The following is a 72,089-nucleotide window of genomic DNA, read 5'->3' as shown; positions in this document are numbered from 1 at the left end:
AAAGAGAAACTTAGCTTTTTTGCAAACCCATTTTTCTTCTATTTGGAATTGTAGCATAGGGAGTGATCCTTTGTTAGCTTGCGCACTTCATTCTTTCACTTTCTACCTTAAGCATTAACACTTTCTTTTTCTTTATATCGAGATCATATTCTCACCACTGACTTTTCCTTAACTATCTTTTGAGCATCTCCAAAGAATATTCACACTTTAAGGTGACTTGTCTTTCTATCTTCGAAGTTTTCAAAGAAGTGGCCTTTTTCATTACCTGGGGATGCAAAAACCCTTTCTCAACAACATTTATCAGAATGAAGTAAAGCTAACAACACTCTGCCCTTTAACCTCAATATGATGGCCTCAAAGCTAGATCTCAAGCATGCCTCACTAATTAAGAGCTTGAAACAGGTCATTTGACATTGCGCTCTTACTGCTTCTATGTAAAGGTTGAATTTCACATAAACCATTGCAACTTCAAAAACAGACAAAACACCTTCGCTTCCATTAGTGCATAGCAAAAAAACCCATAGATTTGCTCTTCCTTGTGAAGGTAAAATTTACCTCTGTAATATGAATGGGCTTCTTGTTGAATTTGATCTATGACTTCGTGGGTCTCTCCATCATGACATAATCCTATGCATAGCTTCTAAATCACTGTCATGGCTTCATCCTTCAGACACACACTTGATTGAGTTCACCGATTGGGAAAAAAGTTTGATTGCTTAAAATCCTTAGGAAAAGGATACTAAGGCAAGATAGCAAATGATGAAACACAGATAACTTACTTCTCATCTAGAGTATGCCAAAATACATCCCAACCATACCTAGATCATCTAGACCCCTCACACACCAAAAAAATAGAAAACCCACACAAAAAGATTTGGTAAAGGTAATGCAAGGGAGACCCAAAAAGCAAAGAAAGTGAGGCACTTGGGAAAGATGGGAAGTAAGTAACCTAAAGGATACTTAGACATCACACTTTAACATAGACTCACTTAAATACCAATGACTTTAAGTTTTACAAGGGTAGGACTAAAACTTGGCAACACACAGAAAGAGGCATAAGCATTGATAAACATTATGTTTGGTCAGATGTGTGTGTTGCAAAATTCAAATCATCTCGACCATTTTATGCACTTTGTTGATATTATTGTGATGAAAACATACCACATGTATAGAGTTTCTTTGAAAGTGGACATGGAAAAAGTGAACATGATGGTGTTGGAGCTTGTATTAAATGTGCTCTACGAAAGTATCAAATAAATTATAAGGGAGTGTGAACATTATGCATGAACAAGCATTCAATGCAACTTAGGACTTATATCAAATTTACATGAGCTCATTTAATATTACACACATTGGACTTATATTTAATGTTTACATGTTCATTTTATATGAAGTTTAGGAGTTTATATGTGTACATATATATTTTCATCAATCACGTACATCTAACCATAAACTAAATACATATATAATCTGTCTAATCATAAATTGAACCAATCATGTACATGTCTAACCATAAACTAAATGCATGTATATCACATGGACCATAAACTAGAAACATGTATATCACATTTAGATAATCATAAATTGAACCAATCATGTGTTTAATAAAAAATGAATCATAAACACACATGTGCAAAGATCAATACATACATACATACATACATACATACATACATACATATATATATATATATGAATTAAAATACAATAATCTGTTAGACATATACTTGTATATATACATGGTTTCTAGTTTAAAATATCTATACAAATTTAAATGCATTGATGCAAGTGCACATGTATCTAGTAAATTTCAAATTAACTTAAATTTCTATTTAAATTTTACCTGAGCACTAGTGGGTGTCACATCCATCATATTTGACCTTATGAGTAGTAGGTGTCACATCACAATATCTCTCCTCCCACTATGATCAAAGCCCATACTGCAAGAAGCATGCTTTGCTACCTATGCCTGCAAAAATATAATTCATTTGGAAATATGAGTTCATAATTGTGTACTTGTGAATAGAAATTTGTTATTGTAACAATGAAACCTAAAAGAGGTGTGCTTGGATCTAAGGAGCAAGAGGATCATCAGGCCCACATACTAAGGTGTCATCAATAGAAACTCCATCTCTAGTAGTCTCAATCCCTTGAAATAGTGAGGAGTACAAAGGACTAACAAGCTGGGATGGAAGTGATGTAGAGTTAGTAGACTAAAATAACATGTCCATGTATGATCCTATCTTAGTGGGAACATGGTTCTGACTCGAATCTCGTAACTGTTAATCAAGCACATCAAGTCCATTAGTAGAAATAAAATTTGGTCGTTATTAAGATAATGACCATGTGCTACTAGGAATTGAGGGTATATTATACAAGCAATATGTGGCACAACACATCTAGTAACTTGATATGCCTTGACCTTGGTCGTCCCCTCGTAAAATGGGAAGACCTCTCGTTTGATAATGTCCTTAGAAACTAGGCTCTGAACTTGGTCTAAGGATATACCAATCGAGATCTTGGCTCTAAGCTTAGCGAAAATCCTATCTAAAAACTGTGATGCAAATGCAGTTTGTGATCTAAGTTTGCCAATAAGCTCCTAAAGACTAGTCAAAATCAGTTGGCATATACATCTATAGAGATGATCCTAAGATTTCTCAATAGCTGATCTCAGTCTAGTAGTCTTTGTAGTCACAAACTGGAATATAGTTATTATATTTGGAACACGAGGGTGGATAGATGATACATCAATAGGTGGTCCCTGTCCCTATCCCTAATCATGTTCCTGTCCCTAACCCTCTCCATGTCCTTGATCTTGAGGCTGAGGTTGATTATGGGATGTTACAAGAACATAAGGGGTCAATACGGGGATGCATATAATTACAAGAACATGTATTCTGATAAGGGTTCATGATAGGTTCTATCATTACTCTAAGGTCATAAGGGGTCCTATTAAGTCTTATTAAGTATCTATAAGGTCTTAAGGGGTCATGTATAAGGTCTTAAGTCTTATAAGTATTTATAAGGTCTTAAGAGGTCATGTATAAGGTCATAAATCTTATAATTATTTGTAAGGTCTTAAGAGGTCATGTATAAAGTGAGAAGAGAGAGAAAGTGAGACCTGAGAAAGAAAGGAGAGAGAAAGTAAGAAAAGGAAGAGAGAAAGTGAGGAGAGAGTGAGGAGAGAGAGATAGAAAGTGAAGAGAGAGAGAAAGTAAGGAGAGAGAGAGAGAGTTGAAGGAGAGAGAAAGTGAGATGAGAGAGTGAGGAGAGAGAAAGTAAGGAGAGATAAGTGAGGGGAAAGAGAGTTGAAGGAGAGAGAAAGTGTGAGGAGAGAGAGTTGAAGGAGAGAGAAAGTGAGAAGAGAGAGAAAGTAAGAAGAGGGAAAGAAAGTGAGGAGAGAGAAAATGAGATGAGAGATTGAGGAGAGAGAAAGAAGAGAGAGAAAGTAAAGAGAGGGAAATGAGAGGAGAGAGAGTTCAAGGAGAGGGAGAGAAAGTGAGAAGAGAGAGAAAGTTGAAGGAGAGAGAAAGTGAGATGGGAGAGAAAGTAAGAAGAGGGAGAGAAAGTAAGGAGAGAGAAAGTGAGATGAGAGAGTGAGAAGAGAGATAAAGTAAGGAGAGAGAATGAGGTGAGAGAGCTTGAGGAGAAAGAAAGTGAGAGGAGAGAGAAAGTAAGGAGAGAGAAAGTGTGAAGAGAGAGTTTAAGGAGAGAGAAAGTGAGAAGAGAGAGAAAGTAAGAAGTGGGAGAGAGAGTGAGGAGAGAGAAAGTGAGAAGAGAGAGAAAATAAGGAGAGAAGTGAAAGAGAGAGAGAGAGAGAGAGAGAGAGAGAGAGAGAGAGAGAGAGAGAGAGATAGTTCAGGGAGAGAGGTGTGAGGAGTGAGAGAGAGTTAAAGGAGAGAAAATGAGAAGAGAAAGAAAGTGATGATAGAGAAAGTAAGAAGAGGGAGATAAAGTGAGGAGATAGAAACTAAGAAGAGAGAGGAAGTGAGGAGAGATCTAAGTGAGAGGAGAGAGAGCTCAAGGAGAGAGAGAAAGTGTGAGGAGAGAGTGTTCAAGGAGAGAGAGAAAGTGTGAGGAGAGAGAAAGTGAGAAGAGATAAAGTGAGGAGAGAGAGTGAAGATAGAGAAAGTGAGGAGAGAGAGTGACGAGAGAGAATATTCTAGAGAAGAGAGAGAAATTGAGGGGGGAGAAAGAGAGAGAGAGACAGAGAGAGAGAGAGAGAGAGAGTTTTTTTAGATATTGAAGGTAATTTTTTTATTCATCTAGAGTTTTAAATCATTTTTTGTTTTCTACATCTAATCCTATTGTTGGTTTTCTACATCTAATCATATTTTTGGTTTTTATTGTTTATCTACCTAGCATTTTATGTTTCTAAACATATTATTTCTTCCATTGACTATGATTTTAACAAGATTTTCTAATATTTAAGCTAAAATACAACATATAAACATAAAATTAATTAATGTATACTAAAAATAACAAAAAATCCATAAAAAAACTAAATATTCATAAAAAAAAAAAATCATTCATCAATATTAACCAAATATTCATTAAAAATAACTAAATAATCATTTAAAATACAAAAATGAACATACCCGGTATGTTGAATGCTTGAAGAGGTTGAAAATGGTAAACCAAAATGATGATGCAACTAAAGACATCACGAAGCTCGCTCCAAGCCCTACTTCAAAACCATCACTGTAACAATGAACAGTGAAATGGTAAAATGACTTTTAAAAAGCCATTTTCAAGTGATGACTAGGGTTAAGAAAGGCTTTGAATGAAGCCAAACTAAACCTTATAGGCTTTTTTCAAAGCTCTAGGATTCGCTTGAAGCCCTAGCGGGTCCATGGGCTGCTTGAGCTTCGAGTGAAGTCGTGTGCACATTGCTTCAAGTGAAGCTATGTGGAGACTTCACGCAAAGCTACCCAAAATTTTTTTTCCCACTTTTCATCTACTTCATTCATGATGAAAAGTGGGAACCAATTGCATGGCTTTACCCTTGTAGTATTGTAGAAAAGGGAATTTTCCACCCATGAGGATTGATGAAGTTCCAAGGAATGAATTGGCCCTTCTACTACCACTATTGCTTTGGTGAGCTAGAGTGAACAATTGGTTAATCATAATTAAAGCCCTAATGAATGCAATACCTAGTAATTAAGAAATAAAAATAATTGTATTGTGTGAATTGATAAAATTGTTTTGGTTACTAGAAATAAAATAAGCAGGACATTGAGACCATCTAACATGATCTACAATTTCTCTATCTAGGATGTATGTGTGAGTCAAGGATAGCAAATTCAAGACACCAACATGATTCACATGCATCCAATATAGACAAGGTGTATAAGTCATACCAAAAAGTATAGGGTGGTGTAACTATTAAATAAAATATAAACAATGTTAAAATGGTAAAATGTTAGAAAACAAACTACCAGAATGAGATGGTGAAATGAAAAGGGAAAGGAATATCATATGACCTCCCAATGAAAAAGACTTAAGGGAAAGTTGGGGCTATTGGTTTAGGGGCATGTTGATGTTAGGCCCACATTCTCTCATTTCCACGTCTATAAACAAAAGATATGGTAAATGTGATACTTGATAACTAATAAATGATAAAATGATAATAATAACATAGAAAATGTTAGAAGAAGAGAGTAAAATATCATAAGTCTAACATTTTCTGTGTTTCATGCCAATTAAATATTATACTGGAGCTAAAATAATGTGTCATAGAATGCTCACTCTATACTATATAGGATTCTCATCATGTTAGCTACCCCTCAAGGATACGTGGTTTTCCCTACTCCACCATAATATTTGTGGTCTCTATATGGGGCCACCCTTAGGTCATAAGTTGTTATGTGAATTCCCACTTATAGTCTCATTTCATATAATTGAGGAGCCTCTTTGTCTCCTCTATGATCAATCTCATATCCAACTACTTAGTGAGGTCTTCCACCTCGTGTTATTTCAGCCACCCTTTCCAACTCTGCTAGATTTTGTTGGATGGATTCAAGGACATCCTATATGTTGGGTTTGGAAATTTTAGTGTAAGCCTCCAACTGAGTGACCTTTGGCCCAACTTCTCTTTTCACCATTTCCTCTTGTAGGGAGAAATTGTCTTGTTTAATGCTACATTTCTTAATCTTAATGCTCTCCCTACACTTCTAGTAGTGCCTCCTATTTATGTTGCTATCTATACTTGATCTCTTTTATGTGTTAATCTATCAATAACATGGGCAATGGTGGTGGGAAATCACCAACCTCATCTCAAAATTCTCTAGGATAACATCAACCTCTATCTCTGATTCATCTATCCCCTTAGTTACATGTACCATGTCCCCACCTTCCATGCCTCCTCTATACAGATCTCCTACATTATCCTAGTATATCTATTAGAGTGAATGTTGATGATATTCATACGAGGGAGTATCCTAGAATTTTTGGAGAATTTGGGAGATTGTTAGTATGTGTGCATGTTGCATTCATGACTATGTTTGTCATTGATGTCAATATACTAATGATTCTGTGAAGACTGACAGAGAAATAAATAGAGATTGAGAATAATGTCTCAAAGATATTTTAGAGAGAAGCAGTTAATACAATAGTATGTACAATGAACAAAGTACAAATCATAAAAGGTACTGGTAAGACCCCTTATGAACTTTGGTTTGGACATGTACCCTCAATTAAGTATTTTATAATCTTTACGAGTAAGTGTTATATTAATAATAATATTGGTAAGTTTGATGGAAGAAGTGATGAAGGTATTTTTCTTAGTTATTCATTGAAAGTAGTGCTTACAGATTTTTTAATCAAAGAACCAAGGCTATTGTTGAGAGTGCAAATGTTAGAATTTATGAGAAGTTTGGAAATCAAGAAGGAAAGATTGATTCAAATTCTATTGAAGAGACTAATCCAAAGGCTAACCAAGAGAATGTTGAGTTATTTTATGAGACTGAGATAGATTTGCAGAATAATATACAAATTATGGAATAGGGAGACGAACCAAGGAGGGAGACTAGAGCTGAAATTAGGTTTGAGACAGTGACTCCTAATAGGAATTTGATAAAAAATCATCCTGCTAATTAGATTATTGGTAGCAAGGACAAATGAGTGATGACAAGGAACAAGGTACAAAGAGAAGAACTATATTTGATTTGTCAAGTAAAGCCTAAGAATGTTGATGAAATTAGTAAAGATAACTTTTAGATTAAAGCTATGAGAGAAGAATTAGATCAGATTGTGAAGACTAATGATACATGGGAATTGGTTCATAGACCTAAGGACAATAATGTTATAGGAACTAAATGTGTTTTTAGAAATAAGATGAATAAACAAGGTGAGGTTGTGAGAAACAAAGAAATACTGGTATGTAAATGTTATTGTGAGGAAACATTTGCACCTATTGCTAGAATAGAGGCAACTAGAATGTTTTTTGGCTTATGTGGCTAACAAGTAATTAAAAGTGTATCGGATGGATGTCAAATCAACATTTTTGAATGGAGAACTTAAGGAAAAAGTTTACATTGAGTATCATGAAGGTTTTCATATGATAGAAGAAGGAGATATGGTTTGTAAGTTGAAGAAAATAGTGTATGGATTGAAACAAGCACCTAGAGCCTAGTATGCAAGGTTGGATAAATATTTGGCAAAATTCAACTTTGTTAAAGGTACTACAAATAGTAATCTGTATTTGAAAAAAATTGAAAATGTTTATTGATTCTTGAAGTGTTTGTGGATGATATAATCTTTGGAGGTGATGATGAAGCAAGTGAAACATCTTTTGGTGACATGAAAGAGTTTGAGATGAGCATGATTGGTGAGATGAATTATTTGTTGGGATTACAAATTGTGTAGAATAGTGATGGTATTTTATTACCACAGACTAAGTATTTGAAATTTTGTGAAAACAATTTGTTTGGAAAGTTGTAGACCTATTGGTACGCCTATAGTAATTGGTCACAAGTTATCTAGCAAAGACGAGATACCTACTATTAAGAAGAAGAAGTATAGATCTATGATTAGAGGTTTACAATATTTGACTCACACAAGACTCGATATAGCTAATACAATTGGTATTGTTGCAAGATTTCAAGATAATCCTAAAGAGTCACATGATGCAACGACAAAAGGGATTTTCAAATATTTGAAGGGTACACCTAATTTTGGGTTATGGCATGACAAATCAAATGAATTTACCTTACGTGCATATACTGGTGCAAATTGGGTAGGCAATATGGATGATAAAAAGAGTACAAGTGCTGGAGCATTTTTTTAGGAGGAAGATTGGTTTCTTGGATAAGAAAGAAACATGATTATATTTCACTGAGCATGGAAAAAGAAGAGTATGTAGCAACAACAAATAATTGTAATCAAATCATGTGGATGAAGAAAATATTGAAAGACATTGGAGTTGAATTTACAAAGCCTTTTATCATACATTGTGATTACACAAGTACAATGAGTATGTCTAAGAATCTAGTGTTACATTCAAAGATAAAGCACATATCTATCAAGTATCATGTTTTGAGAGAAAAGGTTGTAGAGAAAGAGGTTAGATTGGAATTTATCAATACAAAGGAGCAGATAATAGATATATTTACAAATCCTTTTCCAAATAATACATATGAGTACTTGATAGGTATGCTTGGGGTTATGCCCCTACCTATTTTGGAGTAGTTGATGCAGAGATTGCACCATTCCAGTGGTACAAAGCACTATTCTTCATCTGGACTAGATGTTGGATGCTTCCTCTATCGGGGAGTATCTGTGTTTGAGTTGAGTCATGAAGGACTCTTGGTAACTAGTATTTAATAGTGTATTTGGACACTTGAGCTTGATGAAGATCTTATGCAACAAATTGACATAATGATACCTTTGACATTGTTGTAAATGGGGGAGAATTATACATGAAAAACATCCTATGGAGAGAGTATTGGTGTCAATGAGGGAAGAATATCAATGGGGAAGAGTTTTTCTTGAGATTTAGATTTGATTGAGGAAGAGGATTTGAAAAGAAAGAACATGGTTATAGTATAGTGGAGTAGTTGCAACTGAGACATATATTTGTTATTCATGGAACTTAGAGGTTTTTCATCTATGTTGCCATCAATACCAAAGGGGGAGATTATTAGCATGAATGTTGATGATATTCCTATGAGGGAGTATCCTAGTATTGCAGGAGCATTTGCTAGATTTTTAGTATGAGAATGTGTTGCATTCATGACTATGCTTGTCATCGATGTCAACATACTAATGATTCTATGAAGATCGATAGAGCAATAGACAAAGATTGAGGCCACACAGTTCGAGGATTAAAGATGTGGATATGCACACTTAACAAGATTTTCTACATAGTGTCCCGATGATGTGGCTAAGAGTACATGAGGAAATATGAAGGCAATTGACATTTGTTCAAGATTTATTGATGACATTATTCTAGCAGATATCCTAAGAAGTGGGCCTGGTAATTGGATTATATCTCCTAACAGAGATAGAATATGGTTAAGTGCACTGGTACAGAGGAAGAAGATATGACAAAGATGGCATAGTTGATCATGCTAAGTCTAAGGTTACATATTTGAAGGATTATGAAGACTGTGAGCCGACAATATTATGTAATCATGAAAATATGTAATGTAATATGTATTGTATAATCTTAATGTGGTCCTCTATTAATTGTAAATTGAGAAAGCCTAAAGGTTGACTCAATAATTAGTTTGAGGACTTGGTATAAAGGAAACATATCTTCCTTGGTTGTAAGTGTGCTCAAAGTGTGATTTTGATTATAAGAAAAGAATATATAATGCGATGAGAGAACTTGGATGTGACATCCAACACTAAACCTAATATTGAATATCTTGAGATTAGAGAAGTGTTTGGTGTGGATAAGGTACAATGAGTTGACAAAGAGACTATATTTGGCAAAGATGTTGCAGTGGACAGTTGTTTTGGCATTATTTTGAAAATGCTAGTACAAAGGCCAGTTGGAAAGTGAGTTCAGTGGTCTTTCCCTTGAAGCTATTTTGAAAGTGGGTCCTTCTGTCTTGCACAAATCCTAATAGGGTTGGAATATCCTCACAAAGATTCAAAGTCTCCTAATAGGGACTAATATGCACTAAATGTAATTCATTAACTCCTAATAAGGTCCATCCTCTTACAAGGAAATTATATATTAGTACATCATTTTGTGGGTACCATCTATACCGAGGATTTCCCTCTGATCAAGGGTTTTCCTAGTTAAGAAATCTAGTGTTATTGTGTATTGTTGTCTTCTTGTGGTTATTACACTTATTGATTACATGTTGTAATACCCCAAAATTGGCACATTGCCATGTTAACCAATTCTGGTCTATTTCGATCAATCCTAAGTCCTATTTTACTAAGCAATTCTTATTTTGGTTATCATTATTTGACTTAATTGTCAAATGTAGAAAACCCTAATCTATATTAATCACATTCTCTATTTAATTTCTATGTATCAACTCAGATTAGCTGCATTGAACCTATTGATTAGATTTAATTTAATTTAAAGTGTTCATACTTTGGTTAAATTCAATTATCTCTTAAAGCTAATGTGCAAAGGAATTAGATTTATTTTAATTTAATAATGTCCTTATCTTAATTATTGGGTTTAATTACTCAATTAATTAAAATAAGCATTTATGAGGTCATATCTCATTTTATTAAATTAAATAACCTTCCAAATCCTTCTCTTCAGTTCAAGAATGAGAATTCTAAGTGATTTATCTCTCGAATTGGAATTGACTTAATCAACTTATTCTCACACTCAGGTGAATTTCAGTTAACTCTTCATTATACTCAAGATTTGAGCTAGTTAACCTCACTTACACTGGGAATCATCCATCCTGACTGGATCTCAGGGTCAATCTTGACCATTCACTCAAGTTGATCGCAACCGTTGATTGATTTCAAGAATTCTATTTAAGAGGCTCCTAATTCCTCATTATAGAGGTTAGAATTGAATTGCATCGAATTACTATCAAAATACTTACTTGCTTAATATTTTCATAATGTTCTTTGCTTAGGATTAATATCATATAGATTAAAAATGCAATCATATAGCTTAATTTTCTTTTATCTGTTATTAGATTAATTGCATTCTCATTTAGATTAATTGCACTATCAAATAGCTACATAAATAATTGGTACTAAAAGGTCTGGTTGCCCACTTCTCAGTCTAAGAGCAAAGGCAAAATCCTTTTAGTTAGAAGGCAACAAGTCACACTGATTAGGTTACTCGAATGAACAATTCAATGTTCATTCTAGGATGATCTCTTAGGTAAAGACCATGTTGAAGTGTGTAAGAGAATCTAAGGCCCATAATTCACATATACACATGTTTTAGATTAAATAAGGTTAATAAGAGTTGTTTTAATTGGATAGTTGATTCACCCCCTCTCTTAGTTATCTTGGTGGACTTTACTTTCTAGCAATACCACTATGGTGTCCTCCTCTCTTGCATTCCTAGCTTTTGAACCTTCCCTGCTAGTGTTTGAATCTTTAGTTGTATGGATGATACTCTTTGTAGTGGGGTCCCATCATTTGGTTGTAGGGACCAAAATTTTTGTCATAGGCGGCAAACACTCCACTATAGGAATGACAACCTTAACTATGGGAGTGTAAGAATTCTAACAACAAGTGCTACCACTAATGCTACTAAATTATCCTCCTCAAATTTTCATGAAATCATGATGAGTGATTGGCCCCACTCTGTGTGTTATCAAGTCAACCATCTTGTGTGTGTGATGGGATTTACATGCCCTTGGTGGCCTAAAATATAGTGTGTAGAAGTTGTACTATAGTGAATGCAATCTTTGACATGACCAATCATTTGGCTTCCCATTTTTCTATGACTGTTAGCATCCTCCTTGATATTGCCATACCTTGATTCTCCCCTTCATCTTCTTTGTGGTCCCCTTTGACTAACTAATATGTCTCTATGTTGCATCTATCACATGGTGCCGTGTAAAACCCTTCCTCTACTACACTCTTATTCTTCAAGGAAAATATTTTCATAATATCATATTCCTCCTTACTATCCTTGTCCCCTTTATATATGCTCATTATCACCTACTACCCTAGTCTCTTCTTGAGGGGTTCTATTACATTGTCAAATGTAAGAGCATCAAGATGTATCCAATGATACATGGTTGGTTTTTATGGTTTTAGTCTACTAGCTTGTATGAATTTCCTACACTAGCTCGGTAAGACATGTATCATTAAGGCTTTCAAAAGTAATGAAATAGTATGGTGATAGAATGTTTTATGTTTTAGATGAAAGAACTCTTTGTTAAAGTTTTAGGTGGGTCTACCAAACCCCCAAATATCAAATAAAGTACGAAAATAACTTTCACAAGAGAATGAAATGACAATTGTATTAAGATGCAATAATTATATTATTAATAATATACATATTAAGTCTTCTTATATAGGCAAGATAGTAAGAGACAATGATAAGGATAGATAGGTTGTCACCTATAAAAGGTGGAATCACGTGTCCATTAAAGGTGGATCATCCTCCACTATGCAATGAAGTATGTTCCAAGTGACGAAGATGATAATGTGATATATTTGAAGGAATTGAGAAATACAAATCCACAAAACTTGAAGAACACCTGCATGCAAGAACCTATCACAGAGAAGAAAAGACAAAGAAGAGGCAAGAGTTTTGCTTTGAGAGTATTAAAAATATATTATCGAACTAAAAAAGATAAGAGATATTTGCAAAAGATGAATCCTTATAGAGGGAGATTGAAAAACCTAAAAAGGAAACCCTAAGAGGTAAAAGACATTTAATAATTACTAATTAACTATTAAATGGAAATGCAAGTGCATAAAGGGAAATCCTAAGAAGGGAGTAAAGGTATCTTATAAAATAAAATGAAATTAACCTTTTACTCTAACACACACCCTACCCCTCCACCCCCCCACCCCCTTAAGATGAGAAATAATGCAGCTACAAGAATGCATGAAAAAGAAAGGAAACTACAATGCTGAAAGAAAAAATTGGGTCCTAACAACAAGGCCTGATGAGGTACCCAATCACAACCAAATCTCTATGAAACAAAGAAATAGAGAAAACCCAATGGGAAAAACCCTACTGCAAAAAGAGATAGAAAAGGATGCACAAATGAAATATCTCAAGAGACTCTCTCAAGACCATAAGTATAATGAAAACCCCCATGATAGAGACTTGAGACTCCATAGCCCCCCCAGAATGGTAAAACTCCTTTGTTGATGAACATATCAATATGGCTCTAATCTAAAAGAAACAAAGGTAGTGGAAAAGTAGGGTGAAACCTTTGAATGTAAGGTGAAGCTGGAAGTCCTGGCTAATGCTCAAAGGAGAATGCATGAGAATCTTGAAATAGAATCTCCAATGAAGGTGGGATAACATGTGTGTTGAATCTATCATATGAGAGGAGATGTGTGTCCTCTTATATATCCTTAACAACTGTAGTAGGTGGCTCAATGATTGGAGCTATAATGATAGGCAATGTTGAAGAGTAATCATGTGTAATAGATGGAATTTGAATAGGAGGTGAAGGTGTAGAAGTCACAACACTAGTCTCAAGACCAACACATAAGTTCAAGTGACTTGACTTCACCTCAGTGGTCTCTCGTGAAGAAGGAAAGTGAGTCTTTGATAGTGGAGATGGTAGACAAAAATGAGAGAAAGAGTATAGGTGGGAAGAATGATCAATAGTCCTTGTAGCAACAACACTGCCTATCTCACTATCTCTAATGTGCACTGGATCTTTTGCAAACTAAACTATCTTCCCTATCCCACTATGTGTAATCTGATAAATATAGAGAAGGTTAGAAGACAAAGATAGAAAATATAGTCAATCATAAAATGTACCATCATTAATGTCAATAGAGCCTTTCCCACATACAGTCATATCAGTGTTATTCCCCATCAAAATGTGTCGAGTAGGAGAAGCCTCAAAAGAAGAGAACAAATCCTAAGAAGATACCATATGGTGTGAAGCAACTTAATCTAGTAACCATATAGAAGAATGCAAAGTAGTAGTTGCACAAGTGCATGACCCTTTCCTATGTCTTTACCATCTGGTTGAAATGATGATAATGAAGATTTGTGAGAAGTAGAAGGAATATCAATGTTTCTCTTCTGAAGGAGAGCTATCAAATCTGAAACCTGTTTGGCATAATCATCTAACTTCTTCTCATAGCAATGGAAATCATCATGACTGGGCTTATTACAATAAGCATACTTTGGTCTTTTTTGGCTTTAGTTTATCTTCCTTAGGAGGAGGTGGCCCTAATGTGATGTGAGCAACATAATCAATCTGAGACTCTGTAGGATGTGACTTCTATTTCTTCTCCTTCATCCCAGAAGATGGCCGAGATACCAATGCATAAGTCTGTGAGCCTGTGAGAGAATCCAACTAAGAAAGCTTAGCTTTCTCTCAAGTCAAAACCTCAAAGGGTGGCATAGTAAATCTAGTACCCAAGGCATTCTTGGTGGAATAGAAGGTAGAAGCAAAAATCTAAAAATTTCCACAAAGCTTAGAAAGAATCAGGTAAATCACTCAGTGTCAGCCTTAGTTTTTTCAAAACCCTGTAGTAAAGATCTCTATTATTTGAACTTCATCAAGAAGTCATCAACGAAAGAAAAAGAGTTTGGTACAAAAGAGGTGTTAGCTAGGGTTTTGGAACCCTAAATATTTCTCCTCTTAACTCAACAACATGAGAAATTAGAAACCCTTAAAATTTACAAATTATTTTGCATTTATATTATTTATTTAATTCTTTAATGAATTAAATATATTCAAGTTAAGTGCAAAGTCATTAATTATTAAACCATTACTCTAATTCCTCATATGATTAATTCTATAATGAATTAATTATAATATGAGGGTGAAAGTAGAAGAATTATATTGGGAAAAGAATGATTTAAAATAATTAATTCTTTTTTAAAGGAATTAATTATTATTATTGTAATTAGTATTGGTAGGGTAAATTGGAAAGAAATTTAAAAATGATTAATTCTTTAAAGAATTAATTATTAATGTAATAGGGGGTTTTATGGAAAAGTTGTACGAGATTGGAAAATGGATTTTAAAAGAAAGGGAGTTAGGGTAGTTGAGAAACGGCTTGGGTAGGATTTCTTTAAAAATAGGAAATTCTATTGTAAATGGGTTCCTCCCATTTTGAAGGAGTCGGCACTTCTGAAGGAAAGTGAAGACAATTTTTTTTTTTTTAAATCTTGTATCAGAAAGGTTCATCTCTCCATAGAATACTAAGTCAGAACTATTTTTGCCTAAGTATTCTATGCTTTAAAATTTGAATATAATTTCTGAAGTTAAGGCAAAGTATATAAAATTCTACAGTTTTATATGTTATGTTAAACTTTTTGGAGTAGATACTATTGTTTACTCTACTGTGATTCATGTTCTTGTGGATATTAATTGCATGTGAAAGTTTAGCTTTCCTTTGTTGCATATTGGAAACGTATTTTGGAGTTTAAAGGTTCTGAGGGAGGAAGTTAAAATTGTCCATCTATTTCTTATTTTAATATTCAGTCATGTTGATAAATGGATGTTAGTATTCCTTCATTGCCTTCTAGGTTAAAGGCATAACTAGAAAATCATTTGTTGTAAATCAAAAGGAGGGAGCTGTACCTTCATTTCAAAATTCAGAGAGCACTTGACAAGATAATTGCAAGTGACTCTATTGTTAGTTTCAGAGTTTGTCTTTCTTTTGGGTATTCAAGAGTCAATTGTAAAGGTGTTTTTGCAGAGGACAAATCTATTTACTAACAGTTTTTGGCAACTCCGTTGGGGAAAGAAAGCAAGTTCCAATGCTTTTCTTTTCTTGGAAATCTGAAGGTTACCTCCCCGAGGATGGAGGTTGGTGACTCTAATTGATTGTGGTGAAAGAATTTTGGTGTTATGGCTTTGGTTGTAACCCAACCATGGGGGGCTCAGATTGGGCCATTTTCTTTATCTCAATACTCAACCTTACCTAAGAATTCATTGGAATATCTCCCGAAGTTTTCTGGTGATGCAAATCAAGACCCTAAGGACCACATCAAAGCATTTACAGTTGCTTGCGGGATTCTTGGTGTGCAGGAGGAGAATGTCTTTGTTAGATTATTTGTTGGAAGCCTCATTGGAAATGCAACAAATTGGTTCCAGAATTTGGTGGACGGTTGCATCACCTGTTGGAATGACCTTGAGGTGAGATTTGTTAAGAGGTTTATGCCTGCACTTGATGTAGCTAAATTGTTATTTAATTTCTTTCAAATAAAGTTGGAAAAAGGGGAAGTCATGAGAGATTTCATTGATAGATTCAATAGAACTATTGGTAAGATACCCCTAACCAGCCAACCAACTGAAAATAATCAATTATTTGTTTTCATTGCTGCCATGCAAATAGAAATTAAATTCTTGCTTCTTCGTTTAAAAGTGCAAAAATTGCAAGATGCACAAAGGGAGGCTATAATTTTAGATGATGATATGATTCTAAATGGAATGAAGTATAAAGACATTGCACAAGAAGAAGTTTATCTCTGTGAAAAACAGAATTATCTAGAGGTAAAGCCTAAACAAAAGAGGCTCATTCTCAAAGAAATTAAATCAACACCTCCTATTTATCAAAGTCTAACAGTTTTCAATGATAAAGATCTTCAAATCCCTCTAGTGAGTGAAAGTACTTCCTGTAGTGTAGCTGGAACGTACCATCTACGTGTTGAGTCTGAGGATGAATATGTCTCCCAATCATCTAACTCAATGATTAACCTAGATGTACCTCCTAATGAATAAGGGTTGCAAGGTGGAAGATCAAATGAAAACTTGTTAGAGGATGTTTCAAATGCAAAGTTTAATTCTTTTATATTTGGGGCTGCTATTTATATTTCATCAAATGATGTTACTCAGGAGGGTATGAAAGATCAACATACACAAGAAAAGATTGAAGCTGATTATGAATTGTTTTTGTTTGATCACATTGAAATGAATGAAGAGTTTTTTTAGCCCAAGGAATTTGAAGATATTGAGAAAGATGAGATGGAAGTTAAAGGAAATACTTTTAGCCCTAGACCAATTCCATGCACACAACCTGAATTAGAAGTGTTTAGGTTTGATTGTGAAGACGGGCTAATGGATTTTGGTCCTATGATGGAATCTTTTTGTTTTGAGATAGACTTCATAGATAGATTCTTGGAACTTGAATCTTTGAAGGAAGAAGTTGCAGATTTAAATTAGAACTATGTGGGTTATCACTTCAATAGTTTTAGGAAAGACTATCACCATAGAGACTCCATTTTAATTACCAAGAATCTCATGGAAGATGTCAAGAGTGCTGATAAGAAACAACTTGCGCAAGAAGACATGGAAGTGCCACAATTGATGAGCTATAATGCTGGCTGGCTTCTTGGTTTTAATTTTCTATTCAAAAAGCTTATAGCTATAGAGTTTTTATTTTCAATGGTTGTTCTCCAATTTTCAGGAATGGGCTCGCTTGCACACCAACCATTGTTTCGCACCGGTGCATACTTCTCTCAACCAGTTAATGGTTTTCCTTGAGCATCCAGGTACATTCTTTTGAGTATGGGTTGCTTACCTTACTCTTTGTACATAAAGTTTTTGTTGTGGCTAGGTGTGATTTGCTTTGTTCATTTTTGTGGTGCTGGTGGTTTTTGTGTTTTGGGTGTTCCCTTGCTCTTTTATTCTTTGCAAGCAGCTCTCTTTGTTCTCTTCCCTATGACTCTATTTCCCTAATGGATCTTTTCATTAATGGAGCGGATATATTTTTCAACTACATGGGCTCTAGACATTTCTATGCTTACACCTCAAGAAATTAGGGTTCATTGAAAGATAAATGATCATGAGTTGGCATAATGGAATAATACTTGTCTTTATCATCAATAGAATATGCGGACAGTAAAGGCTTCATTCAGAAATACTTTAAAGGCTAAATGTATGGGTAAATATTTAGTGCCAGACTATAGTTTTAAAAAGGATACCCTTGGAAAAAGGAATATATTCATTGGTTGGAGACTTATAAGCATCTTGTATTAAATCATGAGTGAGATTTTGCCTATAGTCGGTTACCATCCTACCCTTTTCATTTGAAAGTATATGATAGCGGTTCAAAGTAAAAATCTGGAGCAACTATGCTTTCTTCATCTTTATCGGGTATTTATAAATGCAGCCTGTATAAAGTTAAAAATATTTGGGAGTGGTAATGATAAAATGTTGAAAAAGTTGCAAATCTGAATCATGAAGAAGGGTGAAAATAAAATTTTCACTATTTTAACCAACTTGACTCTATTATATATGGTGGCACAATAAAGATGGGATCCCTAAAGTAATGAGTGAAAAGAAAAAAGAAAAAGAAAATGCTTCATGACATATTAGGGTATCTGAGAACTTTGCTAACATCAGTATGCATAGACATCAAATATATGTTATCAATATTGCTATGATAAAGGAGTTCATGTTACTCTCAAAATTTTTTGGGCGACATCATGAAGGTGATACTCAAACTCAAGGCAAAGAGCAAGCACATCTTGTTGTTCGAGCACAGAGGTTTGTACAGATGTTGACAAGGTATCAGGGACTAAGGCCAGATTTAGCTGTCATTGTCTTGGACACAACGCAGAGGTTTTGCACAAGAAGTTTTGGAATGTACATTCAAAATTGATTCAATTGATGCATCCAATGAAATTCCTACCATGAAGGAGATTATTATAGAAGGGCTGGTAATTAACAAGACTGATCTTGCAACAGTAGTTGGAGTGGACTTAAAAGTTATGGAACGTGATGCACTTCAGAAATGTGATGGAGGACCACTTGTTTTTGCACATGTAAAGCATGGACTTGGAGTCCAAGAGATGTTGATCACATACTCCAAGCTTGGGAAGAAGTTACACAATAGACTTGAATGTTTCGTAGTTCTTATCCAACTACGTGCCCAGAATGAAGTCTGCTCCTCAATTCATGGAAATGCCACGATGGTGGATACAACAAGTTGTTCAACCATGTACCTGATTCACCCCTGCATAAGTATGGTTATTTGCAGAACATATTAATATTGTTGAGAGAACAATATTAAGTGCATCAATGATATGAAATATGTGAGGAGATTGGCTGGCTATGACAGATATGGTAGCGAGCAATATGCACTTGGTTGTGTTCACTTCCACGTCCTCGAAGGAAGCTATAGAAGGCATTGTATATCATGGAGATGTGTTGTTGAAAATGAGCATGAATAACAAAACCTATCCAATGAAGAAATTGGCGGTATGGATAAATGGCGGTTTGAATAATATAACAAAAGGAAAATTGAAGATATTAGTGAGGTTAGCTGCAACATTGCATGTACCACAGTGAGTCTCGCCGTGCAACTCAACTCTTTCCTACACCCATGGCAAACTGCTAAGGAGGTATCCTATCTATTACATAGTCATAAAGGTGCAATCATTACCACTACCAAGTAGGTAAAAAGTCACAGAGATAATATAATAAGCACAGGTTTGAAGATTGCGATCAATCAAAATCTTAAGTTTGGAGTCTCTCAATAAGCTCGTCTGTGACATTTCACTATAGAGCATGCATGATGATGCACATGGTATGATCAATAATATGATCATTAACCAAGCATAAAGAGGTTCAATGCAAATAATAGTGTGCCACCAATTATGTCCATGATTTGAGGTTTAAGATGTATCCAGATAAAATGTGAACCCTAATTTGGTTAATAAGTACAAAATGGTGAGTAAATGCAATGACAGGCAGTGGAAGCCAAAAACCAAGCGGCAACATCAAATTTTGAGGTACATATTCAGATTCCTTTGTCCAAGTATTACAAACCCATGTGTTGTTGCTAAAGACAGTATTGCAATGGCACATGGAGCACACGAAAGTAGCAGGTTTCAAAGCCTCATATTCTAGAACCACTTTCTTGTCTGTTATTATTCTTGTCTTCAGCATTGACATCAAGTAATTTTGATTGTGATATGCATTCAATCTCTCTCTGTATTATGGGCATTTGGATAATGGTCAAGTTAGAAGATATATGGCTACTAAACAACCTATTCTTTCAAGAGCTCTCACTAGTACATTTGAGACCATTTTTCGACCATTATTGGTCGAAATTTCGACCTAATTTTCGACCAAACTTTGACCAAATTCGACCAACCCATTGGTCAGAATTTTTTCAGTCAAAATTTTGACCAACCTTCTGGTTGGTCAAAATTTTGACCAATACGTTGGTCAAAATTTTGACCAATACGTTGGTCGAAAAACCTCCATAGCCATGGTGCAAGTTCTGTCAGGAATTGGTCGAAATTTTGACCAATGAAGGTAGAAAATTTCGACCAATAAAGGTAGAAATTTCAACCAATGAAGTAAAGAAAATTTGACCAATAAAGGTAGAAATTTTGACCAATGAAAGTCAAAAATTTCGACTAATAAAGGTAGAAATTTCGACCAATGAAAGTAAAAAATTTTGACCAATGAAGGTAGAAATTTTGACCAATGAAGGTCAAAAATTTTGACCAATGAAGGTAGAAATTTTGACCAATGAAGGTCAAAAATTTTGACCAATGAAGGTAGAAATTTCTACCAATAGGTAGGTGTAAATTTTTTTTCAGGCATTCTATAAAATAGTCACATGCCTTGCGTATGATATGACATTTTGCATGCATCTTGCACTCTCATCCGGCTGATGATGGATTACAGAGAGTGATCTAAAACCATGATGCTAAAAAACACACAATCAAATCCAAAATGAACTTGCATTATAGATGGATTGTGGAAATCTGATATTGTTAATTTTGCATGCATGTCTACTAGGACAAATATATGTTTAAGTTGTGATTGTCCTGGTAGACATGCATGCAATTTTACCAATATCAGATTTCCACAATCCATTTGTAGTGCAAGTTCATTTTGGATTTGATTGTGTATTTTTTAGCATCATGGTTTCAGATCACTCTACGTAATCCATCATTAGCTAGATGAGAGAGAGTGCAGGATGCATGCAAAATGTCATATCATACGTAAGGCATGTGAACCGTTTTATAGAATGCCTAAAAAAAACTAACAGTAACTAATATGAAAAATATATAATTAGTTATATGATTGAGACAAATCATGTACCAGTGAGTTGGTCAAAATTTTGACCAAAATTTTTTTGACCAATGGGTTGGTCAAATTTGGTTGAAAATTGGGTCGAAAATTTGATCAATGAAGGTCAAAAAATGAACCCAAATGCACTAGTGCAAGTATGCTCGCCAAGTTGACTCTTTGAGTTCGATCATCAAGTCACCCCACCAAAGTGCCTCATCAAGGTCAGTCTTTAGGTCCGCTCATCAAGCTTGCTCACCAAGTCAACTCGCCATGTCATGTCTCTAAGTGGCCTCGCTAAGTCAGCTCGCCAACTTGCCCCACCAAGTTGCCACTTTAAGCCCACTCACCATGTTAGATCGCCAGGCCGACTCCCCAAGTCAGCTCGCCAAGCTGACAATTGAAGTATGCTCACCAAATTGACTCTCTAAGTTCGCTTGCCAAGTTCGCCCCCTAGGCCAACTCTCCAGGTCAGCTCACCAAGTCACCCCCACCCAGTCACCTCAACAAGTTGACTCATTAAGTCAACTCATGAAGTTGACTCACCTAGTGGTTTTACCACCTTGCCCCAACAAGTGGGCTCACTCAGTGTGCTTACGAAGTTGCCCCATAGAGTTGCTTCTCTAAGCTCGCTCAACATGTAAACTCACTGGGTCGGCACGCCAAGTTGACACTTTAAGTTTTCTCATCAAGTCACCCAACTAAAGCGCCTCATCAAGGTCAGTCTTTAAGTACACTTAGTAGGTCAGCTCACCAAGTTGCTTCACGAAGTCGCCTCACCAAGTGGCCTCGATAAGTTAGCTCACCAACTTGCACCACCAAGTTTCCACTTTAAGTCGACTCGCCATATCAGCTTGCTAGGCCGACTCCCATAGCCAGCTCACCAAACTGATAATTCAAGTATGCTCACCAAGTCAACTCTTTAAGTTCGCTCACCAAGTCTGCCCCCTAGGTCAACTCTCCAGGTCAGCCCACCAAGTCACCCCCATCGATTCACCTCAACGAGTTGACTCTTTAAGTCAGCTCACCAAGTCTATTGTTCAACTACACATGCCAGGTCAGCTCGCCAAGCCCACCAAGTCATGTCACCAAGTCAACTGTTCGAGTACACTCACAAAGTTGACTCTTTAAGGTCAGCTCGCCAATCCAGCCCACCAATTCATGTCACCAAGTCGCCTCACCAAGTCGACTCGCCCACATGTCCCACCAAGTCCTCAAGTCTGCTCGCCAAGCTGACAATTCAAGTGCGCTCACCAAGTCGACTCTAAGTTTTCTCACCAAGCCCATCCCCTAGCTCAACTCTCCAGGTCAGCTCACCAAGTCATTCCCACCCAATCACCTCAATGAGTTGACTCTTTTAGTTAGCTCACCAAGTCTACTATTCAAGTACGCATGCTAGGTCGGCTCGCCAATCCAGCCCACCAAGTCATGTCACCAAGTCGATTGTTTGAGTACGCTCATAAAGTTGACTCTTTAAGTTCGCTCATCAAGTCACCCCACCAAAGCACCTCATCAAGGTCAGTCTTTAAGTCTGCTCACCAAGTCAGCTCGCCAAGTCGCCGCACCAAGTTGACTCACCAAGTGGACTCACTAAGTCAGCTCGCCAACTTGCCCCACCAAGTCGACTGTTCAAGTATGCTCGCCAAGTTGACTCTTTGAGTTCGGTCATCAAGTCACCCCACCAAAGTGCCTCATCAAGGTTAGTCTTTAGGTTCGCTCATCGAGCTTGCTCACCAAGTCAGCTCGCTATGTCACTTCTCTAAGTGGCCTCACTAAGTTGGCTCACCAACTTGCCCCACCAAGTTGCCACTTTAAGCCCACTCACCATGTTAGATCGCCAGGTCGGCTCCCCAAGTCAGCTCGCCAAGCTGACAATTGAAGTATGCTCACCAAGTTGACTCTCTAAGTTCACTCACCAAGTCCGCCCCCTAGGCCAACTCTCCAGGTCAGCTCACCAAGTCACCCCCACTTGCCCCACCAACTCGCCATGTTAACTCGACAGGCTGACCGCCAGGCCGACTCCCCTAGTCAGCTTGCCAAGCCAACAATTCAAGTATGCTCACCAACTGGACTCTTTATGTTCGCTCACCAAGTCCACCCCCTAGGTCAGCTCACCAAGTCACCCCCACCCAGTGCTTATTGTGAACAAACCAATCTGGATCATAAGAGAAGTGATTATAGATTATTATGAAAGGGTGCGACTGAAAAGAGAGATAACTCACGTCATTTACGACATGAGTAATCATTTCTAATGAAAGCTATAAAAAGGTAGTTCTATCATTCAACTCAGGATGATTGGAAGAACTTATTATATTTTGTATCTCACGATGATCGCTCTGTAAGAGAGCATATTGCCTTTGGCACCCATTCAGTGCAGGCATATAAAGTCTACCATCAAAAATGACATCATCTTTGAGTATATTTATATTGTCATATCAGACAACTTATCACATTATTTAGAGCATAAATATAAAGTTATATCAGAGACAACCTGCATATTTGCAAATTCTTACTTGTATATCAGACACAACGAACAGTACAAGGTACTGAGAATTTCCTCAGTCATTGCATGTAATTTCATGTATATCAGAAATAGAAAATATATATCATCTTGATTGTTATGCAATCATAATTATTTTGATCTGAACCATACTGTATATGCATTTGGAATTAAGAATCATTCAAATATTACTTTAATACAAGAAACTATTTCTATATTCATTGAATTGTGAAGAATTCAAGTAGTATCTCATAATCAAAAACATAAGGAAATTACAACCACCAAATTATGTGACTGAGAAGTGAGTCTACAGAGTCTGCAGTTGCTCATTTTACTATAGACAGCATTTTCTTAAGAAGCTTTACCCCAGTCAGGAATTGATACTCCAATGACACATACTCACAACCACTAGTTTTCTGTCCACCAGGGTCCCTGCCAATATTTGAAGGTTGCATATGATGCATGACTACTACTAGGATTTTCTCCACAAAAAGAAATTCATGTTGTCATAAAAGCTATTGTCAAGTAACATCCTGGCAAATATCATGCCTCTAAATTTCTAATGATGTCTGTATATGTCGGATCCCAATTGTGATAGTCGCAAATAACACATTACATATCTTCCTAAAATGTTCTTGACAGGAAGAGATCCCCTGTTTTAAAATAAGACAAATTAGAGTCAGTCCATTTAAAAGTCAACTATACAAATATAGGTGGCACACAATCTATTAGAAACTTAAGCTTCCACTCTACTTACCAAACATGAGAGTCATAGTTATTGTTTTGGTTATCGCCCATCACAAAAACATAGCCATGAGGCACATGCTGCAAATGGATATAACATGAAATGTAGAGATTTTAGTTAACTTTATTGATCGTGTAATCAATGAATAACAAAAGGATATGTGATGTGTGAAACCTCTATCTTTATGGATATTGTAACTTTAATTCCCATATGAGTATTGTTTCGAGTGTATCAAATTATGTTAATTTATCAGGATTCAACTGCGAGGAGGGTTTGAGTCAAAACTTATACATTTAGCATATTTTGCAGTGGGACCATTGTCTTCTACACCCAATATAAGATGTCAACAAGCTCTACACCATATGCAACAAGAACATAAAAATATAATTTCTTGGATTCAATCAACACTAAAGAAAAATTGCATATTTAATTGAAACTACTTTGAAGCCTCTATGATAAACTTGTAAATCTTTAAATGGCACTACAATTTATTACTGAGAGACTTGGTCCAGAAAGATAAGATGGATGACTGAATAGATTTTCCCCAACTAACAATTTTCTTTTCTAAGACTTCAGGAAATGCTATCAAGATCCTTTACAAATCAAAATTGGGGCAATTATATTATTTGATGAGAACCTGACTTTGCCCTTAATAATTAGACATTTTCCCCTTCACAAACTCTTTACATTCTCAATTTTGACTCCTTAAACATATACATAGCTCTAATTTTCATTGTTTCCCACATCAAGGTAACATCAATGGCCATAAGCAGTGATGTTCAAATTAAATTTAAAAAGGACCAATAATTATGGCAAGGTAGTTAACTAAGTCCAACCCCAAGCCTTCCTCCAAAAAAACCTAATATGACATCCATAACTTGATTTTGGAGTAAAAATAATGACTATTACAACACTATATATTTCTTTCACAAAAAAAATACCAACAAGATAGGTATCAGATGATAGTGGTCATGAATCAATTTGTCAAGATGCCAAATGCATCTAGTCACCATATATTCTAAAAGCTTAATTGCCTTGAGACAAGATTCGTGGGCAGGAAAATAACCAGTATACAAATTGAGAAGAACTGAAATATTAGGCAGAATCTGCAAAATAACATATCTGACTACCCCATGAAAAGTAAACTAGATTTCAAAAAGTTTGCTATCAATATGTATGGCATGTGCCATATAGCAAGCAGCGTAGCAGCATCCCCAACACAAGTGGTAATTCTGTGGGAAGGAACACTGATATCAAATATAAAATTTGATAAGAAAGAGACAAAACTCATTTTGATATTTCTTATGAAGGCTTGACCATGAAATCGTAATAGGGGAACCCATATCAATTGGACCATCAAATTGTGAGAATACTTGCTCAAATACCCAACAAATCACAAACTTTCCAACAAACTCAAACTCTTTGCAAAAATAAGGTTGGGGACTTATCTAGGCATGTGTGCAATTGTGTTAACTAATCAAATATTTTTATACAAGAATACATTGCAATTTTGGCTTGTAGAAGAATATTAAATGGGTTGGTGGTAAGAAACTCTTTCAAGTTACTCCTGATTACATGTATGCTTGACTACCCTCTGCGGATTGGTGCAATTAATTAAACCTCCTATGAGGTCTTCATGATTCTAGGAATGTTTGGGCTAAGAGACAAGAATTTCGTCTAATTATCTACCTAAAAAGTTCTGTCTAGATGGGGACTCCTATTCTTTATGCTAAGTGTCAGAGAAGTCTTTCAAAAGGTGCAAGTAAATGTTAGAGGTATTATCTTTGAGACAAACTCTATTCAAACAATTTGATGCACCTTAGGCATATAGCTTGTGCTAGCCCTTGCAAAGAAATGGTTATTTAAAAATTTTGAGCCAATGATACTATTGTAGGCTTAGAAAGTATATGTTGGTTTTCTTAGATCATATCTGTACAAAATATTCCTTTGCTTCAACTATTTTTAGTTGCAGAATGTAGCTAGGAGTAGAGAAAAATGACATCACTAACAAACAAAATAATCTCAATATATTTTTCTCTACATGGATGGTTCCTCAAATGTGATGATCCCTCTCAATATCTGCTATAATTTTTCTTATCATTTTGGTTTTGAGTTATTGTGATTGAATATTCATTAAAAACATATATTAAAATGCAAGTGCAATTCTGTTTGACAACAAAAATGAACAGCATATATCTTCACAATAAAATACTATTATAAAGAACATTAAGCAGATATGAAGCTTCTAAATATAATGGAGGTTACAGATCTACTGTAACAATTCTCCCTTTATATGAAGCTGTATATAGATATAAACATTATAAGAAATTAAATATATTATTCAATTACTATGAAAACAAACATTTCACTTAACAAAAACTAATATATCAAGTACCTCCATTTGAAGAAAAATTATCACTTGTTGCTCGAACATCATGGATACTTAATTGATGAGTAAGTCTTGACAATAAAGATGCCTATTTTTTGAATCTCTCACGTTTCCTTTTTGCATTCTGATCTTCTTGGAGAAGTTCTTCAATCTTTGCTATACTCTGAGAGCTGTTTGAAGTAGAATTGAAAAATAATATATGAGGAACATAGAAAAAAAATATAACTAGTACCATGGCCATATTAGCCACATGTAATTAACCTTCACCTGACAGAGCTATAAAGTTGAGTCAACATTTCCTCTTTGGCTTTCTCAACTTGGCAGAGCACCACAACCTGTCAATCATTGAAGGACAAGTTAATACTCATGAGAACCATACAGAAGAACACCTATTTCTGTAGTGCTTTAATGCAAGGATGTTCTAAGGTTCTTACTTTGGGTACATTTGCAGCAAGACTATTCAGAACAACTTCCACATAACCACATACTTCTTGAGACATCAACCTCAACTCCTCCTCTGGATCAACTAGTCACCTGGCCATTGTATCCTAATTACAAAGAACATGAATAAACTGAACATTAGCTTTGCCTCAGTATTTAATTTGTGTCTTATTAGATAAATTAAGACGCATCATGATCAATCAACCTTACATAAGGAAAAAACCATTCCTAGCATTTTCATTAAATAATTAATAGAAAACCAGCACAAATGTTTTTTACCACATTACATAAGTTTGTTTTAAGAATGCAAACTGTAAAGCGTAGAGCTACTACAATTTTATTGTAAAGCAACTATGAGAAATAAATTGGCACATTGTTGAAAAGTCATCTGAGCTCCATATGAATGGATATTCCTAATAGTACATGAGTTTGTGTCTCATCTCACATTCAAACTCAGTGACCTTCATTACCTAAGTTGAATTCCTACTAAAAGGTAGCAACTAAGAGATAAAAAGATTTGTATGGTTGATAATTGACAATAGTTCCATAGGGCAGACTAAAGGGGAATTTGTTTGTCCATCTCACATTCAAACTAAGGTTTTGCATATCATCTTCACAATTTTTGTTTATCACTTCGGCTAAGATATATTATAATATTAATGAAGTTGCACAGACCATAGTCAAGGTACCTGGTCCATTAAGAAATTTATCAAATTAACTAAAACATTTACAAGGTAGTTATCTTGAACTAAGATACATGGCATGTACATAGGCAGAGATTTTTAATTTTTTACATTAAGCTTCTTAACTATAAAGGTCAAAACTCTGCATGGGCATCCTATACTGTATTTCAATATAGTTATGCTTATATTGAGCTATCTTATTATTTTAGTTAGATACCTAAGTTACTTGCGGCAAAAAAATGTCTTCTAGTTGATGTCAAAAGCATTAACAAAATATGCAAGCTCATCATCCTTTATCTGCAAGAGTCATTCGATGAAAATGTCTCAAGCTACCAACTAGTAGCTTGTGTAATATTTTTGCACTTCGATTCTCATTCAACCACCTCAAGCTACAAGAGCCTCTTCTCATAAAACTCATTACAAGAGCATAAAAATCATTACAACTACCAACAAGAGGAAAGGAGGAGCTCAAATAGTTCATATATAGGCTTTCATCAGCATCAAACACTTTATGTTGTATGGGTAAACCATTCAAAGGGACAGTCAGCATGACATCTTCAAACTAGTCATCATGTAAATTGTAAAGCAATAACCATTACAAGATTATCCATGATCAAATGGTGAAGGATCCTCAGCATGACATCTAGTATTGAGCAATCATTCCTAGATGAAGGAAAGTACTCATATTAGAGAATCACAACTATGGATAAATCGTCATTTAGAACTATTTTCACTAGTAGCTAAGATATCAATCTGCATCATACATGGAAGAAGTTGAAGAGCAGTCAATACACATCAACATCATGAGAAGAAGTGATTTGGTTAATGAACCAATTACTAAATCAATATGGAGTGATACATAATAGCTAATGAGGAATCCATAATGGGTATTCCGGTTCCCAAGTGCTGATAAGTATGATAGCTACTATGAAGACCAAAAACCAAGTGATAATTGATCAATGATCATATGTATATCCAATGATGGTCCATGATTACTATGTAACAGGATGATACACAAATTAGGAGAAGTTGTATCAATAAATATAAATAATCAAGAGGACATCAATCAACATATGACTGAGCAATAATAAGCATGCAACACTCATAATCGATACCAATATGGAGGAACAATAATTATGTTATGATAATTATTAAGTGAAAAAATGACAAACTTTGAGATCTATTGAACCAATGAACCATATTATTATACTAGCTCATAGGAATTTCTAAGGCAATGCTCACTCTTCTCTTTTCTCCATGATTGATTCCTCTCAGGTGCCAGATTCCTATGGGAGTGTTGGCACATTCCTAAAGACCCATATAATATCAACGAATCAACAAGCCCTTTGTAATGAAACACATGGGCCTTATATGACCAAATAAAGCTTAAACTAGATATAATGATGCCTATAATCAGGCCTACGATGAAACATGAAGCTCAAAACTCGAGATTGGAGCCTAAAAATTATTTAAACAGCCTCTGGGTCTAATGAATGGACCTGATCTAATTAGACAAGTCCATAATTCAATGTAGAATGGGCTTGATTAGGCCCCAATAGTTGACATACAGGCCTAATTAGGCCTAGATCCAAGTGGCTAGGGCTTTAGCATATAGGGTGTGAATTTGGGAACATATACTAGGCTAAGTTTGAGACAGATCTAACCTCAAAAGGGTAACATGTGGGCCTCGGCCCAAAACATAAAACATATAGGCCTTAGCCACATGAAATAAGACCCAAATCTGGGCACAAAACTCGTAAACAAGGACCTAAACTAGATCCAATCCAAACATGTCGCCTCAAATCTACAAGGCGGATCCTAATCGGCAAGGTGATGGAAAACTAAAAGTTTACCAAAACAAAGAACATTTTTAAATAGAAGAGAGACAAGGGATGGAAAACTAAAATTTTACCAAATTATGGTTCACTAACGTTTACAGCCATTGTCTTTCACCATTACTATATCTCTGTTGTATAGAGTTGTGAGAAAAACCAGTTGAGTCATTGTCTTTACCTTCGAAATTCCCCTCACCCATGGACTTACTTGGAGTAATGTGCATGTTTGTCAGGCTGGAAATCCTACTTCCAATGCAAGAGGACTTCTCTGAAGGTAAGTTCAACATTTTGGACATGGGCATTAGAGCTGAGATACTATGTTCCCAGCTTGACTTTTGACTATATGAAATGATTCCTGCGACAATTTGGCTCGGAATCAGAGAGAAAATTGGGACTTGAATTAGAGTTGATAGTCTTGTTTCTGGCACGGGCATCCTTGAACCTGAGGAGGAGCATCTTGGCAGTCTCTTTGCCCCTCAAAAGGCAGGCTGCTTCATCCTTTGCAGTGTCAAAGGTGCCCAACAAACTGATCTTTTGAATGTTGTCTTCTATCTTTGCAACCCATCTCCTTGATGGCCTTTGTCTAATAGTAAGACCATTAGTTCTGATAGAAGAACCATTTCCTATAAGCAATATGTGTTGACACCAATAATATCATATCTGATTCTCATCACGCTGAATATACATGGTTTAATCTTCAAAACATTTGCAGAGTTCAAGGATTGCTTCTTCTGTCAGTTTAATGTTTCCTTGTTTAGCTTCTTCTTAATTAGAATACCAGCAATCTGTTGAAGTATCAGTGAGATATTAGATGATACACATTTTATTATCCTTGTCTTTTTCGCCCACTACCAAGAAATCTCTCTTCCAATTGTGGTAAAACTTCGTACATCCCAGGCAGGCTTGACAAAGCAAGGTTTCATAGACCAAAAAGCATGTAGAAGCCCAAAAACAATTCCATAAAGGAAAAAGCATTCCAGCCTAGCATGTATAGAAGATATAAAATATTAATTGTGAGCTGTATTATTTCTTGAATTTCTAGAGGCCTGTATGATTTACTCTATGTTCTTCAGATTCGTATATTTGCACTTGTTTTTCTCATCAAACTCATTCTTTAAATATCGTGAATAACCTTCTTTTCTTTGCACTTAGTTAGAGCAGCATCTTATTGTTGGATTAATTGTCAACATTTTCTTTTGAAATTTGTGAGATGGCTTAACTCTTTAAGTTCGCTCACCAAGTTCGCTCGCCATGTCGGCTCGCCGAGTCAGCTCACCAAGTCACCCCTCCAAGTCGCTTGAAGCAAAGAAAAATTTGGTGTATTGTGCAAGTCTAAATAATGCTATCATTTTATATTTATAAAAACACTTACTTGGAAACATAACGAAGTGTTCTCCCCTTAGATTACTTCCCATTGAACAAACCAAGGAAAATGCAATAGATATATTTATCAACAAAGAAATAACATCAACAAGAGTAACCATGCCATCTACAACAACTACAAGATGATAGATGTCCTGCCATTCTCATGGCCCAAGGGGCCATATGAATTGGACACTCATTATGTGACCTTGAGTTTAATTGAGGAGGATAGTCTCAACTCTCCCAGCATCCTATCAAGCTTTTCCACCGAATTCCTAATATGGTCAGCTATTAGAAGTATGCAGTGAAATGGATACAAGTGAATTTAGGGTGTTCTGTTTTCAATATCATTTGTATAATGATCATAAATCCTTGATACAATTTTCTCTAAATTGAATTGCAATTATGTATTTTATATATATAATACTATTTATAAATAACTTGTGTTGTGGGACTTGTTATTTTTGGGCAAAATCCAATATATCCCATAAAGAGATCATTATGCTGCTTGTGCAGGAGCTCCACATTCTGAAGAATCATACCATTTTTGGTAGGCACCTAAAAGGCAATTTCCATAAGGAGTTGATGCCTTCCATTGGTTATGATAAAAACTTAAAATAGATCTTTAAGGAGTGACTGCAGAAGATACTTGAGCAACCGTAACACAATTATTGTTGTTTTTTGGAAAGCCTTAAAGCATCTACAAATGTAGCAAACTGAGGTAGGTAATCACATTTTAATATGCAATAACAAACAATTCATGCAATAACAAACAATTCATGCACTCTCTCAGGTTACCATACTCAAGGCCCTAGAGCCATTGGGCTCTAAAATGAAAAATAAAAGTTCAAAATAAGAACATGCAGCATAAAATTAATTACTAACTAATGTCATTATGCCAACATCACTACTGCACTGCATCTTGGAATAGTTTAACAATATACACTACTTCCAAATGGCATTTAAAGTATGCGAGCTAGAAAGCAAATCTAGGTAACAAAAATGAGGGTCAATCTCAAGGTCAATGTTTTACCCTGCCATTTGGCAGAGTCAGTCAAATATATTCAACCTGCCCTTGAAAAACATGAGATTTGTTGAACATCCTTAAGATTCATTTTATTTTTTTCCTTACCTGTAACTCGTGGTATGCAGAATAATATTGTGGATATCTTCCATTTGACCCCCCAAAAGCTTCCTGCCATGTATCTAGCAGGACCAAGATCTTTTCTCTAAAATTTAAATCAAGCTACAAAATAAAATACAAATAAAACCCACATAAAGGACTGCTGAAAATATGCACTAAGAGCACAAACCGAAAATTGTTTAAGCTACAACCCAGAAAAACATGTGCAAGTTACACAAAAGCTTTTTTTACAGACCTTTTTCTTTACTATCTTGACCATTTCATGTATCACATCTCTCTCGGCAACTTGCAAGTGAACAGTATCACCACAATTTTTTGTAAGTGTCTCTAATAGCTGCAAAAATAACTAGGCAAATATTAAATCAAAGTTATCCATCAAAGTCAATCATAAATGAATTCTTACTATAGTAAATTTTTTGCACTCAGAATTCAACCAAATATCTCAGTAATGATAATTTAAAATAAATCAAAATGTATATAGAAATTTATAATATTATTCAATACTAACCGTCAGAGAAAGAATTTGGATCTTAGGATTCTTATTGGCAATGTGTTTCTTAATTGTTTTGATTACTTCCTTTGCTTGTCTGTTCCAACACAATCATATTGACCAATATAGACCCTTCATTACAATCACCATATCCAAATGTCCATTTATAAGAAAGAACTTAGAAGACAGAGCTGTTAACTTGGTTTATAAAAACCATACCAACATCTCTTATGCGAACTCTATTCATATAACAAAGATGGGATTACATTCTCCGAACATGGACTACCATTAATGCATAATACAGAGCAACTACCAATCAAATAATGTCAAATTGGATTTACAAAAGAGGATAACAGTGTATCAATATTTGCAAAGCATAATCAAGAAATCTGAACCTAAGGTGGATTAAAGCAATTTAGCATGATTATATGCCTTGTAACTCAGAGATGAAGGTATTTCCAAATATTTTGTATGACTTCTCATGTTAGACAAAAGATTATACAGACACATCTTATAAATATAGCCAAGATAGAATATATGACAAAAGGAGTAAGATTTCTTTGTGCCATTCAAGGTTCTTGGATAGGCAGCATGAATAAAATGAAATGCTTTCATTTCCTTAAAAATTCTTGAAATCCATGTTTGATTATGACTACCATACATGTTGATCTGAGCATGCCTGGCTCCCAGTTACTGCTATGATATAGTTTAAGATTACTACTATAACTGATAAGTGGTGATGTAGATGAGCAAATTTGGATAACAGTTTCTATATGTTAGGTGTCAAGAAGCTTCACTTTACAATTTAAAAAATGGTTCTACCATACATGCTGTTTTATTTTGTGTCATCTTGGAAAACATTGGATCATTCATGTAAACAAACCTAACAAGCTCTCTTGTGTGTTTATACTTAAGTTCTAACGTTTCTTTTCCAGCTTGCACTAGAAGACTCTTCTGAAAAGTAATTCAACATTATAACATAATTATGAGTTGCGGAAGCATCAACTGTACCAAATCCTTACATAGCTGAAAACTATATAACCCATCACTGAAAAGTGATCAATATTACTCAAAAGATGCATTTGTTAAAACCATTGATTGATCAAAAGATGCACATCTGGTTTCCAGCTTGTACTGTTTCCATTTCTTAATCTATTAATTCTCAGAGCTTGATTGTTCTAACACCGTGCATAATGCTTTTATTGTTCCTTCCTAAATAGGCTCTGAAAGGTATCAGAGAGAAGGTGCATATTGTAACTAAGTTTGGATTGACTTGGAGTAATGGAGAAGTTGGTGTGAAGGGAGATCCTGCATATGTCAGGGCTGCCTGTGAAGCAAGCCTCAAGAGGCTTGATATAGACTACATTGATCTTTATTACCAGCACAAGGTGGATATTACTGTACCCATAGAAGCTACTATAAGTCTTCAGATTCCAAACCCTTAACCTTGCACCAAAATACTATTTTGTCATGGTGCTATAATTTTTAAGATTCAAAATCTGTACTACTATGACAGGTTTTTTATTTTAATCTTATTTATAAAATTTTGGGCAATGGTTTTTCTCCAAAAACTAGATAGTTGAATCTTGAATTTGATTTGATGTGAGAAATATATTTTACATATCAATTCTTGAGATTGATAAGTATGAAATATTTTCTACAGCAAGTCAAATTGTGATTTTACTACAAGGATTCAACTAAGTGGTTTTCTAGTGAAACGCATTGACACAAGTTATTTTAATAGTGGTTTACAAGAACTCATTTTTCATAAGAATGAATGGAACACGTAGTACTCATTACATTTAGATGATGCTCATAAGGTGAAGCATTAAGCCTTTCCAGAAGGTCACTAAGTGCAATACTACTCCAACTTATTGTCATGAGAGATGAGTTCTTATGAAGCTAATGTAACATGAGTCAATGAATTTGTCTCAGAAACAACAAAATCAAAATTTCAAACCTCTAATTTCACTAGAAAATATGTGTCTAATAATCAAGGTTGTATGGCTTTGGAGGGCAAGATTGTATCCCTCTGGCTCTTTACCGACGCCTAGCAAAACATAAGAAATCTGATAACAAGCAAATCAATTTTCCTTTTATACAGATGGGTGAACTGAAGAAGTTGGTAGAAGAGGGAAATATAAAATATGTGGGTCTGTTTGAAGCCTCTGCTTCAACAATCTGTAGGGCCCATGCAGTGCATCCAATCACTGTTGTGCAGCTTGAATGGTCTCTCTGGAGTAGGGATTCTGAGGCCCAAATTATTCCCACCTCTAGGTAAACGTTGTGACAATATAATACCTCAACAGTCAATGATTCAATGTTTACTTTATAGATTGCAGAGAACTGAGAATAAATATTTGTGAATTGGGTTCACAGTATATACCAAAAGTTGAAGTTTTTAATAAGATTTTTTTTGAACTTTGTTCCATTTGAACTTAGATAAGGAATACAAGCTTACTTATATTTATTTTATTTCATTTTATTCCATTCATAGGGAGTTGGGGATTGGGATTGTTCCATACAGTCCTTTAGGCATGGGTTTCTTCAGCACAGGAGGAAAACTTCTTCAAAGTGTGACAGATAATGACTTCGTAAGGTAAAGGATAGGATTTTTTTTTTCCATTTAATAATTGTACCATTTTAAAGATGATCTAATGTTGAGTTCAAACATTGAGACTGAACAACAAAGTAAAATCTAAACAAAAATCTACATGACAAGACTGACAATAAAGGTGAAAATTAATTTGATTTGATTTTGTCATTGTTGATTGTTTCATATCATAATAATTGATCTGTTAAATAGGGGAATCCGAGGTTTTGAGGTGAGAATCTTGAGTGGAACCAAGATCTATTACTAAATCTAAGTAAGATCAATTTAAGAAAAGGGTGCAGCCCAAGCCAGGTTGCTCTTGCATGGGTTCAAGACCAGGGAAATGATGTTGTGCCCATTCCTGGAACCACCAAGATGAAGAACTTGGATGATAATATCTTCTCTCTCGGTCAAATTGACAGCAGATGACATGAATGAAATCAAAGCCATCTTTCCTGTAGATGTTGCAGCTGGAGATCGACACAGAGCTGTTTATTTGCAATTGACCTGAATAAATTCAAAAATGCTCCCATACAACACTCTCCATTGAATTAAAGCACATAAATGTTTGTGTTCTAGAGCAGAACATTTGCAATTGAGCTAGATGAATAAAGGGCTCTGAAGAGTTAGCAGCGTTAACAAAAAAAGAATCTAAATAAATGGATTTTTTAGCCTTGTACTATATCAGTTATAAATGCTTATTATTGAAAATGTAGTATTTTTAAAGTCTATTAATAGAGTATTTTCAGAGCCTATTAATAGAGAGCTTTTGGTAAATGACTCTATAAAGAGTTTTATAAACCCGGTGAAAATATATTTCGTTAATAGTAATGATACTGGCATTTTAACATTTATGCATGACAATATTTATGGACTAGTGATAAACCCAAACCTTTCCAGATGGATCTTAAGTAGGAGTTAGTAATAAAGATCCAATAAATGAGTCGTAATGTCTCCAAGGTTCTCTCAGAGACTTCGATATTCAACCATTGTTACTCCACATAACTTGTGGGCTTGGACATCAGGATAACAATATGCCATTTATTATCAGTGCATGCCAAGGATACATTAGAGGTTTTCACCCCATATGTCAACAAATTCATGTTTCAAAGTAGATAATCTAGAATGTCCATCCGGTGCCAATTACATGTTTTATTATCAAGACAAAGCACAAGAACCCGTAGCTACAAATAAATCCAAATTTCCTTGAATTTCCTTGAAACAGTATGAAACACACTCAGAGAAGTGGTATAACATTGAATAAGACCCATATTACATTACAAAAACCATATAAAAATCTCAAAGTCTTTCTAATACAAATTTCAAACTCGTTTATGATCATATTAATTTAAACAAAAATAAGTATATAATGGTAAGAAGTTGCATGCAAAAATTATTTATAATATTGCATTCAAATTCATTGATATGCACAGAAGTAGTGCCATGTAGAGTGCAGGAAGGGTCTACGTTGTATGGGTATGTCTCTCTTGATACAGAGGTGTGACACCTAAGAAAGAAATGGTAGCCCTAGTTCACTATGTTGTGTACACAGATGTCACTTTTCTTGATACTTTAGAGTCTTAGACACTAATAAAATTATTGTAGGGAAAGTCAGTCAACTTACTAAATCTATTATGACACCTCCATTCTAAATGGCATTATCATATTAGACTTTGTGATCCAACGTATTGAAGAAATTACCTTAATATTGAAGAATTAATACAAGTGATGTTGCAGGTTTAGTGGGATTGCTTCCAAATTCTGACTCTTCCACAATACCACTCTAAATATATAGTCCATCTCTAGTTCCTTTGTGCTCATTCCATTAGGAAGACTCCAGTCAAAGGAGTGAACCAGCGAAGCCAAAACTAAATGAGGCATCTTATCAGCCAAAGGAAGCCCTAGGCATATTCTTCTCCCTACTCCAAATGGTACAAGCTCAAAATCTTGTCCCTTAAAGTCCACAGTAGCTCCCTCTCCCTCCAAAAACCTCTCTCACATAAATTTGGAAGGCTCCTTCCAACACAACAGGATCCCTCGCAATCGCAAACTCCCTATTTCACAAGATCTTGATGCTTTATGAGGGATCAAAAGAGGACCAGGAGGATACAGTCGAAGCACTTCTTTCACCATTGCATGAAGGTAAGGTAGATGATCAATATCAGATTCCTCCACTCTTCTACTATGACCTACAACCTCCTCTAACTCCCCTTGGACTTTTTCCATTTTATCTAGATTATGAATGAGTTTTACCATTGCCCATTCTATTATTGCACTAGTGATGTTGAAACCAGAAATTAACAGATCCTGCATTATCAAAACACCCCATCCTCATTAACCAACGTCGCCACTCTCATCTTCAGCCCTAACTTGGCCTCCTCATTAGTAGATGACAACATTGATTGCAAGGATTTCATTAACACCATCGCTGCCACACCCATCTCCATGCACCCCCTATACATAGATGCCCCTTTCTCAAAAACCTTTGCCTTTGCCTCCTCCAGCCTGTGAAACCCTTCCTCCATTTTCGTCCTCAACAACAATGAGTTTTTCCCACTTTTAAAAAAAATTTAACATATGAAGCCCGTGTTGGTCGAAAATTCGACCAACACGGGCATGGATTTTTAAAAAAAGATATTTTTCCTTGCATATTTCAACCAATCTAAAACATTTTAATAGATGGTCAAAAATTTTGGTCGAAAATTGGGGTCAAATATACTAGTGTCTTCAACCGAGTCAGAAGGATATATTTCATTGTTGATTATTCAAGTTAGAAGTTTAGTAGCAATGGTGGTAATCATTGTCCATGCCTTAAAGGACCCAATGATATAATTCTATTATTGTGCTGCTCTATACAAGTCATATCATTGTTAGAATTCGATACTGGGCTCAGTCAGATTGCAACCACAGGGCTGGTATCTCTATTTCAGAAGCTATGTTCTCCAAGCCTAGTCCATACAATTCTTAGTTCCAAAGAAACACAATCTGGAAAATTTGGATTTCTTAGGGCTCATGAAGTCACTTATGCAGATGGCTCTACCATGCTTTTGCCAACAGTGAAGAAGAAATTAAAGCTGCAAGAGACTATTCCATTTTTGGAATCTCTAAATGAATGAATAAAAAAAATTGTTGCTACTGTCATCAGGAGATCCCTTGAAGAAATGAGAGTCCGACTTATGAAGACAAATTTTGTTCACTTGATGTTGAAATTGAAGCTACTTTGCAGCCACTTCAACTTCGAGTTCATGAGGAGATGTTGAATATCAAAAGGATAACTCCAATACACCTGTGCAACGCAATCCAAATGTTGTTTAATCCACTACCTTTTAGAGTGAGGAAGAGGGTATATTTTTATTTCAACCAGGTAGATAATTTGAAGCCCAGTAATGATTTGGAGTCCAAAAGTGGTGCAGCATTGAATAAACCCAATCTTGTGGTAATAAAATAATCAAAGGCTTTCTAGTGGATGATAATCAAGGGGATTTTATTTGACAATCCTATGTAACATAGAAGTGATGTATGATGCATTGTGATAAATTGTTCCAATGCATGAATCTCTCTAAAGTGATGCTGCCACATACATTGCAATATTCATTCAAATGGTAAGGGAAATAATGAATCTATGGCCCAAAGGACAGACACTAGATTGTAGCATTGAAGCGAGAGCCAGAGATTCTGGAGTTCTCTGCATCCCGACACAAAATGCAGCCCCCAGAAAGAGCCAATGTTAGCTAGGGTTTTGGAACCCTAAATATTTCTCCTCTTAACTCAACAACATGAGAAATTAGAAACCCTTAAAATTTACAAATTATTTTGCATTTATATTATTTATTTAATTCTTTAATGAATTAAATATATTCAAGTTAAATGCAAAATCATTAATTATTAAACCATTACTCTAATTTCTCATATGATTAATTCTATAACAAATTAATTATAATATGAGGGTGAAAGTAGAAGAATTATATTGGGCAAAGAATGATTTAAAATAATTAATTCTTTTTTAAAGGAATTAATTATTATTATTGTAATTAGTATTGGTAGGGTAAATTGGAAAGAAATTTAAAAATGATTAATTCTTTAAAGAATTAATTATTAATGTAATAGGGGGTTTTATGGAAAAGTTGTATGGGATTGGAAAATGGATTTTAAAAGAAAGGGAGTTAGGGTAGTTGAGAAACGGCTTGGGTAGGATTTCTTCAAAAATAGGAAATTCTATTGTAAATGGGTTCCTCCCATTTTGAAGGAGTCGGCACTTCTGAAGGAAAGGGAAGACAATTTAGTTTTTTTTTTAAATCTTGTATCAGAAAGGTTCATCTCTCCATAGAATACTGAGTCATAACTATTTTTGCCTAAGTATTCTATGCTTTAAAACTTTGAATATATTTTCTGAAGTTGTGGCAAAGTATATAAAATTCTACAGTTTTATATGTTATGTTAAACTTTCTGGAGTAGATACTATTGTTTACTCTATTGTGATTCATGTTCTTGTGGATATTAATTGGATGTGAAAGTTTAGCTTTCCTTTGTTGCATAGTGGAAACATATTTTGGAGTTTAAAGGTTCTGAGGGAGGAAGTTAAAATTGTCCATCTATTTCTTATTTTAATATTCAGTCATGTTGATAAATGGATGTTAGTATTCCTTCATTGCCTTCTAGGTTAAAGGCATAACTAGAAAATCATTTATTGTAAATCAAAAGGAGGGAGCTGTACCTTCATTTCAAAATTCAGAGAGCACTTGACAAGATAATTGCAAGTGACTCTATTGTTAGTTTCAGAGTTTGTCTTTCTTTTGGGTATTCAAGAGTCAATTGTAAAGGTGTTTTTGTAGAGGACAAATCTGTTTACTAACAAGAGGTAAGCTCTACCTCAATTTGAAGTTCCCTAAATGCATTCACTGTACCAAACAAACCATCAAGCTCGGTCCACATATCTAGAGGGGTATTGCACCCATCAAGATGAAACTATAGACTATTGGATACATGTAAGGAAATCAACCCCATTTCCTCATCCATATTTTTCCTATGTTGCATGACCTCAAAAGGTCTTTATAAAACTAGTTGCATTGCATCTAAACAAGACCACAACCCTTTTGACTAGAGAAGTCATGTCATCAAGGACTTTTTATGTGTGATAGTTATGAGGGGTCAAAAGTTCTAGACAAAAAGAGGTCTTGGCTATTGTTTTAGAAGGTGTTGGATATTTTTTTGAAAATGTTCTAGTTTATTGATGTAAATAATAGAAACAATAATACAAAACAAGCCCCACAATGCAAAAAATCAAACCCTAGCTATTAGAAGGAATGTGTATACAAGAAAAGAGAAAAAAGGCTTCAGTTTGAGAATTACGTGTACCTTTGAAAAATAATGATGAAAATAATAGAGAATCTATATAGTGCTCAAGAAGAGATTTTTTATGCCTCTTTTAGATAAGAAAACAAAGCTAAAACGAGCAAGTTATGCCCCCTAGAAGATAGAAAGCATCATTTAACTTTGAGAAAAACAATAGGCATTAAATTGGAAAAAAATACCTTTACCATTATCTCTATCTATAAATCATGTTTTTGGAGCTTCTTTTGGATCTAAAAAACACCTCTATATGCTTAAGTTAGAGCAAAAAAATTGACAAGCACCCTTTATTTACAAAAAAATGCAAAATAAAATAAAATTTGGGCCCAAAAAATTATCCAAGGGCTAAAAGCTAAGCCCCTTGAACTTTCCATATGACCACAGACTAGCAGAGGGAGGTGAGCAGCTTGACAGTGGTGGAATAGTGGCACTATCGAGTGAAATGGAGCTTTAGAGTGGCGTGCGACAGAGTGACGACCCAAGGAGAGTGGTGGTACTAGGGAAGTGGTGCCACAATGGTAGAGGATTGATGCCACGGTGGCTCTCTGATGATGCATTTTTGTTAAAACACATTTTTTTATTAAAAAAAAGTCTCAATTTGTGTGCAAAGGTCGTACAACCCTATTATGCAAAGAAAATTTGTCTCTCTAATCAATGTTATCCAAAATCGATAAATATTATATGAAAATAGGGGTTTTGACACCTTCTAAATCCAACTATGATGTCTGTTTGGACTCAAAGTGCTCTAATTTTTAGAGACCACCCCTATTTGCACAAAAAATATTGAAATAATAGCCAAATCTAATCCAATAAACCCTCATTCTCACTTTCTTCAAAAATTAAACTAGCTATAACAGATTCGACTCTAATACCATAAAGGATTTGAGCAATACAAATCCACAAAACCCAAAGAACACTTGAATGCAAGAACCTATCATAGAGAAGAAAAGAAAAAGAAGGGGCAAGGGTTTTTCTCTGAGAATATGAAAAATACATTATTAGACTGAAAAGATAAGAGATATTTACAAAAGATCAATCATTATAGAAGGAGATTGAAAAAATCGAAGAGGTAAAAGACATTTAATAATTACTAATTAATTATCAAATGGAAATGCAAGTGCATAAAGGGAAATCTTAAGAAGGAGATAAAGGTAATTTAATAAATAAAATAAAATAGACCTTTTACTCTAGCAATGTCCACTAAAGGTGGATTTGACACATAAAGTGTAATGAGATAACAACTATCACTATCTAAAATGGAATTTCTTCTACTCCATGTGCTAATATAGGTGCAAACTCATAGCATATGCAAACTACTATGCAATGCACTATCCAAAGTAATATTAAGTAAAGTGTAATTGGGAATAGTTTAATCACACTAATACTCCCCTGCCACAACTCACATCTGAAGTGAAACTTAGGAGAATACACTTAAACTTGCGATATGGGACCCAACTAGTGGGCCATTTTAGGTACCCATTTGCAATTAAAATATAATCTCTTATAAAGAGGAGAAAGGGATAGAAACTTAGGGGACAAAAAATCCCCACCCTCTGCAAAGAGAGAGAAATGAAAAAAAGAAGAAAAAGACACGTGAATAGATGGGGGAATCAGTAATTCCCAAGTATTGTGTACATCATGTATATACAAGAAAGTATCCCCATATAAGAAGGAGACAATGATACATGATATTCACCCCATAATGAATAATATCTTATGTTGATGAAGTGTACCTACAAACAAAATATAATTTGATTCCTACGAGCAACATATCTCCCCTTAGGAATAGAAAAGGCAAATTAAATAATAAATAAGTCAATCCATGTCTAAATATGAGAATAGGGAAGGAAGTCTCCAAGTATGCATATCTAAAGATTGAATCAGTATATCCAAACTTAACTAATCTATTACATCATCAAACTGAGCCATGAAATGTAATAAGCCATAAAGAATGTCAATCTCCAAATAAGGTGAAGAAATGTCTCCAACACCAACTGGTGCAGGGCGCCTCCCTTATTTTTTGTTTTTGGGGTTGTTAAGGGTTATTTAAGAGGTTGTGTGTGTTTAATAAGTTTCAAGAGTCCTTGGTATGCAACTAGTCCCAATTTGTTTGTCAGAAGAGCCAAAATTGCTCATTAGGTCCTAAGTTGGTCAAAAGTTGCTCAATAGGTTAAAAGTTTTTAGGGATGGGAAACTAAGGTATTTGGTTACCTCATAGGTCATAGGAATCTTAACTAGGGTTATAGAATGGTCCTAGGTGGACCCATTTGACCAAAATATGTAAAGAGCAAAAATTACTCAAAAGTTGCAAAGTTGCTCAAAAAGTTGCTTGAGCAACATTTACAATTTTTGCAAAAAGTTGTAAATTGTGGTTTGGGAAGTTTTAAATACCCATTCTTGGTTATTTGAACATGGGGATCATATTTTGGAAGGTTGGAATGTTTCCAGTCAGATTATGCATGTGTGAGCTTGTTGCACAGATGTTTTCTAGAGTTTTCCATTGTGTTTGCAACATTTAATGCCCTAGTACAATTGTGCACAGATTGGCATAGATGATCTGACTTCATGAAGTTTTAGTGATTTATTTTACCTTTGTTTTTCATATTCACATTCTATCTCAAGTTGCAGAGTTGGTGAGTAGTGAAGGTTTCTTGGTGACTGGTCTATGATTCTCTTTCACAGGTTTGTTACCACAATAATGGCTCTAACCTAATCACCCATAGTGAAAAATGCATGAAACCTTGTGGGATGATAATTTATACATTATAAATAATATTTTTTCTTTATTTTTCATTTTTTTGATTGGTTTCCAAGTATTGGAGTGATGCCCTAGGCTGACTGCTAGGAGTAGGTGAGCTAGGACAACGAAAAGAGGTTATTATAGAGCATACCCATGATTAGTTTGGGAAAAACTAATGACATGTACTAAATACCTAGGATGTTACCTTGAAGGCACAAGTGGTTGGAAGGATATATTTGAAGTTTTAAAGGACTTATAAGCCTTTTTTGTGAAAACTAGTTTAGGGGCCTAAAAGATAGGCTAAAAACTAGGGCTAGAGGGTGAATAGGGTTGTGGGTGCTTTGAGGCTCTGAAAATTTGGAGTCTAGGAGTGCTAGGTGATAGATTTCATATCCTTAAGGTATTCCATGAGGTTATTTCAAAAGATTTGGATAAATAGAATAAAATTGTGTTACTAGACCTAAAGCAAATAGGCCTATTTAGCCCTATTTGAAGGCAGTGACTTTTTAGTGATTGTTGAGGTGACCAAAAGTGTTAGAAAAGGTCAATAAGGATATGGATGGTATCTAAAATAGTATTAGAAGCCAAGGAAGGGTGAGAGAAATAAACTAAGCAAGGGTTTGGGTTCTAATGAAAGGAAGGGCTAGTAGGACTAGTGCCTTGTTAAAGGAGTTTGAGTCTACACCAACCTAGTCATACCTAGGAGGCAAGTTGGGGTAAGAGTCTTGGAGATTCATATTTGTGGGAAGGTAAAGGAAACAAGAAAATTTATATGGTTCAAGGATTAGATCCTTAATTAGGAGTGGTTAGGTGTTGGAACCTTAGACCCTCTTCATCAAAGTGGTATCAGATCCTAGTTTTAGTTTGGTGTGTGTCAGACGTGGAAGAGAGCCAAGAGGTTGATAGTATGCCACCCAAGGAAATGAGAAATGGTGCCATAGTGGATTTGTTCAAGGATCTATTGGTCAAATCTAATCAAGCATACTCAAAGAGTAAGAATAAAATTACAGAATGGGGAGATGAGAGTGAGGAGGACGATGATAGTTAAATAAGGGAGACATCTAAAAGAGATAAGGACCCAGAGGTGGAGAAGGAGTAAAAGGTGTTCTTAGATGTCTTTAAATCACTTAACAAAGATAATATGGAACATATTACTTATTATAGTGGAAGCTTGAATGGTGAAGAATTATTGGATTGGTTGGAGGCCATAGATAATCAGTTTGATTACAAGGAAGTCCAAGAGGAGAAGAGAGTCAACTATGGCAAGGCTAGACACAAGGGATCAACATGAGTATGGTGGAACATGATGTAGGATGTTAGAGTAGTAGCAAGGAAGAAAAAGATAGTGTATTGGGGATGAAGATTAGAATGAGAGCATAATTCCTACCCACAGATTATGAAATACAAATGCATCAAAGATTGCAGAACCTAAGGAAGAGGGACCTCACAATGAGTGCCTACACTAAAGAGTTCAAAAAATTAAGCCTAAGGGTGAGAAGACAAGAAGAGGAAGTGGGGAGAGTGGCAAGATACCTCAATGGATTGAGGCAAGGGATTCAAGATGAGATTAGAGTGATGGCTCCTGGGAGTATGCAAAAGTGTTTTCAGCTAGCCTTAAGGGCAAAAAAGAAGGCAAGGACAAGACATGAAACACAACAAAGAGGCAGAGGTAACTTTGGCAAAGGGCAAGGACCAAATAGACGAGAAGAGACTCAAGCAAATGATAATGGGGGTAATTAGAATAGAAACACATTTTAGAGAGGAGCATATAGAGGAAGAGGACCACCTAGAGGTAGGTTTTAGTTACAAGGTAGAGGTAATTAAGTTTTCACTAGTAGGTGTTATAACTATAATCAGGTGGGCCCACTATGGGCAATGTCTTGAGAAGGGTTCCACCTCATCCATAGGGGAAAAGAGAACACAATTGGTATTAGACGATGACGCCCAAAGCATCACATCACCTATTTCCAAAGTAGGCCCAATATTGTATGGTGAGAATTTGGTGTTGAGAAGGACTTTGCTGAGGTACCTAATGTGGTTGAACTACCTCAGAGGAAGACTTTGTTTAAGACTACTTGCAGGTCACATAGAAAGATTTGTAGAGTGATAGTGGACTTTGGTTCCACTAAAAATATAGTATCTACAGAGATGGTAGATAAGTTGAATCTTAAGAAGACACCCCACACCACTCCCTACAAGGTGTCTTGGTTGAGTAACGGCCAACAAATTTTTGTGGATGAACAAACATTTGTGGAATTTGAGATAGGGGAATATAAGGATAAGGTGCCATGTGACATAATGCCTATGGATGCTTGTCATTTCTTGTTAGGGAATCCATGGTAGTATGATGTGAAGTTTATACGTGATGGAAAACAGAATAATTATGTGATCACCAAGCATGGCAAGAAGTTCTAGATGAACCCTTTGATTGAACCTAAGGAAGAGAAACATGTTGGGGCAAGTGTGATGTTTTTGAGTGGGAAGGAGTTCCTAAAGGCCATGAAGAAGGAGAGAGGATTTTTTTGTGCAGTAGTGGCAAAACCTAGGGAAGAAAGTAAAGAGAAGGTCTATGTACCTAAAGAAGTGCAATAGTTGTTAGAGAAGTACCATGAAATAGTGGACAATGTGCTACCTTGTGCATTACCACCTATGAGAGAGGTAAGTCATCAAATCAACTTGATACTAGGAGAAAATCTACCTAACAAGGCTACTTACAAGATGACTCCAAGTCAAAATGCTGAAATTGCAAAACAAATACAAGATTTGTTGGCAAAAGGCTTAATAAGGAAGAGCTTGAGCCCTTGTGATGTACCAATTTTTCTTGCACCTAAGAAAGATGGCAAATGGAAAATGTGTATTGACTCTAGAAAAATCAACAAGATCACCATTAGATATAGATTCCCTATGCCAAGGATTGAGGATTTGTTAGATAATTTGGGAGGATCCTACTACTTCTCCAAGGTGGATTCAAAGTTAGGGTATCACCAAATTAGATTTAGACTTGGTGATGAATGGAAGACAACCTTCAAGACAAATAAAGGGTTGTATGATTGACTAGCAATGTCCTTTGGCTTAACAAATTCCCCAAGTACCTTCACGAGGTTAATGAATGAGGTGCTAGTAGACTTCATAGGTAAGTTTGTCATTGTATATTTAGATGACATTTTGATTTTTAGTATGTCCAAAGAGGAGCACATGAAGCACTTGGAGATGGTCTTACGGCGGCTACATCAAGAGAAGTTGTTGATTAATCAAGAGAAATGTAAGTTTGTAAAAACTAAATTAGTATATCTTTGGTTTGTTATTTCCAATGGGTGTATTAAAATGGATCTAGATAAGGTCAAGTCCATATTGGAGTGGCCAACACCTAAATTCATAGGAGATGTTAGGAGTTTTCATGGATTGGCATCCTATTATAGGAAGTTTGTGAGAGGATTCAACTATGTATGTGCTCTTATCCTTAACACCCTCAAAGGAGGCACAAAATGTCAATTTGAATGGATAGAGGCAATAGATAAGGGGTTTGAAGTATTGAAGAGGATTTCAACCCTACCTACCCTAAGGTTTCCAAACTTCAATTAGCTCTTTGTTGTAGAGTGTGATGCCAGTAAGCTATCCATCAGAGTAGTGCTAAGTCAAGAAGGACACCCTGTGGCATTCTTCTTTGAAAAGTTTAATGAGGCAAAATAGAGATACTCTACTTATGACCTTGAATTATATGCAATGGTCCAAGCCTTGAAAAAGTGGAGGCACTACCTCCTACCAAAGGAATTTGTATTGTATATAGACAACCATGCCGTTAGCTTCTTGAATGGGTAGGAGAAGTTAAATTAGAGACACCTCAAGTAGGTGGAATATTTGTAGGCCTTTACCTTTTTGATCTAGTACAAGAAAGGTGCAAGCAACAAGGTTGTTGATGCTCTCAGTAGAAGAGTACTAGCCATATAGGAGATACAATTGTAGTATGTGGGAATGGATGATCTAAGAGACCTCTACAGGGAGGATAAAGACTTCAAAGATGCCTATGAGGTATATGAAAAGTTCAAACAAGGTTTTAAAGTTGATTTTACTAATTATATGATGTAGGAAGGATTACTCTTCAAAGGACACTTATTATGCATTCCCCAATGTTCTACGAGGGAGAAAATAGTCAAGGAAAATCACCAAGGCAATTTAGGGGGGCATTTTGGAGTAGATAAGACACTTTAACAAGTCACTAGGTACTATCATTGGCCTAGGTTATAGACAGATGTAAGGAGGTTTGTGGAGACATGTCAAGTGTTTCAGAAGGCCAAAGGACATAGCAGTAATGTAGGGTTATACCAACCACTCACCATACCACATATGCGATGGGAGTGCTTGAGTATGGATTTTGTTTTAGGACTCCCTAAAATACCTAGAGGGCATGACAATGTATTTGTGGTTGTGGATCATTTTAGCAAGATGACACACTTCATCCCTTGCAAGCAAAAAAATGATGCTTCACATGTAGCAAGCTTATTCTTCAAGGATATAGTGAGAATCCATGGGTTTCCACTCAACACAGTGAGTGATAGAGATAGTAAATTTGAAGGAAAATTTTGGAGGAACATTTGGAAGATGATAGGGACAAATTTTTATATTTCTTTAGCTTACCATCCTTAGTTTTATAGGAAAAATGAGGTAGTGAATAGGTCTTTGGGAAACCTTTTAAGGTGTTTGACCAAGCAACATAGTCAATCTTGGGATCACATCATAACGTAGGCAGAGTATGCTTACAATGACTCCATCAATAGGAGTATTGGTAAGAGCCCATTTGAAATTGTATATGGGACTCATCGTAAGGGTATTTTGGAGTTGAGAGATCTTAGTTTACATGACAAGAGGAGTGCACAAGGGGAGTAATTTGTAGAATAAATGAAAGAGCTTCATGAACAAGTTAGAAAGACTTTGCAACATCAAGGGGAAAAGTGCAAGGAAAGGGTAGATGAGACAAGGAAGGAATTGTAGTTTAAGGTGTGAGATTTGGTGCTTGCCTACCTCAAAAAGGAGAGATTACCAAAGGGACAACCAACCAAATTGTTGATGAAGAAGATAGGGCCTCTGAAAATTCTACATAAGAATGGCTATGAAGTTAAACTTCCTCTTGACTTGGGGATTTCACCCATTTTTAATGTATGTGATCTATTCCATTACAAAGGTACTCATAATGATACTGATCAACACACTTTTGTAGACTTGGAGGGGGCATATTGGGTTCAAGACTTACCAACTCCTCAACCTTTACAGTTAGACAACATAGTGGACTCTAAGGTGATCAAGAACTAGGAAGGGAACCTATAGACCTATTTGGTGAAATGGAAGGGACAACTAGATGCTAAATCCACTTGGATGATTGAAGCAAGCATTTTGAATCATGGGGTCACCATTGCAGACCTCCTAACTCAAGGGACTTGAGTTCTTTGTCCCAAGGGAGTATGGTGCAGGGCACCTCCCTTATTTTTGGTTTTTGGGGTTGTTAAGGTTAATTAAGAGGTTTTTTGTGTTTAATAAGTTCCAAGAGTCCCTTGAATGCAACTAGTCCCAATGTGTTTGTTGAAAGAGCCAAAATTGCTCATTAGGTCCTAAATTGGTCAAAAGTTGGTCAATGAGCCAAAAATTGCTCAATAGGTTAGAAGTTGTTAGGGATGGGAAACTATGGTATTTGGTTACCTAATAGGTCCTAGGAATCCTAAATAGGGTCCTAGAATGGTCCTAGGTGGACCCATTTGACCAAAAGATGTAAAGAGCAAAAATTGCTGAAAAGTTGCAAAATTGCTCAAAAGTTGCAAATTTGCTCAAAAAGTTAGATTATGCATGTGTGAGCCTGTTGTACAAACAATTTCCTGAGTTTTTCATTGTGTTTATAATGTTTAATGCCCTAGTACAACTGTGTATGGATTGGAACAAGTGATTTGACTTTAGAAATTTTTAGTGATTTTTTTAAACTTTGTTTTTCATATTCACATTCTATCTCAAGTTGCAGGATTAATGAGTAGTGAAGGTTTCTTGGTGACTGGTCTGTGATTCTCTTTCATAGGGCTGCTACCACAATAATGGCTCTAATCTAATCAACCATAGTGGATAATGTGTGAAACCTTGTGGGATGTCAGGTTAAACATTTTAAATACTTTTTTTGATTGGTTTCCAAGTATTGGAGTGATGCCCTAGGTTGACTACTAGGAATAGGTGAGCTAGGACAGTGAAAAGATGTTGTTGCAGAGTACACCCATGATTAGTTTGGGCCAAACAAATGGCATTTAATGAAGACCTAGGATGTTACCTTGAAGTAACAAGTGATTGGAAGGATGCATTTAAAGTTTTAAAGGACCTAGAAGCCTCTTTGTGAAAACTAGTTCAGGGGCCTAAAAAGATAGGCTAGAAATAGGGCTCGAGGGTGAATAGGGTTATGGGTGCTTTGATGCTCTACAAATTTGGAATATAGTAGTACTAGGTGATATAGTTCAGATTATTAAGGTATTCCATGAGGTATTTTGGAAGGATTTGGAGAAATGGAATAACACAGTGTTACTAGACCTAAAGCAAATAGGCCTGTTTGGTCCTATTTAAAGGTAGTGACTTTTTAGTGATTGTTGAGGTGACTAGAAGTGTTAGAAAAGGTCAAGAAGGATATGGAGGGTATCTAAAACATTAGTAGAAGCCAAGGAAGGGTGAGAGAAAGAACCTAATAAAGGGTTTTCATTCCAAGGGAAGGAAGGGCTAGTAGGACTAGTGCCTTGGTAAAGGAGTTTGAGTCTACACCAAACCAATCATACCTAGGAGGCAAGTTGGGGTAAGAGTCTTGCAGACTGAGATTGGTGGGAAGTTCAAGGAAATAAGAACCTTTGGATGGTTCAAGGATTAGATCCTTAAAATGCAGTGGTTAATTGTTGGAACCCTAGACCCTTTTCATCACCAGCTATGATGTAAGTATCATAAGAGAGAAGAGAAACCCCCTCAAGTATGTCACCAAAATATGCAATATGAGACTCAACAAATAATGTTTAATATTCATCCAAGTAGTCATCCCACACTACAAGATATAAATCTCTTTGATTATATTGTTAGATATTAGAACTAAAGTATAAGGAAGTAGGGGGTAGAAAAGTAAAAATCTCAACACTTGTCTTAAGAACACAATGATGCAATTGTCTGAAGCTCTAATCACATACATAATTCTCGCCATGTAGAATGGTGGGTACATTATGAGCATAATCATCAAAAATAAAAAAATATGAAAAAGAATACAAGTTTGATGCCTAATCAACAACCCCAATACCTATGATATATCTAGTCTCCATGTCCCTAATATAAACATAATGATGGGTGAACTCAATAGTTTTTCCCTATACCCAATGAGTAATTTAGTAAATATAAAGGATATTAGTGGTGAAGTATGGTACACAAATAACATCATTAAATTTCCCCTTTACCATAGGAATACAACCCTTTACTCATCAATATACTAGGATAATTACAAGGATTAATATAAAAACAACTCACATAGAAGACTCCATATGATGTAAAGCACCTAAATAAGGAACCTTGGTACCTTACTCAAGATGGGTGGAAGTCATTATTTCTTTACCTCTATCTTTATCCTTGGGAGATGACGTGGATGGAAAAGCTTACAAATGTGTATACGAATATACACTGATGAGAGAGACTTAATATTGCTCTTTTGAATAATTTGAGTGAACTCATCAATATTATTAGGGAAGCATTTATGTTCATCATGTCATTTCATTTTACATTATGCACATTTTACCCTCTTTCTTCTAGATGATTCCTTTTTGGAATAACAAGGTTATTGGGAGAAAGGGGGTTGAGGTGGTGTGGGGGAATTAATGATCTATAAAACTTTTAATTTTTCAACTTTAAATAGATGATGCATGTGCATTGATCACTTTAACATCATTAACCATGTATTTCTAGATGCAAAATAAAATGAACAATAAATATAAATATACACAATCAAATTTTGGACACCATATCTATGGTGGAAAACTCCCCAGGATCAAAAGCTACATTCTCAAGTCCTTTTATTATGTGTCTCTTAGCAAATGTACATCACATAATATACATTAAGCCTCACATAGCATAAATTCCTCACATAGCCATAGATAGAAAATATTCTCAATAAAGCACTCGTGTTGTCTGAAGCATCCTTTATAAATAAAGGAAATGAATGTTATGGAATACTATCAAGGAGTGCTGAATGGGAATGTGATTTGGTCATGAGAGCAATGATGAATAATGGAAGGATGAAAAGTATGGGTGAAGGGTTATTTGAAAAATGAAGTAGAGGGGGAATGCAATCAAGATTATATTCTCAACGAGGAGTGGAGGAGGTTTTTAGGGGAGAAGGTTATTTGCAGAAAGGGGTAGAAGGGGTCTCAATAGGAAGTGAGGTCACTGAATGGGGTGTCTTGGCCTATTTTAGAGGGGAAGAAGGGAGTAAAGAAATGGTGGATTTTGATTCTCCTTAATAGGATAGAGGTGACGAACCTAGTCTTGGTTGGGAGATGAGCCCAAGGAGAAGAATGGAGAAACTAGATAAGGACTTGTGGCACTTCTTAGAATATTTAGATAGATATATGTTTCTTAACAACAATAGTGGTGGTTTGGAAGATACGAGGATGAAAGAAATAAAAATCACTCTAATAAGAAATTTAGAAGGCTCCTTCAATGCCGAAGAAGGGTTTGGGCTTATAGTGGCCTTATCCAAGCCATTATTGTGATGTAAAGGCTAATCAAACTTGGAGGTTAATTTAGCACAATTTTCTCCCTGTATTATTTCTACAGCCCAAGACGGGGTCAAGGGGCAACGCCCTTGCAGGGTCCTGGAGCAGCACCCTAGGTGCGCTCCTTATCATAGTACAGGGTGGGGTCAAGGGCAACACCCCCATGGGGGTTTTGGTGGGAAGCACCCCTAAAGCCAAAAATGCCCTTATATTGTAAAAGGCATCAACTACTATTTTTCTATTATTCTAGCCCTAATTTTGTAAGCAACAAAAAAAAAAGCTTGTATAAAAAGGTTTAGGGTTAGGGATTTTCATAAGGTGTGATGCAAAAATTGGTTCTTGCAATAGTATTGAGTTGTAAGGGATTACACATTGTAATCAGGTTGTAATCACTTGATCATAATAATACTGGACTTGATATTGGTGGATGTAGCCTAGGGATTGGGTGAACCAAGTTAAATCTTGGTGTCTTGTATTCTTTTTTATGCAATATATTATTTTTTGATATTGTTTATATTTGCACGTAATTATTATTTTTATCTGTGGTTAATTCCCAACACGTGGTATCAGAGCCAAACGGTCATTAGTTTTTTTTTAGCGATCCTCTATAAGACGGTCTCATAGTTGAGTGGGAGTCTCACGGTTGAGTGGGAGCAATGGAAAATGAGGGTAGGTTGACAGTTGACAAGTTTAATAGGCAAAATTTTTAGTTATGGAAGATACAAATGGAGGACTATCTCTTTTAGAAGAATTTATGGAAGCTGTTGGAAGGTAAAACTTAAAACTAGGGAAGTATGACAAATGAGGAATTGGAGATTTTAGATAGAAAGGCACTTGGAAGCATTCAATTATGCTTGGCACCATCAGTGACATTTAACATTACAAAAGCAAAGATGATGGAAACCGTAGTGAAATTGTATGAAAAGCCCTCTGCTTCAAATAAGGTATTTCTCATGAAGCATTTATTTAATATGAAAATGGCAGAAGGTGGATCTGTTAAAAATCATTTAAATGAGTTTAATACTATTACTAATCAGTTATCTTCTATGGGTATTAATTTTGATGAAGAAATTAGGGCTCTCTTAATTTTGTGTTCTTTTCCTGAAAGATGAAATGGCTTGGTAATGGCTATGAGTAATTCTATCTGGATCTAATACCCTAAAATATGATGATGTGATCGGTGTTATTTTGAGTGAGGAAACTCATGGGAAAACCTTAGGTGGATCTATGTCAGGAAGTGCTTTGAACACACAAAGTAGAGGAAGAATGACTGAAAGAAGAAATAATTCCAGAATTCATGGAAAATCAAGAGGAAAGTCAAAGGGGAAGAGTTCTCAATCTAGAGGACCGAGAGATTGTTGGTACTATAGTAAAATAGGGCATAAGAAGAAAGCACACTAAACTCAAAAGAACAATGAATGAGATAAACCAGAAGGGAACAAGGAGGCAAATGCGAGAAGTAGCAAATCTGAAGAGGATGCTTTGCTTCTATCTTTAGAAAGTGTTGATGATTCATGGGTTTTAGATTTTGGTGCTTCATTTCATGCTACATCTCATAGAGGTTATTTCATTGATTATGTCCAAGGGGATTTTGGGCTTGTTTATTTGGGGGCTAATGAACCCTATCAAATTGTTGGAAAGTGAAAATTTAAGATTAAGTTGTAAAATGGGAATCATTGGCTACTACATGAGGTAAGACATGTTCTAAAGCTGAGTAGGAATTTAATTTCTGCAAGACAACTTAGTGATGAGGGTTGTGTAGTTACTTTTAATGATAAAAATTGGAAGGCTTCAAAAGGTTCCCTTGTAGTAGAAAAAGGTGTGAAATTAGGCAACTTATATCTTTGTATAGGTCATATTTTTCCTTCTAATTTGATTGTTTCAGAGAAAAATGAATATTCAAGATCAGTTGCTACAGTTGAGAAGGGAGAACAAATAGCTGTTGTAGATTCTAATACAACATTGTGACATAATAGACTTGGGCACATAAGTGAGAAAGGTATGAAATTAATTAATTCAAAGCAAGTTTTACCAGGTCTAAAATGTTTCAATATGGATTTCTGTGAAAGTTGTGTGTATGGAAAACAAAAGAGAGTGAGTTTTGTGAAGACTGGGAAGGAAAAAAAAAGTGAGAGATTAGAGCTTGTGCATACAGATGTATGGGGACTAGCTCAGGTATCTTCCCTTGGTGGCTCTCATTATTATGTTACATTTATTGATGATGCAACTAGAAAAGTATGGGTTTATTTCCTTAGACATAAATCTAATTTATTTCAAACCTTTAAGAAATAGAGATGCTTGGTTGAAAATGAAACTGGAAAGAAATTAAAATATCTCAAATCTGATAATAGTGGTGAGTCTTGAAGTCATGAATTTGAAGATTATTTCTTTGCTAATGGTATTTGTAGATAGAAAATTGTTCCAAGGACTCCACAAGAAAATGGAGTGGCTGAATGCATGAAGAAGACTATAATGGAGCATGCAAGAAGTATGAGGTTGCATGCAAGGTTGCCCTTAAATATTTGGGTGGAGGCTATCAATACTGCTATATATTTGATTAATAGAGGTCCGTCTACTCCTTTGGGTTGTGGTATTCCAGAGGAAGCATTGACTAGTAAGAAGGCAAGTTATTATTTTTTCAAAACCTTTAGTTGTGAAGCATTTGCTCATATATATTCTAAAAATAGAACAAAGTTGGAAGCTAAGTCAAATAAATGTCTATTTTTTGGATATGACATTAATGACTTTGGTTATAGGCTCTGGGATTTTAAAAATCATAAAATTGTAAGAAACAGGGATAACTATTTGGTTCATAGAATCCTATTTGGATAACTATTTGGTTCATAGAATCTTTGAAGAAGCCCTAAAAGAAATGAAGACTAAGCTAGAAGAATTTGTTGAAGCAACCAAGAATAAAGATGAAGAAGGTGGAAGTAGTGAAAAATGAAAAGCAAAGGTTGATGAGGAGGACATCATACTTGAACTAGACCTTCTATTTAGTGAAGAGCCATTCTTGAAGGCCATCAAACATTAGGAGGAAAATCACTAGAAGGAATACCATTGTTTAATGGAAAGATGGAAACTAATGTAGTAGTGGAATGGATTGAGGGGATGGAGAACCATTTTGAATGTGAATTTATCACAGAGGCACAAAAAGTGAAGGTTAGCAAATCAAGACTCAGGAGACCAACATTGACATGGTGGAAGTACTTGTAGGATGAAAGGGTCAGCATGGCCAAGAAGCCTATAGCCAATTGAAATGCAATATGGACCAAGATGAAATAGAACTATTTTCCAAAAGATTATGAGGTACAGTTGCATAGAAAGAGGCAAGGCTTGAAGTAGAAGGACTTGGATGTGGCCTCTTATATAGATGAATTCCAAAAACTATGCCTTAGGTCAAAGATCTAGGAAGAGGAACCTATTAAGGTAGCAAGATACTTGTGTGGGACTAAATGGAGCATCCAAGAGGAACTAAGTATGTGGATCCCTATAACTATTCAAAAGTATCATCAATTGACACTTAAGGGGGAAGAGAAGAAGTGATTCAAAATTCAAAGGTAGATGTAGAGGAAAAGACCAAAAAGGGCATAGAGGTGGATACTAGGATAGAGGCAACAATTAGAGAAATCAAGGTGAATCTAAGTTAGCAGATAAGGTCAATGAATCTACTCCAAGGGGTGGTTATTCAAGAGGAAAAGGCAGTCAAGGAGGCTCAAATAGAGGAAGAGGTACCTCATATTTTTCAAGCATGAAATGTTATACTTGTGGTCAATTAGGCCACCCTACATATAGATGTCCAAACAAGCCCACTTCTTCAAGGGGAGATAAGAGGGGTTCCTATTCTTAGGAGGACTCCATCAGTTCTAAGGTACTTGAGGTGGATCATAGTAAGTTAGAGAGGAAAGAGAAGTTAATGCTTAAGATAGTATTGATCAAACAACCAACTAAGGATGAACCCAAGCATAGGAAAGCCTTGTTTAGAATCAGGTGTAAGATTTTGGGCAAGGTGTGAAAGATGATTGTAGATTAAGGCTACACAGAAAATATTATATTAGAGGAAATAGTGGAGAAGCTCAAGTTAAAGAAGGTAACTCATGTTAACCCATACAAGGTTACATGGTTGAACAAAGGGAAAAGTGTGTTGGTAGATGAGAAAACCTTGGTTGAGTTTTCAAATGCAGGAAACAAGGACAAATTACTTTGTGACATATTTCCTATGGATGCATGCCATCTACTATTGGGTAGACCATGGCAATATGATAGAGGTGCTATCTATGAGAGAAAGGATAATTCTATCTCTTTTAAGAAGGATGGAAGAACCTTCAAGATTCAGTCCTTGTTGGGGGAAGATGAATCACAAACTAAAACTCTTGTTGTGTTGTTGAGTAGTGGGAAGGAGTTAATTAAGGTTATAAAACATTAAGATAGTGAGGGATATACCATTCTCCTTAAACCTAAGGATGAAGAGAAACCTAATCAAGATCCCATACCCACTGAGATCCAAGAGATGCTTGAAAAATATAAGGATATGGTGAGTCATAGAACACTGACAACTTTACCTCCAAGAAGAGTGATAAGTCATCGAATTTAATTTGTAATTGATGCTTCATTTCCTAATAAGGTAGCCTAAAAGCTTACCCTAGATCTAGATAGAAGGGTAGCTAGACAAGTGCAAAAACTCCTAGATCATGGCCTGATAAAGAAGAACATCAGTCCTTGTGTAGTGCCAATAGTTTTGGCATCCAAGAAAGGATGGAAGTGGAGACTTTGTATGGATTCAAGGGCCATCAATAGGATCACTATAAGGTATATGTTTCCCATAACCAGAGTTAAAGACTTGATGGATTTTCTTAGAGGAGCTCAATACTTTACAAAGTTGGACCTCAAAAGTTGTTTTCATCAGATAAGGATAAAGGAAGGTGATGAGTGAATGACAACTTTTAAAATCACAGATGGATTGTATGAGTGGCTTGTTATGCCATTTGGGCTCTCAAATGCTCCTAGCACATTCATGAGGCTCATGAATAAAGTGTTGAAGGATTATACTAGAAGGTTTGTAGTGGTGTATCTTGTTGATTTACTCATTTTTAGTAAGATAGAGGAAGAACACATAAAACATGTGGAGATGGTGTTAAGGAAGTTGCATGAGGAGAAATTGTCAATCAATTTGGAAAAGTGTGAGTCTATGAAGCAAGAGCTTGTATTCCTAAGATTTGCAGTTTCCCAAGGGTCTTTAAAATTGGACCAAGACAAGGTTGTAGCTATCCTAAACTAGCCACCACCTACTAAAACAATAGAGGTAAGAAGCTTCCATGGTTTAGCTCATTTTTATATGAAATTCTTTAGGAATTTCAGTGGTATTTGTGCACCATTATTAAATACCATTAAGGAGGGAGTGAAAAAAAAGTTTAGGTGAAATCTTGAAGCAGGGAATGCATTTGAAAGGTTGAAAGAACAAATAGCCACACAACCTATCCTTAAATACCTAGTTTTGAGAAGTTATTTACCCTAGAATGTGATTCAAGTGGGATGGAATTAGGGGGTGTGTTGAGTCAAGAGGGTAGTCCAATAGCCTTCTTCAGTGAGAAAATAAATGAAGGTAAGAATTACTCTTCATATGATTTGGAGTTGTATGCTTTAGTTTATTCTCTTAGGAAATTGAGGCATTTCCTTCTATCCAAGGAGTTTGTGGTGTTTACTGAAAACCAAGCCCTTAGCTACATCGATACCCAATTTGAAATAGATGGAATATCTTCAAGCATTCACATTTACTATCAAGCATAAGAAGGGGTAGATGAATAAGGTTGTAGTTGCACTAAGAAAAAGGATGTTGACCATTCAAGAAGTTCAACTCCATAGCATTGGTATAGAGAGTTTCAAGGATCTCTAAAAAGATGATGAAGACTTTGCTAAAACCTACACAATATGCTCTGAGTTTCAAAATAATTTTCATAATTCTTTTTTTGATTATAACCTATAGAGTGGGTTATTGTTTAAGGGGAACTAATTATGTGTTCCTAAGGGTTCTATGAGAGATAATCTTATCCAAGAGAAGCATAATGGAAGCCTAAGTGGAAATTTTGGCATCAACAAGACTCTAGAGTTGGTCCAAAGGTTCTATTATTGGCCAAAGTTGTCAAGAGTTGTGACCATATATGTTGAACAATGTGTGGTGTGCATGAAGGAAAAATGAGGATCTAGTAATGCAAGTTTGTACTAACTTTTACTAGTCCCTTATAGGCCATGGGAATATGTTAGCATGGACTTCATTGTGGGTTTATCCAAGACAAAATAGGGTTGTGATAGTATCTAAGTTGTGGTGAATAGATTTAGTAAGATGGGCCATTTCATACCTTGTAATACTACCCATGATGCTAGCCATATAGCACATCTATCTTTTAAGGAGATTGTGAGGATCCATGGACTACCCCTAAGCATACTATCACACAGAGATGTCAAATTTATGAGTCATTTTTGGAAAACCTTATGAAGTAGGCTAGGAACTAACCTATCTTTTGGATCAACTTACTATCCTCAGACTAGTGGTCAAACTAAGGTGGTAAATAGAACATTGGGTAACTTGTTAAGGTTTTAACTAAGGAATATAATATGGGATGTGATTATTCGTCAAGTAGAATATGCATATAGTGACATTATAAACATGACAACTAGTAGGAGCCCATTTGAATTTTTTTATGGGATGCATCCAAGGGGCATGTGTGAACTTAAGGATCTTGGAGCTGTGAAATATAGGAGTGGACAGGTTGATGACTTTACTCAAACTATGAAGGAGATCCAAGAACAGGTGAAGAAGACTATACAAGAATCCACCTAGAAATTGAAGGCTAAAGTGGATAAGAAGAGGAAAGAGGTTCAGTTTGCAGTAGCAGACTATGTCATGGTCCATTTGAATAAGTCTAGGTTAAAAAAAGGAGTACCTACCAAACTACAAATGAAGAGTGTGGGACCTTACAAGATTCTAGCTAAGTATGGACCTAATGCATATAAGGTGGCTCTTCTTGATGACCTGAATATCTCACCAATCTTTAATGTTGTAGACCTAACCAAGTACAAAGGGCCTCTAACTAAACTACATGTAAACATATAGGAGGTGAAAAAGGATGTGGCATAATATTTTCTACCTCCCAAGATACAATTAGAGGTAGAAAAGGTCCTAGATTGAAGAGTCAAGAAAACTACTAGACACAAGGTGTACATGGAACACCTCATTAAATGGAAGAATAAGCCAATATTAGAGGCAACATGGGTGGCAATTATAGAATTCAAAAAGATGGTAATAGCTGATGACATATTGTCTACATGAGTGACATGATTTTCTCTTATGGGGAGCATGGTGCACGAGCATCTAGGTAAGGCTATCTAACTACCTAGGGTTCCTAGTTGAGTTTTTTCTTGTAGTGGCCTTAGCCAAGACACTAGTGGAATAAAGAGGGTTAGGGAATCCTAGGGTAGGACTTAGACTTTAGGGGGTCTAATTGGGTCTTCATTTCTACCTAGCCTTCCAAGTTGCTTAGTGTAGTCAAATTGTTGTCATTATTGGTAAAGATGGAAATTATGCATCTAGAGGGATAGATTAGGAAAATAAGGGGTGGAATGATGTTCTCATGTCATAAGTGACATAACTAGGCACTTGGTGGAGTTCCATTTTCTTTGGACCAAGTTTGGCCTAACTAGGAAAAAGATTGTAAAGTTGCTTGACAATTTTGCAAAATTGCAAAAGTTGTCATGACAAATTTTCTTGTAGACAGAGAAAATTTGGTTAGATGGTTCTATAACCACCTCTAAGTGGTTGTCCTAGAGGTAATAGACCTACATAAGGCCTACCCTGACCTATTACAAGGGTTGGAGGTAGTTTTTGAGGAAGATCAACTTATGAGTGAGCAAATTTTATGAGTATTAGAATATTTTTCCTTGTTAATGATGTTTTAGTGGATTGATTTCAGTATTGTGACCTGTGAATATGATAACCTTTGTAGCTAGAAAATTTTGTGCATGTTTAGTCAGTATTTTTGTGCACTTTTATTGGTCTGACCTAGGCAGTTTGTACAAATGGAGCCATAACTCATCATTCTACCCTGGCATCCATATGAGCTTTTGTAATTGGTGAGATGACTCCTTGTATCACATGTGTGGAGAAGGTTGGGCCCTAGAAATTTATTTTCCTATTTTTGCAGTGATGCCCTAGGCAAGCTAGTAATGCATGGCTAGGGGACACAAAGCACTGCAAAATCTTTTTAGTGGATTGAATGCATTGGATGCTTCAATCTAAGTATTTCGAGAGGAAGAAGGAAGTGTGAGGATGCCCCATGCCTAAGGAGAAGATTGGGTGATGAGCTTGGTGAGGTTAAAAATTAAACCCTTGTGTAGACTATTCAAAGACCATAAAACCCTTATTTGTAGGCTATAATATAGATTCCCATTGTAGTGACAGTTGAGGAGTGAAGACCAATAAAATTTTGAAGAGATTCATAAAGGGTATAAGGAAGTAAAAATTTTTTGGCACTTTTTTTTGTTAAAGTTTGGATTTATTGGTCAAACACTGAGAAATGATGCCTAATTCCTTTTAGCCCAAATTAGGACAATTTGGTGCTAGATATTGAAATTGATAGTATTTTAAATGCAAGTAGGGTTGTTTGGTGTTGTAATGGACCCAAAACCTTAGCAATAAACCTTCCTCTCCATGGTTGATTTTTTTTTATCAAATTTGGTTATTAGGTAAAAGGGATGCAGGAAGACATTCAAGGGGAAAGTTTATGGTTGAGTTGGTTCTAATGTTGATGTTTGCAAATTGAAGGACAGAGATCCAAGTTAGGATCCCTAATTGGATAGAGAAGTGGCCTAGAGAGGACTCTAGAGGCAAATAAGGTTGGTGAGAAAGATTTATCATCACATCAATTTTGTTGAAGGAAAAAAGAACATTATCTCAGTTAGAGAGGAAAAAACAAAATATTAAAGTAGGGGATAATCAAAATAGAGGTAGAAGGATGTTAAATGCTTTAATCTAGATTGATGTTAGTGTAAAAGGAAAAAGTAAGCTATAAGCAAGACTAGGGAATGAATCTTCCCAAAAGAGATGAATCTTCTTTCGTGAAATGTTAGGGGTTACAATGCCCTTGACAGGTTTCACTTGATCAAGAGGGATCTTGATCAAGTGAGACTAGATTAAGTTTTGTTTCAAGAAACTAAGATTAAAGTGGAAGATATGGATGGAATGAAGAAGAGATTTGGTAGATGGAATAGTGAATGGATGGAAGCCTTGGGAGCCTCAGGAGGCTTAAGGGTTTTTGGTGTTGTAATGGGCCCAAAACCTTAGTAATAAACCTTCCTCTCCATGATTGATTATTTTTTTTATCAAATTTGGTTATTAGGTAAAAAGGATGCAAGAAGACATTCAAGGGGAGAGTTTATGGTCGAGTTGGTTCTAATGTTGATGTTTTCAAATTGAAGGAAAGAGATCCAAGTTAGGATCCCTAATTGGATAGAGAAGTGGCCTAGAGAAGACTCTAGAGGCAAATAGGGTTGGTGAGAAAAATTTATCATTACTTCAATTTTGTTGAAGGAAAAAAGAAGATTATCACAGTTAGAGAGGAAAACAAAATATTAAAGTAGGGGATAGTCAAAATAGAGGTAAAAGGATGTTAAATGCTTTAATCTAGATTGACGGTAGTGTAAAAGGACAAGTAAGTTGTAAGCAAGACTAGGGAATGAATCTTCCCAAAAGAGATGAATCTTCTTTTGTGAAATGTTAGGGGTTGCAATGTCCCTGACAAGATTCACTTGATCAAGAAAGGTCTTGATCAAGTGAGACTAGATTAAGTTTTGTTTCAAGAAACTAAGATTAAAGTGGAAGATATGGATGGAATGAAGAAGAGATTTGGTAGATGGAATAATAAATGGATGGAAGCCTTGGGAGCCTCAGGAGGCTTAAGGGTCTTATGGAAGATGGAATCTTCCTTAGTGATTGGAATGCCACAAAGTTTTAATTGGAAATAGTTGAAGGTTAAGTCAAAGCAACTTGGAACAAAGTTTAATGTTATTAATGTTTATGGGCCTTCTTAGAATAAGGAGAAGAAGGTGTTATGGAAAATGTTGAGTGTAGTTTTAGAGAGCCTAAGTGATGAGATGGTGGTGTTAGAAGGTGATTTTAATTCTATCCTCCATCCCAAAGAAAAAAGAGGGGGGAAAGGATGGAGGTTTTCAAGTCAAAATGATTTCACAAACTTTGCTATGTGAAATGGGTTAGTGGATATTCCTTCAGGGGGGGTGTGGTTTACATGGACAAACAAAAGATCAGGGTTTGTCAACATTGTAGAAAAAATGGATAAATTATTAGTGTTTGGTGTTTGGGCTAATGTCAATTGGATGGTGGAAGCAAAAATTCCCCTGATTCATGATTCTAACCATTTTCTCATTGGTCTATGAGTCCAGGAAGACTCATCTCCAGATAGATGTCCTTTTAAGTTTGAGGCAATGTGGCTTAGGGCTGATGGTTTTAAGGATCTGGTGAGAAGGTGGTAGACTAATACACCATTCTTTGAAGGAAATAATACCTATATTTTCTTTAAGAAATTGTAGTTCTTGAAAGAGCAAATGAAAATTTGGAATAGGTAGTACTTTTAGAATATCTTTAAAAAGAAATTGGACTTGGAAGAGTGTTTGAAAAAGTTAAATGAGAAGATTATTAGAAAAGGGATGAGAGATGAGGATTTTCATAAGGAAAAAGTACCAAGTAAAGAATATGAAGAGGTTCTAGCAAGGGAAGAAATATTTTGGCGTAAAAAATCAAGAGAAACATGGTTCAATGAGGGGGATATAAATACAAAGTTTTTCCATAATTATGTCAAAGTAAAGTAGACACATAATAAGATTTTCTCTATTGAAGATATGGATGGGGATATGATTAGGGATGAAATATTGATAAATAAGGAGGTTGTCTTCTTTTTTCAAAGGAAAGATACATAGGATGTCGTAGATGATGCAAGCCTGAATGAGGTATTGGATTTTATGCCACAAAAGGTTACCTTAGAACATAATAAGATGTTGTATGCTGAAGTTTCAAAGGAGGAGGTGTTTCAATATTTAAAAGGGCTAGGTAGGGATAAAAGCCTAGGATCAGATGGGTTTCCTACAAGGTTTTTCAAAACTGTTTTTGAATTTGTTAGCCCAGGATGTGTGGGAAGTGGTGGAGGAATCAAGGAAGGGAGGTTTTATGTTAAAATATTTGAATAATAATTTTATATATTTAGTGCCAAAGAAGGAAAATGTCAATACTTTTGAAGATTTAGGCCTATAGTGTTATGTAATAAAGTGTATAAGATAATTTCAAAAGTCATTTCCAATCAAGTTAAAAAGGTTGAGTGTGCTTATATCCTCAAGAAGAGTGGATTTTCCCTAGGAATGTCCATTTTTGAAGGAGTAATAATAGCTCATGAAATGATTCATTCTATAAGGTTAAAGAAGTTGGATAAGATGATGGTGAAATTACAGATTAGTTAGACTAATGATAAGGTGAATAGAGCTTTTTTGGTTAAGGTATTGGAAAAATTTGGGTTTGATCCTAGATGGATCAAATGGGTGAAGATTTGTATCTCAACAGGGAACTTTTTAGTATTGGTTAATGACAGTCCTCAAGGTTTTTTTGAATTAGGAAAAGGCTTGAGACAAGGGAACTCCCTCTCTGCATTTATCTTTATTGTTTTGGAAAGAGCTCTTGGGAAGATTGATTGGTAAAAGAAGAAGGTATGGGTTGTGGAAAGGTGTGAAGATAGTTGAAGGGGTGGAGGTTGTCTCTTACCTACAATTTGTTGATGACACTTTCCTAGCTGGTGATGCTTCTAGGAGGGAGGCAAGGATAATGAAACAAATGTTAGATTAATATGGAAAAGATTCGGGACAAAAAATTAATTTAAATAAAAAAAAAAAAAAAGATTTTTAATACCTCCCAATGTAAGAAAAGAACCATTTGTAGGATTTTGATTATTAGGTGTCGACTTTACTAAGTAGATATCTTCAGATTCCTTTATTTCAAGTGAGAAATAGGGCTGATATGTGGAAATGATTAGTGGAATGGAAGGGTGGAAAGGGAGAATGTTGACTTTAGTTGGGCATATTTTCATGTTGAAGGCAGTGGTTTTTGCGGTGCCTATTTTATCAATGATGTGCTTAAACATCCCTAAAAAAGTTATTCAAGTATTGAAAAAAAATGTGGAAATTATTTTAGAATGAATCAAAGAAGTGTGATTCAACCCTGTTGCTAAGCTGGGATAAAATATGTCAACCAAAGAAGTGGGGTAGTGTTGGGTTAAGGGATTTGAATTTGATAAATTTAGCTCTTGGGGAAAAACTTGTGTGGCAGGTTCATAGGAGCCCTAAACAACTATGGAAGAAAAATTTAAGAGCAAAATATTTGAATTCAAATGATGGGGAATTGATTCTCACAATTCAGAATCCTATATAAGGTTCAATGATTTGGAATTTTATAATCTCCTGCATATATGTGATCTCTGAACATGTTTCATTGAGTATTGGTGATGGAAGGAAAGCTTTCTTTTGGGATGAATCTTGGAATGGTTATGCAGTGCTCAGAGAGGGGAGTCAGGATGAAAATTTGAAAAGAGTTCTTTGTGACAGGTGGGGTGTTAAAGTATGAGAATATATGTATGAAGCTAAGGTCCCCTAGATAAAGAATAGAAGTGGAAGGACTAGAGAATAGAAGAGTTATCTATCCAACAAAAAGCCTCCTTGAAGGCTTTATTTTTGTCAAGGAAAAGTTTGTCTAATTGACAAGGAGGTAAAATTTAAATGGTGTGCATCTTCTTCAAGTGAATACTCAGTTAAACTTGGTTATGAGGTGTTAGCAAAAAAGGTTGGATACTTTTGAGGCTGGAGATTTGTGATGGCATAAAGATTGTCTCCCAAAAGTTGGCTCCTTTGTATGGCTTAAGGTTCAAGATGGGATTTTAATAGGGGAATTGAGGAAAAGGCTAGGCTTCCATGGTCCTTCTATATGCATAATGTGTAATAAAGGGGAAGAATATGTTGATCATCTGCTGTTAAATTATGAGGTAGCTTTAACTTGTTGGAGAAATTTGAAGAGTAAGCTTGGTAAAAAAGGACCTTAGATGATTACTCTGCACGAATTTTTTATTTCATGGCCTCAGGTTAGACAATGTGATATGCTAGGAAGTGTGTGGAAGATCTACCCTTCAATTGTGATCTGGGAGATTTGGAAGGAACATAATAGACACATCTTTCTAGAGAAGAGAGAGTCTTTAGAGAGGATAGTCTAGAGAATTAATACTGTTATTGAAGAGGTTTTGAGTGCATCAGTTTTGAGAATGGATTTGAAGAATTGTGGATTCTCGAAAGAGGATGGAGCTATTCAAAAAAGGTAGCTAGGGATAAAGATAAGGATGTTAGGTTGTATAGATGTAGATAAAGAAAAGGCAAAGGCAAAGGAAAGAAGTAGGACTTGATGGGAAGTCCTAGAAGTAGGATGGATTAAATAAATTTTTGATGGAAAAGAAAAAAGTAACCCAAGACTACTAGGGGAAGACTTTATTGTTAGTGATCAAGAAGGAGAAATTTTGGCCTTTGGGGGTGCGAGATTGATGGAATGATCAAATATTTGTGTAGAGTTTCAGGCTTCTCTAATGGTAATTAAATGTACAAAGAGGGTTGGAGGGAAAAATATTCACTTAGAGGGTGACTCTTTGATTGTGGTTGATGCAATCATAAGAAACAAGATTTTGGCTTTACATTCGAAAAACTATGTGGTAGCTAGTCTGATGTAATGCTAGGTCTGGTTGCTTTCAAATCCTTACCTATTAAGGATTCAATGAGGCTTACTACTAACCTATTAGGGTTCCTTGATGTCCTAATCCCTACAGGACCTTTATCCTATCCTCCAATCACATTCCAACCTAGTTACACTAATAGTTAGGACTAGATCTTTACACAAAACTTCTTCACACCTTATTGTTGACCTTGTTCCTATGGTTACTTGACCAAAACTTTCATCCATATAGTGTGATGACTTTATCATTGGTCTTGGACTCCCCTTGACCTTCTGGACACCAATATTGCAAGATAAAACCAAGTTCCTTGCCTATAAGTCAAAATTGCTCAAAATAGGGCTGCTAGAATTAGCCCTCCAAACTGAGATTTTAGACTTTATCTCCAAATTTCTCCAAATGAGATGGAATTTTTTTTGGATATTTGCATACCCTTTTGGTAAAACTAAAATATTTTGTGCATCTCAAAACCCTGAAGTGTCTGTACACCCAAAAGTAACTTTTTAGCCTACTTTTAAGGGTTTTAAGACAATGTTGACAAACCTGACCAGGGTATGTTATTTCACCCTCCAAATCTCATCCTAGAAACATTTCTCTTAGTAGGATCTTACCTTACTCATTCCTCCTCATTTTGCACCAATTAGTTTGAAGTATCCAAACACTTTGAAACCCTTAAACTTCTCTTCCTGATCTGTGATCTCCTAAGTGCACAGACTTGCCTGAGGCATCAATTTAAAATTGATTGCCATGCTTCTTAGGGACCCATAAATAATATGCATTATGTAAATAGGCTATTCTACCATGTTCCTAGAAACCATGAAGAACTCAAAATAGGAATTCATCAGAAATCCATTTTTGCCAAAAAACCCAAAACTGGAACAACGCACTGTCTAATTAGAAAATATTTTCAAAACCCTAGTAGATAAAAAATTATAATCTAACAATGTGAAGATAAAAGTCTTGTAAAAGTATAAAAAACACAAATCCAAAACTAGATTGATTTTTTCAATCCATTTGTCCATACAAGTAATGCAAAGTGCAAAACTGTCTATAAAAACATACATTCACTTGCTCAATTCCCAACCCTTAGATTTTATTTGTGATGAGGGCACAACCCAAGAAAAAATGAAAACAATAGGAAAATGGAATATTATTATCATAAGTGATATTCTATTACATCCAATACAATGAAAAAAAACTCAATGACATGCCCTAGGGCTTACTATGTTGTCTGATTCTGGAGAAAAACCCTCCTCACAATACCTTCTCCCAAACTCCACCAAAACTACATTTAAAATGCTAGAAGTGACCTTAAGTAATCAAAATTAGGTTTAGGGTTAGGAATACATTCTAGAATATGCCCTTTGGATCCACCACCAAAATAGAAAGTTCTAGAAAATATGTCAGAAGTTGGTGTAAAATTAGAAGAATCCAGAAATGGTAGTCCAACTTCTGGGAGGCATAACTTTTGATCCCAAACTTTGATTGATGAATTGTTTACATTTCTAGAAAGATCTCCAAGCGCTCTATATCCCTATAGGATAGCTAAGCTTATCCCACATTTTTTGGGCCTGTACAAGGCCATGTAGTGCCTCAAATATGACTTTGAAGTGCTCTTAGGGGGTCTCAGGCAACTTAAAATTGCAATAACTTTCAAATTGTAAAGCCTTTTGACCTGATTCTTTTCCTAGAGTGCTTTAAATTACAAGTACAATCATCCCTCCAACTTACATCCTCTAACTCATCATAATTATAGGTCAACTACAAAATAACTTATTTTCTACATTGGCATGTATCCCAAGGTGCTAAAAAACTCTAACCCAAAAAACCAATAGTGGAACTATGAGAGTTGGGATCTCTATCCAAAAATAAAGACACTTTAAATATAAACTAACACTAAGCATATTTTTGGGTGATACAGGATTGCCCTTACAAAATTGGATGCTCCTACATTAGACACCCAGGGTAGATTGAAAAGTGGCCCTATCACTTTATAACTGGTAGAGGAAAACCTAAAAGGGAAACCTCTACCGTGAACATCCAAGTTGAATCTTCCATTGTTTGTCTTTTCCACTTTACTAGGTATTCTTCATACTGCCTATTTCTGGTACTCCGACCCACACGACTATCCTGAATTTCTTCAATCTCTTCCTTCTCATAAATAGGAATTGGACATGGCTCCAACATCAACTCCTCCTCTCCTCTACACCATCATCATGATATTCTATTAAGTCTTCAATATTTAAAATGGAGAAATGTGAATCCCATCTAGCAGCTCCACCTCATATACATTTCTTCAATCATGTTTCTTCAAAATTTTGCAGGGACCAAATTTCTTCATCTTTAGCTTGTTGTAGGTACCCACTAGAAATCATTCCTTCCTCAAGTATATCATAACTAGATCCCTAACTTGGAACTCCTTAGGTCTCCTCTTTTGATTTTCTCTACCCTTGTACTGCAGTTTCATCTTAGTAACATGTGCACGTACCTCCTGATGTAGGTTCTTGACATGTTCAACGAAGTCTTTTACATCAACACTTGTCCTCTCTCCTTGATCCATCTTCCTCAGATTTGGTGTAGTCCTTGGACTACTCTCATTCACAATTTGGAATGGAGATCTACCAGTACTCCTATTCACAGAATTGTTATACAAAAATTCTACTCATGGTAGAATCAAATCACATCCCTTGGTCTTATCTCCTACTAAACACCTCAGCAAATTGCCTAGACTTTTATTCACTACTTTTGTTTTCCCATCAGTCTATGGATGATATGTAGAACTAAACTTCAATTCTATCTTCAACTTCTTCCACAAAGTCCTCTAGAAATACACAAAAAAATTAGTATCTCTATTAGAAACAATACTTTTTGGGAGACCATGTAACCTCACCACTTCTCTAAAAAATAAATCTACAATATGTACTACATCATGAGTCTTGTGGCATGGAATGAAGTGTGCCATCTTGGAGAGCCTATCAGCCACCACAAATACAAAATAATTACTTCTTTGTGTCCTTGGCAATCCAAGAACAAAATCTATACTTATGTCCTCCCAAGGCTTCGATGGAATAGGCAATGGTTGATAAAGTCTAGTATTTTGACTGAATCCTTTGGCTATTTGACATACTCGACAACTCTGCAAAAACTTCTTCACATCTTGCGATAGTTGACTTCACATCTTGCGATCAAGTTCTCCCTCATGGAACTCCTTGGAATACACAATTGACTTCCTTTAAACAACATACCATCCTGGATCATGTAATCTAGCCACTTGGTCCTTTCTAGAGTAACAGGTTCTTTACAAGCCTTCCAAGCCTCTACAAAGTTAGGATCCTCAAGATACAAATTCTTGAGTTCATCAAACCTAACCACTTCAACCTGCATTTCTGTTAGCAACAACTGTCTGCTACCTAATGCATCTGCAACCCTATTAGACCTTTCACTTCTATGTTTCAATACAAATGTATAGCTTTGCATAAACTCTACCCATTTCAAATGTCTCTGATTCAATTCACCTTGGCTATTTAGGTACTACAATGCCTAATGATCAGTATACAAGACAAATTCTTTTGGAAATAAATAATACTTCCATTTCTTTTAGGCCTAAACTATTGCATAGAACTCCTAATCATAAACAAAATACTTCTTTGTATCATTCAAATTTTCACTAAAATAGGCAATAGGCTTACCTTCTTGGCTCAACACAGCCCCAATAGCACTATCACTAGCATCAAAATCCTTCTGGAACACTTTGTTGAAATCAGGAAATGCCAACATAGGTTTTTCTATCACCTTCTTCAACAATTCAAAACTCCTTGTAGCTCTTGCAGTCCACTTGAACTCTTTTCTATCCCCCCTCATTGTTTTAGTTAGGGGTGCACATATACTACTAAAATTCTTAATGAAATTCTTGTAAAAACTAGCTAGACCATGGAATGACTTCACCTCAGTGGTAGACCTTGGAGTAGTTCATTCCAAGATGACCTTCACCTTCTCCTATTCCATTTTAAGACCTTTAGTTGATACAACAAACCCCAAATAGACTAAATCCCTTTTGACAAGGCTACACCTCTTCAAATTAATAAAAAATTTCTCTTCCCTGAACCTTTCAAGGATACTATGAATGTGCAATAAATGTTCATCCAAAGACTTACTAAAAATCAAAATATCATCCAAATAGACAATGACAATTTTTCCCAAAAATTTATTTAGTTCCTCATTGACAAGCCGCATGAAGGTGCTTGGCGCATTGGTCATTCCAAAGGGCACAACTAACCACTAATATAAACTTTCCTTGGTCTTGAATGTAGTCTTCCACTCATCTCCCTCTCGTATCCATATCTAGTGATAGCCATTCTTGTGATATATCTTTGTGAAGTATCGAGCTCCACTAAAGTAGTCCATAAGATCATCCATCCTTGGAAAAGGAAATTGGTACTTGATGGTTATTTTATTTACAGCTCAAGAGTCTATACACATTCTCCACTCTCCATCCTTCTTTGGTGCTAGCACTACAAGTACTACACATGGACTTAGGCTCTCTTGAGTTAAACCTTTCCTCAACAACTCCTAAACTTGTTTGTTTAGCTCCTTAGTCTCAGTAGAAGTCATCCTATGAGTAGCCTTGTTAGGAAAACTAGTTCCAGGGACTAAATCTATTTGATGACTAATTTTCCTTATTAGCAACAACCTTTCTGGAACATTATCAGAGATGACATCTCCATACTCAGTTAATAGACCCAAAACTTCAAGTGGAACTTCACTACTACCTTCCTTATCCTTTCTAGGAATTAAAGCATAACACATATGTTGATGTTTTATGCCATCCAAAAAATTTCTTCCATCATCAAGCCATACCCTAGCACTGCTGCATACATTTTCACCCTCCTTTATCAAGGGATTCAATTTGTGGCAAACTTCATGCTTTGTCAGAGAGTATGTATTTGTATGACCATCATGTATAGCATGCCTATCAAACTACCATGGCCTTCCCAATAATAAATGGTAGACATCCATTGGAATGATGTCACAGAGAGCCTCATCATGGTAACTCCCAATCTTGCACTTTACCAAAAATTTCTCACTAGCCAGGACCTTATGATCATCTTGCACCTAAGGAATCTAATAGGGATGGGGGTGTTTCTCCTCTTGAGCTTTAGCTTTGAGACCATCTCCTCTGACACCAAGTTGTCAATGCTCCCACCATCAACAATCACATCACAACATTTACCCTCACACTTATACATAGTACAATATAACCTCCTCCTTTTTCTAGCTTTAGTCTCACCACTTATCAAGACCCTTTGATTAACTAGAACCTTTCCTCTTTCTACATCCAATGAATGCGATGACTGTGCATCATCATCTACATGAGCAACCCTTGCTTGACCATTAGCTCTCCTATCTGTCCTTCCTTAATGTTGAGGGCATTTTTAGGCATGATGACCTTCTTCATTGCAATGAAAATAGGTACCATGAAAGCCTCCTCTTCCTAAACCTTGTCCATGCCCCCTACCTCTTCCTCTCTAATCTCAAAAGTTTTGATCACGAGAGCAGTTGAAACCCTCATTCCTCTAGTTTCGGCTGGTACCCACATCTTCATTTTTCTTTTGGTTCTTATTTCAACCTCCAAATGACCTGCCACTGCCCCTTCCTCCTTGACTACACCCTCTTTGCCTTCTATCAAACTTTTTGTTTAACTTCTCCTCAACTCACAAGGCAAACTGGTATGCCTCTTCAATGCTAGTCATTCTAACTAGACTTAATTCCTCATGAATGCTAGGTCTTAACACATTAAGGTAACAGGCAACCTTCTCCTTGTTTAATTTCGCATTCCCCACCCTAATAAGGACATGGTAAAACTCATTTGTGTATTCTTAGATAGATTTTTCCACTTGCTTTAACCCTTGCATCTTCTTGAACAAAACAAGCTTGTAATCAATAGGAATGAACTGGTTCTATAGTTTGTCCACCATGTGATCCCATCTTGTGATTTTCTCCTTTCCTGTTCTATTTCTATCCAATTGAATCTCTTGCCACTAGATTTTGGCATGGCCTATCATTTTGGCCTTCACAAACTTAACCCTATTAGGGTCCTCGATATCCTCATAT

General features: G+C 35.7%; 1 pseudogene; it reads left to right on the top strand.

Annotated features, from left to right (window-relative positions):
• The first annotated feature begins 18,733 nt into the window (after positions 1 to 18,733).
• LOC149575705 (auxin-induced protein PCNT115-like) lies at positions 18,734 to 35,821 on the top strand (annotated as a pseudogene).
• Positions 35,822 to 72,089: the final 36,268 nt, after the last annotated feature.

Source organism: Cupressus sempervirens, chromosome 2 (genome assembly GCF_028749045.1).
Source record: "Cupressus sempervirens isolate cs-2001-9-10 chromosome 2, ASM2874904v1, whole genome shotgun sequence".
Lineage (NCBI taxonomy): Eukaryota > Viridiplantae > Streptophyta > Pinopsida > Cupressales > Cupressaceae > Cupressus > Cupressus sempervirens.
Note: the sequence above shows the minus strand (reverse complement) of the source record. Positions and strands in the feature narration are given on the sequence as shown.